This window comes from Taurulus bubalis (assembly GCF_910589615.1).
Source record: "Taurulus bubalis genome assembly, chromosome: 12".
Lineage (NCBI taxonomy): Eukaryota > Metazoa > Chordata > Actinopteri > Perciformes > Cottidae > Taurulus > Taurulus bubalis.
The window spans coordinates 19,589,132-19,649,620 of record NC_136600.1 but is presented as its reverse complement, the minus strand read 5'-3'; the positions used below and the strand labels follow the sequence as shown (position 1 = coordinate 19,649,620).

The following is a 60,489-nucleotide window of genomic DNA, read 5'->3' as shown; positions in this document are numbered from 1 at the left end:
GATAACACAAACACACAACAATCTAACATCTCTATCATCCAGACCTGAGGTGGTGAAAACACTGTCATTTGTGGACCAAGCTGGCAAACATATCATGATTGCAGAAGTTTTTACATCTGACCCTCAGAATCAATTAGATGGAATAAAAAAAAAAACAGTGCAAAGCAACTGTCATGTCTACATCTTCACGTATCACTCTTTTGACCTGCTGCTGTTCAAATCCAGAAAACTGTATCAAACAGGGTATTTATTATTTAAAGAGGGCCAACAGTTAGGTTATAGTTGTTTTTTTTAAAGGTACACAATAAAACAAGAAGATCCTGCTGTAAGCTAATTTAACCCTGTAGGCTCGACTATGTCTTTACTGTCACACAGTTATGATCCAAAGTAAAACTGTAAATTGTAAATGTGTATACAATATAATTGTGTGGTCACATGTCTATGCATGTATATACCTGGCTACAACCATACAGCCTATGCTGGATACAAGTTTGCAAAGTCTTACACAATATATTCAGAATTTGAGCTACTACTGGTTTATTGCACCTGCGACTCGTGGTGCCGGGTCACGAGCACGAGCACGCGCTGCGCAGGTGAGAGGATGCTGCCAGTCTGCCGCGACGTGTCGACGAGATAATAAACCGTCTCGCTTCAAAGTTAGACTTCTCTTTCAGGTCACTAACCTCCTCTCGAACTACAGAGCGGCTCCTCATTCATGACAGCAGTCCGGGGCTGTGCCGTCCCTCCTAATGCACTGCAAACTCCTGCGCGACTGACCAGCACGCGCTGTTTCCATCTGTCGCTCTCTGCTTCCTGTTTCTCATGTGGAAGTGTAAACATGCGCATTGATGATTTGAAGAAGTGCAATGCAGTATGACACAAAGTCTATACTTTCTAGAATATTAAGATAGATAAGAGCCTCCAATATAAGGTTGACTACTTATATACTTGTATATTTGATCATAATTTGTAAAGAAAGTCAGAATCGGACGGCGTTTTAGCACGACGCCACCAGAGGGCGCTGTTGTACAGAAAAAGTTAGAGGCTTTGTAGGACATTATAAGATAAAATAAGATAAAATAAGATATTCATTTATTAGTCCTGCAGTGGGGAAATTTGCTTGATTATAACAGCAGACAGGTAAAGTTCACACAGAAGACACATAGTAAAGTATAATAATAATAAACAGTAATAAAAAGACAGTAGGAATCCACAATAACAATATCACAGACAGAACAAAATGTATTTATATCGCACCAGTTGGAGTGATTAGAGGGAATAATATAATGTGTTGAACTTAACCTCGTGGGGTTCGATTCCGGGCTAGACTGAATGTTGTTCCCTCTCTTTCTCCCCTGTATTTCCGATCTCTCTCAAAGTTGTCACTATATTTAATAAAGCATAGATGCCAAGATCACATTATTGTGGCTGGAATGTTGTCATCACTGGTATTGGTGATACATATTTGGTCAAAGCAATCCCAGTGTCTGACCTCTCTCGCCCGCACTCAGTTGCTTGAGCGACTATGGTTCAAATACATATATCAATAAAAACCTATTTGTTTGGATTGCATCATCACCATCCATTGCAAACTTGATTGCCTAAATCATTAAGTCAAATTATGTAGGCAGCTGTAAGCAAACTCATACGGATCTAAAACATCTGAAAAACAGTTATTTAGCATGTATTACCTATTGACCTATTGTCACTTGATGAAAACAAATAATGAAGTCTTACTGATTTCATTTCCACCTGCAGGAGACACCTGTGTCAGTAGATACGGACTTAAGACTCAAAATAACTTGTGTGAATAACATGTACATTCTTTATCATCGTGGATGTTTGCTTTACAGTAAATGTAATCCTGTTGTAATAATCCATAGTAGCCTGAAGATGGTGGTGGTTGCACAGTGTGCAGATCTTAGTTTAGAGGGTTTGCTTCTTACCATTAATTTCTTAAAGGGACAGTGCTATTTATCAATCTAGATTGTTTTGCAGTGAGTTGCCTATAGTTTTGGAGATATCGGCCATGGAGATGTCTGGCTTCTCTCAAACATATTGGGACTATGTGGTAATTAGCTTGTGGTGCTCAAAATGCTACAAATATACATGACAGACATTGTTGTGAGCAGTTGTATGAATAAACTTTTTTCTATCAACCATAGTTCCTTCACACAACTGCTCACAACAAGGTCTGTGGATTACCTCTTGGTTAAGATACATTGCTTTAGTTATATAACTTATATAACTTATAAACTAAAGCTTTGCTTCAGAGTAATTTCATCTCCATTGTTAATTTAATGAATGGTTGTAATTATTATAAATTATAATACGGGTAGATCAAATCAAGCATTCTGATTGGTTGAGAGTTACGGGGTGTACTTTATTCAGACAAAGTACTGTACAGCCTGTTTACATTTAGGGCGTTCCATATCAGTGCGCACTTAAAATAACAGGTAGATTTAAATTGTGCGACCGTTAGTTGTGATTTCAAGCTTGACATTTACCAAACATGTTTTGTGTAAACTTTGATATTTTGGGGGGAATGACTTTTGATGAGAATGTCAGCGGTGAATAATGTATTTGTGGTCCCTGTTCCTGCTATACAGTCACGGAAACTAAGATGAAATGAAAGAATGAAAAGGGTTTGATCACAAAATCGTGATCATTTCCAGTGAGAGATAATTACATCGGTAATTTTCCGACGCGAGGCAAGTTCTCTAAACATAAAAATGACGGAGAAAAGACAGACAGAAGCAGCGAGAGCACTTCTTTACAACGGTGGCTGAGTGTCATCCTCCACCCTGCTTTCAACCGGCAGTCAGTTTTATAGTCCCGTATAAATATAGAATGTCATCAGAAATTCTCTGTCGCTGAAATGCGATACACAACGTTTGGTGGCTACAACTATTTTGTGCTGAAAGGGAGCTTACTATTACTATTCATAAAGTCGCAGGTAACCATAGTATAAAAGCAATAAGGTACGAAAGGCAGTACTGTATCGTCAATAATGTACTGTTAAATAATGTAAAGAAAAAGGCTAAGGAAGACAATACATGTAGAAATCACATGTGTGGGTGACAAGAAAACAGACACAAGTGAAGGTGCATTCATTTTCTTTTTTCAAATAATTGGTACAAAAATACCATGTTAACATTGTACAAAAGTCTGTGGAGCAGGAAAAAGAACCCCAAATCACTTAAAACACACCCATAGTATCATAATAAAGTCTTAACTTTTTTATAAAATCTAAACAATTCCAATAAACCAGAGGCCTGTTCCAAGAACATCTTACTAAAAATGAAACTAACAAACAGCATGTAGCCTAACCTCAACTTGTGCTGGTCTACAATTCTCAAAGAACACACGCACGCACGCACATGCACGCACACACACACGCACGCGCACACGCACACGCACACACACACACACACACTTTAGAAATTAGATTAATGATGTTATTTATCTCAAAATGTTCCCTTCATTATCTGATGCCAAAATTCACAGAATTACAATGTTCCCTTGTGACAGCAATCACATCATTGAAGACATAATTATGTCATGGCAAGCAAAGCATGGCAAGCAGGGAACAAGAGCCCAACGCATACTGGTGGGATGATTGTCCATGAACAGAGTAAAGAAGTCCCTCGACATATTGCCCTCAGCGAAGTCATACAAGTAAACCCCTTATTGCTGTGAAACTAAATCTGTGCAATGTTTTCACAGGATTTGAACCGTTACCTCGGAGTTGGACAATCGTTTTAAAAGGAAAGTGAAGTGATAAGGTCCAGTGTTTCTCTTTAAGACTCATTTGCTCAATGCACATCAGCCAAAAGGCATTTTAACTTTGCATAGATCAGTTGTTGGCCTTGCATAGACGGGCTTCTCTCAACATGCAGCATGACAGGTTTCTGGAACAGCTTCAGACCGTATAACATTAAACCTCCCCAATTAAAGAAATTATACTCGTATTAGTTTGCTTAAGGCTGCTCTGTGTACTTACACTCACTCCCATATTTAAGAGTGATGATGTGCGACTGAAGATGTACCTTCAAAGAGGAGAGACTATGCTGTGTAATACACGGAGCATAAGTCTGTAGCGTATTACACAGTGTACTCTGGCTGCAGATATGCTAAAGTGTGTAGGACGATGCTAAACATTATCTTGCATGTGCACAATCATCCACAGACTCTCTGCTGCCCCTGGCTTGTTATATAAACTGAAGCCTGGCCGTACAAGAGCTATTCATCTTCTCATTTGTCCTTTCTGTACAGAAAGACAGTTTTACGACTGACCAGGGATCAGCATGGCTCAATGAACTAATGTAATGTAAGATCTTTTTCCATTGACAGAGCCTTTCTATCCAACTATATCTTTTGATTGACTGTTTATGACAAATGTGCCATTATAAACATGCGTCCCATTTCTACTGTACTTTTCGTATTATTTCAAAACACTTTTTTTCTTCTTATTATAAACCAAACAAAATGCCACCCCAACACCACTCATGGTCAAACTTGAGCGAACATGTTACACTTTAAGAGTGTCAATTCACAGGAAATGAAAGACAGCAATCTGTCGTCATTGCCAAAGACTTTGCATTGCAATTGGTTGTCAATTTGAATAAAAGCAACATGGGTAACTGATCCGTCCACGGACTCAACCACAGTGCCAAACATGCTCTTTCACAGCTTCTGGATTAATTAACTACATTATGATATAACGTGTCTTGTGCATCATGGCATGAAAGGAGAATATGGCCTTTTGAGAATGGGTGTTTTTCTAGGCAGGCAAAAAATAAAATACATAATAAAGAAGGCACATCTAACTGCGCACTAGCTTGCTATGTAACATGTACAGACAAACATTTGAATAATAAAAAAAAGTGTATGAAATGGTTATGTCTGCAACAAATTTAAAAGTTAGTTTGGAAACTTTCTGGCATTTATAGAAAAACAATATAATATAAAGTATGCATGAAGAGACTGGAACTAAAATTAACAATTGCATTCAATAAACAGGTAATGCAGAAGTACACCATTTTACAGCACTATGATTGTCCATCAAGTAGTTATGGAGCAGCTTCTGTGAAGAAAAGAGTCACGCATTACGGCATTCTGCAGCATCAATGTGACAATACTGATCAGGAGTGAGACAAAGTGCTCTGTGTGCTTCCCATTTGTGTTTTCACAATAAAAGGCTGACATTTGTATCAGTAGTCTGAGCTAAATTAGTTTGAACAGTCTCACCAAGTCACTATCACGTGGCTCTTGGTGTTTTAACGGCTCCATCCAGCCATCTAAACAGTTATTTGTTTTCAGGTTGAGGTAGCAATAAAAAAACAAATAATAAAAGAGGAAGTAGAAGAGATTCATCTAGAACTCGGTTCCATCTTTCCTCCTTCAGAAAGGCACAGACATTTGGTATAGTCCACACATGTTGTGGTGTGTGCTTAGTGTGAAGAAACCTACACAATTCTTTACATACTCAGGCAACAGAGTGATTCTCTGTCTTCTTCAAAATATCTCCATATGTGAGGTTCAGCAGAGCCAACTTCTGGTCACTGGTCCTTTCTCCATTTGGCTCTGCATCTCCTGGTATACCCAACAGGCCCTGGTTCTGCTCCGAGTTGCTGGCATCAGGATAAATAACGAGGAAACAGGCTGTAAGGAAGCCAAGGAAGGAGCCTCCAGAGGCCACTGCAGGAATGACACGCACACTGCCAACTGCCTTTACCACCGCTCCAAGGGCCGATGCAACCATAATCTGGCTGATATAGACCTGGAAATGAAAAAGGATAGAATATAATAGTTTACACTGTAATGAAACTCATGCTTTCCATAGACTCTTATCACCACCCATAGAGTAGAAAGCACCTAAATGTTACACACATTTGGAAAAGTACGTCATGTCATTTTAGCTCACAACGTAAACCATAAACGAGATCAGTAAAAAATAAAAATAAAAAATGTGTCCTGTTTGTGTGTTGCTTGTTCCAAAAGCAAAATCTTACTTGGTAGTCAGTTTAAGTTTAGAGCTGATGGGGAAAAAGTATAAATGCTCACCTGGCAGGTCAAGATGGCGCAGTCAATACCAAAACCCCTTCTAGTGTTAGCTGGACTGTGGTGAATGTACTGAGGAGAGGAACAGTAGAGAAGAGACTGTCACATCAATCACATATGGCACAGATTCTTAGTGTTTAAGGCCTTTAGGTGAAGTTTAAAAGCTATTATTATGTTGACAAAGCTTAAACACAATGTGTGCTTCATCTGAAAATGCCTCAAGTGAGGAGATACAGAACAAATACATTATTAGTGTATACTTTGTGTCTGACTGAACAAGTTTACATGTCAACACATTTGAAGGTGTTGTTCATTGCAGCGCCTCTAGGTCCAAGGCTATGGCCCAATCCCAATCTCCACCCTTACGGACTCACAGACTTTGAGGCGCGCTCCCGCTAACGCTAACGCCGTGAGGGTTTAGTTCTGTCCCACTGTCAAATTGTTGAGTGTTTGAGGACTCTCTGGCAGACATTTTGAGTTCTTTATGAACCCTTTCCGTAAGTCAGCATTAGATGCAGACTTTGCCCAAGGGAATTACACACAAAAGGTAAAGAAAGAAGCACATGGGTGTTCAGCCCGATAAATTAAATTTACACAACAACATTAAGGATTAAAGATGGAACGTAAAAACACATGAAATCAGAGGAATGCAAGCAGAGATTTTATATATATAAATAAATAAACACAGATTTATTCATCAAACATTGTTTTGTTTTTGAAGCTGTTTTGCAAAAAACTGTAAATAGACGTTCAAATCAGGGAGTTTCAAGTATAAAATAAATAACCACAATTAGACAATATTTTTTTGATGTTGTCATGGTCACATGATGTGTTGCAGCAAAGTGCTGTCCCATTCGTATTAACACCATTTCAAGCCCTCACAGCCTCTCACACTCAACCATTTACCAGATGACGTCAGTAAGTCCCTGAGGGTTCAGGGTTTGAGGGCTTAGGGGGGACATTGGGATTGAGCCTACATGACACTACTACGTCACAAACACTAGAAAACATGAATGCTTTTTTTTTTTTTTTGCATATGTGCAAAGTACACACTCCCATCTGATGTTGTATTGCATATCGTCAGGCTCGGACAGTGTGCATAGATGTGTGTGTACATACCTCTTTGATTTCATGGTACTGCCCGAGTAATGCATAGGGACAGTAGGAGATACTCATGGAGATGATGCCCATGCTACTGATCATGACCATGGCCACATAAACATTAGGGAAGATTGCCATGACAGCGGTTCCTAAGGTTCGAGAGATGAAAGCGGTTTAAATGCATGAAGACAACTGCTCTCAAATCCACTGTACTTCACCCTAATTGTCTGCTGTTTATTGTATTGTGGAAACTGACCTATTGAGAATCCCAACGTTCCAACAATGTAGACAATCTTAATGCTCAGATCAAAGTTATCCAGGTACTTCTGAAGGATTGCTGAGTGGAGTGATGGAAAGAGGGAGAAAGAGACATTGTAATTATTGGAGGCAGCGTAGCTAAACTGATTAGAAAAGGGAGGTAAAAAGTTGACTTGTATCACTGACCACTTGTTCTCTATATAAATACAGCAGTTAGGGGATTTTATTTGAAATCTAATGAAATGGAACAGTGTTTGTGTTTTACCAGAGCAGACAGCAGCAGTAGCAGCATAGACCACCAGTCCCCAGCAGCCCATCTGTACGCCTCTGTGATAGTTGAGTAGCTCCGTGGAATTGGATGGAGCCTGGAAAATGTGGAACATTTCAGCAATGCAATAGTAACACATAGACATTGTAGTGTTTATATTTTGCATACTAGTCTGTGTGGCATGCAGTGTAGTGCTAGAAGTTTGAAAAATATATCTTATTGCATTTTTATATCATTCTCATTTTAATTGAAATTGAGTGACCTTTGTGGGTATCTGTACTAAACAATGATGTTTTCCTAAGTCCATAGAATATGATATGTAGGCCAGGACATCTCTGCAGCATGACAATGTTTAATTTGAAATGGTATTTTGATGCACATTACGTAGTAGCCGTACTGCAATTTTGGAAACATTTTGATTAATTGTGCTGGGTTTATACATCTGTGTTCCTTCCTGTGTGGTTCCCATGCTACACAAAATGAAGTCAATCCATTTAACAAAAAAAAAAGTGACACAAGTGCATGAGTGTGTGTTTACCGTGGGGTCTCCGTGGTAGATGACTTGCCCCATAAAATCAGTGTAAAACACAGCTTCAGCTATAATGGAGAACCATGTGAGGAGGTGACACACACACAATCTCCAGAGCTGTCTCGGCATCTACCGAGAACAGAAAAGACACAAGGAATCAAGACTAGCAAGTGAACATGTCAAATAACTTACTAACTAACTACATAAACCGTTAGTTAGTCTAGTTTATTATGTCTGCAACGGCAGACCTTAAAATGTTGTAAATGGGATGCAGTGAAATAGTAAAATAGGTGAAAAAAAACACATCAATATTAAAGACATTTGCAATTTACCTTAAACATGGACAACCAGAGCAGTCGAACAGTTGTACCCTTGTCTGGTCCACCCTCACTGCTGGAGCCCTCAGATGACAGACTGCTAGCTGACAGCTGCAACTCTCGCCTGTCTGCAGGCCGCTGGAGTTCACTTAGGTCATTCAGACTGCAGGAGGAGGTAATTGGCCGAGGGCTCCATAGTGATGTTTTTCGCAGTCGAAAGCGCTGCGATCCCACTCGTCCGTAGTAGGAGAAAGTAAAGGAGGGCTAAAGAGAAACAAGACCAACATCAACTGTTTTACATTTGCAAAATGACTATTACAAAAAAGTAATTTAAAACATGGCACATCCAATCGTACCTGTCGGTAGAAGATGTGCGGGTGTGGTCGTGGTGAGGTGTTGGAAGGGCGGCTTGGCATCATAGTGGAGGCATGGCCTTTCATGGCATTGCAGTGGTCAGAAGATGACAAGGCAGCATCGACACCATTGACAGCCTTGACCTGCTGGGACATGAGACGGGCACAGACGTACATATTAAAGGGAAACTCAAAACATGGGACAAAACATCTGATAAACAGTAAATAAGTTATCTGTCTCTAAAGAGTTCCATATATTGCCTATTGAAGAATAGGAAAAATTATCACTATTATTTCTCACATTGCCTTGATAACATTTGTATCTGTTCTGGCAAGGTAAGTTAACACAAAGAAAACTTGCCATCCCAACAGCTGATTTCACCCGGGTTTTCAGAAGCGAGTCCTCTAAACCAGAACTGGTCTGAAGGCGAGAAGGAGGGCCGTTTGTTGGACCCCTAAGCAAAGGCCAGTCTGGATTTGTATGCTCTAAAACCAACATCCCCTCAGAAAGGGCGGGTAGCCCTCCAGAAGGAGACGAGGACCCAATACTGTGGTTTGATGGCTTGAAAACATCATCTAGCTCTCCCTCTGGTACAAAGTGCTGCAACTGTGGCAGGAAACATTGTGCGTCTGGGTCGAGGTCAGAATCCAATTTGATTGTTGCATCTGGCATGGCTAACACTGAATCGCTTTTACTCCGCACACGATCCACAGCAAGGAATTCCATTTCTCCTTCCTCAGGATCTGATTCGTTGCCCTCACTGGACGGGGCTCGAGCTGAAGCATCCTCCTCTGCAATCACATCAAGTAAAGGTGGCGTGTGTCCAATGGGCCTGAAAGACAACTGGCTGGTAGAGTCCCCACTTGTTGTTTCTTTAAGCCGGTTGGAAGGAGCGAAATGTTGCTCAGGGATACTGAACATGTGCAGCGTGACTGAGATAATGAAGATGATGCCTGCGAACAAGAAGAGGACCTGTTCCTGGGATTTAAATGCTTGGCCCAGAGCTGTGCCAGTCCAGTCAAGCCCACCCAGCATGTAGCCCACTGCTCCGCCGAGCCCTGGGGAGACAGGTATAGACACAGATGCACAAGTCAGTGGAAAAGTACAAGAAGCCTATGAAACTCGACTGCCTATGTGTCTAAATAATTTTTGACTCACATTCTGAGAAATAATTTGTACAGTATATGTGTGCACTACTTATATATATATATATATATATATATATATATATATATATATATATATATATATATATATATATATATATATATATATATATATATATGTGTGTTAAAGAATAGCTGCTATTTATACAGGTCAATGTGGACTGTGTGTATGTGTGTCCATTCATGCATGTAGTCTTACCAGCAGAGAAGGCATGAATATTCAAGGCCATATCTTGCTCGTCAGTGTCAGCAACATCAAGAAGGTAAGCTCTGATTGGTCCCTCAGAGGCATCCGCACTGAAGTCCAGCACCACCACACCTACGACCGTAAGGACGATGCCAATTGGCTGGCTGCTGGGACTGTCGCCAACGGAAAGGCCTAACAGAACACCACAGAATATACACAGATGGGGTTAAACAGTAACAGTAAAGTGTTATTCTCCTTTGAAACCATCTACTCACCTATTAATGATCCATTTAAGAACAGCGCCACTCCCAGCAGCACACCGACACACAGGGCCAGAATGAATGGTCTTCTCCGGCCCCATCGCAGAGTACATCGGTCACTGGCTGAGCCGATCACAGGTGTCAAGAGGAGACCCAGGATAGGACTGAGGAACCAAGTTAAACTGTAATATTGCTCTGGAAGACCTAGGAAGTACACACAAACAAAATGATTCAAGATTTGAAAAACAGTCAATGTATACTATTCGTGTACTAAGTGACGCCAGATTTTAAAATTCTATTTTAGGGAAAGATTCAATAGGAAACATTGCTTTACCTCACATGTGATCTGTCTTATTAAATTTGACCACATGGTTGGATAATAAGCTACATTATTACCGCAACGTACTGCATTTTGCTAAACTGTCTGTGGTTTCACAATATTATTCCCTTTGAATTTTTGCCAGTATTTATTAAACCACTACAGCTCAATGAAATAAAATACATTAGACACTTAAACCGGAATGTTAATAGGAAAAAATGTCACATGCAGAAAAGGTTCAACACTTGATTGGTCGTGTTTTTGTTCAGACAGCATTCCGCATAAAACATGCTTTGCCACATCTAATATAGTTGGCCTTTTGCGTTCATCTTTATGATAAGCCTTTACACTGGACTATTGCATATGATGTTGCGCTCTGTAAAATGTTTATTTACTTGTGTTATTATTTTAAATCCCACCTGTAACTCGGCCTACCTAACTACTGAAAGAAGAACTGACATATTCTGAGCTCCAATCTACTTTGTAGTGAATTATTAATTTATGAGGCTTTATTTGGTCCCACCAACTTGGTATACAACTCATCAATAAGCCGACCTACTCATGTTTTTCTGCCACAAAAAAGCGTGTATGTTTTCCCACGTTCCATTGCTTATGAAAGCAAAGCACATGACATAGCTGAAGAACCACTGGTGCTCTGAAGCACTACATCATGCACTAAAATCATGATGTACTAAAAAGATTTTAGTACATCATGCACTAAAATCAGGAATCCGGAAACACTGATCCCTATACTGTAGCTAGTTCAGCATCAATGTCATTTGATATTTTTTTTTACTGATTTGGCTCAAATATATATGTGACATTTATGTCCTCAGTTATATTAAAAAATAATTGTCTCTCTCTGTCTTTTCCACCCCTTAAAAAGAAGTGGTTTCAGTGTAAAAAAACATGATGTACTTAAATTCAGTCAGCTGGCTGTGTGAGCTGACTGGTTCTCATAGGAACAAGATCTTACCCACGCTGCCTTGCTCTGCTCCGGCATCCCCCCCCCCCCCTTAAGTCCACAAAACAGCAGATGATTTATTGCAGTTGGAAAAAAATTGCTTTCTGTCTGTTTTTTTTCTCAGATTGCTACTCACTCCGTCTCTTTCTCTTGTAAATGGGACAACAAGACTTGACTTGTACCCTGTGTTGTTTTTGACCTCTAGTAGCACTATGAAGTTATCTTTGTCTCATACATGCACAGATGTGAATGCACAAGGAGTAAGCACATGATACAAATCCCAGACAGTGGTTTCGTATTATTTTACGGATCGACAGATGGTGTGGATAAGCTAGTTTGCAGCAATGCTCCATCAAATACAGGGAAGAGGATTACTGCTGGATGGTTAACATTGATGCAAACAGTGCAGGTTTCAAATAAATAAATAAAATGTCTGCAATTGTTTAATAAGGGCAGAGATGTTTTAAATATGTTGTTTTAGAACTCAAAGACATTGTGTTTTGAGTAACAATGCGTGAAAACTAGAAGCAAAGCTGAAAATACCTCCTGCTTGAGTTCAATTTTATAAAGACACAGTACTTTGGAGCGGCTAACAGCTCAGTCACACTTGAGCTTGTTGAGATTGTAGTACCGCCTTTTCTGTTAGTCAATGAGTGTCGGTTGCGTTTCATTAATATATTTTATTGTGTCACACTACAAACTCATATTCCACTCTAGTAAAATGCTCTCAAAAACACCCCAAATTAGTTTTTTTTAAAGTTTTTTTAAAACATAATCATTCTTACAATATTGTGAATAGGGAGCAAAACAGAGAGACTAAAATGTGCCGTGTTAGACATTCTTGTCATACCTAGCCTGGGGGAAATGCCTTTGTTCCATTTCTGCTTTGATGGCAAACCTCCCATCTAACTACATAGCCCCTGGTTGGCTACTGCTGGGCAGACGGGTTACATGGCACAGTGGTGAAGACAGAAAAATCAACAGAGCCCGTCTGGCTAATGCCAGTCAAATTCCACATTGTTGACACTGCGGGTCAGCCAATTTCCTGACACTAACCAGGTGAACACTGCCACAGGTATATCAATAGGTGGCGGGGTAAACAAAATGTGCTGTGTTTGTTTTGTAAAGGTTGTTCTGCTACTGTCTGTGTCCCATACCTATTACAGCTAGTGTTTCTGGTAACACACAAAGAGCAAATTAGCAAACTCCAATGCAGCCAGTATTGCTGAATTTTCATACGTGGATATCTATGAGTGACATCACAAGAACATTTGTTTAAGCGAGAGAAGTGCAAGAGCGCGTCTGTCTGTATGTGACTGGATTGCGTCTCCTTACCTATCTGCAGCAGCACCGGCGTCACCAGAGCTGTTTCCATGGCGTAGCAGAACTCGCGTCCAAACATCACCGCCCCGTGCATTACCCAGCGATACAGAGGGACCTGCATACCCCTGCCCTCTCCTTCCAATTCCTTCTCGTTCTCACTCTTTTCTGCATCTTCCTTGGGTTTCCTCCTCTCCGAAAGGCCAGAAGCCTCTCTCTTCTCTGCTTCTCCTCCCATTATTATCTGCTAATGGGTTTATTATGTATGTGTTTGATGGATGGTTTATATCAGTGCTACTATTTCCTATATATGTATGCAGAAATGTTCTGATATGATGATACAACGTGTAATGTCCAGGGTCTTGGTCACTCACTGTGTGAGAGAAGCCTAAGATATCCAGAAAAATTAATCAGGGAGCTTCTCTACTGGTCAACATTGTGAATTCAAGCAATTGCAAATAATTGCGGAGGAAAGAAACAACAGTAATGAGATTACTATGTCCCAAAAGTATGTGGTAAAATATATATTCCACATATTGTATCACGAGGCCATCATGTTTATTTGTCACCAGGTGTACAGCTCAGGAGCTCAGTGGTGGAGCGATCGTGTGCCTCGCTGTTGCTTAAATTCAGGAAGAGCAGAGCAGTTCTGTGTTGCTCCGGAGGTATGTAGAGGGGAGGCTCACGGAGGAGCAGAGGAGGTGGGAGAAGGGGGGGTGGCGATATGCTAGTTGTGGGATCCAGTAGCTTTGTTTGTGGTAAACTGCGAAGGGTTAGAATATGTCTGTGAATTTGTTCGCTGGGGCTGCTCAGTGTGTGTTGGAGATTGAGTGCATGCAGTTTTGGGATTGTGTAAAGTTGGAGTGTTGCTCAGCAGAAGTCTGTCTGTGCCTGTAAGTGCACTTCCTGGCACTTTGGGTGCAAAGCATGTGGAAACTTCTTGGCAAAGACCCACCGAGTGACGCAGCAACCTGCAGAAAACAGACACCGGTTAAATAGTAAGCGAAAGCTATAAAATATTACACAGGGTCGCATTGCCTTGGTGTTAACAATCTCTGCCTTTACTTTATTTGTATGTGTGTTCATAATCTACAGATAATGTCAAGTACTAAAGCTCCAGTGTGTTAAAATGTTTCAGTTGGGTCACAAGATGGGAAACAAAAGTACACTTGACGTCAGAAAAATGCTGCCCTGTCCCAAGTACACTGGCAATCAATTAAGACTCAATACTTATAAGTTCACACGCTATTACACAGAACTAACGTTTTGTCTGAGAAGTTTCCTGATCCAATAGACATCATATAACAGAACAAAGGAACAAAGGACAAAGCAATGTTGCAACACCTAAACGATCTGAGATTACGACAAAGGTTGATTCATCGTGAACAAACCCGCATTAGATGAAAGCGACCTCTCTTACGACACCTCAGTTGCTTAATTGTTAACATTTCGATGATATTGTTAATCCCCACTTCTCTCTCTCACACACACTTTGGCTCAATAACTTTCAACCTATTTCAGGTATTCCAAAACAGAAGTTAGCTCACGTATGGGTTCATGTTTAAGGAGAATTAACACAACGTTCAAATAAAACGCCTACACGCTCCCGTGGCGGTGGTTTCACGGGCAGCCAACGGGACAGCGAGAAGCCCACAGCACGCGGTGACACTCACCTGCGTGGAGGTGGACGGGAGAGATGCCCACAGGCACGCGCGGTGGCTGGCTGGCTGGCTGTCGGGGTTCCGGCGTTTTTTTAGCTCGAGGGCAGCTCTGCTAATGGTCTCGCGGACACGACTTACCTGAGCCACCTACCCCGCGAGCTCTTCCCCAGTCTACGTAATGAATAACTAACGTGTTGGCATAGTTATGTATTGTGTTGCGCGTGAGGACAGTGCACGTGGCTACAGTTAGCGACGTCACTCTTCACGCACACATTAGTGTTAACTGTGCACTGGCTGAGGTTTGACGTTGGCTAACGTTACCACGGCGAGCTAGGCTGGCTAATAGGTTACATACGTGAGTGAGGCACGCGGAGACAGGCAGAGACAGAAAGAGGTAACATACCGACGGGTTTACTCCGCTGAGGGGAAGTCAGGAAGCGGCTCCGCGTTATGCCAATGGTGGGTTTGGAGTAGCTATATTAGCAATGTGGCTAACTGAGTGACCACTTGGCGCACCGCACTCGTCAATCTCACGGGTTTCCACAGTAACAAAGCGAGGCGCGGTTGTCAGACGACGCACATTGCGTCATCAAGCTCCTCACCTCCGCTCAGTCGGGGCATCACAGTGATGGTGTTTCACTCCCACGCGCTATTCCAGTCGTGCTGCTACATATTTACTGGTCGGGAATTCTCAAAACTACTTGTTTAACTTTCTAAGCAACAAGTCACTTGTGCACACCATACAAACAAGTTATCATTATTGTCTGCTGTTTCAAACGTTATCAATTGTTGATCAAATTTGATTACGTAATGTTTGTCCTGGACCTGAGTCCTGGACGTGCACGCACGTTGTCTCTCGTTGCATTTAGGATAAACTAAGGATTTGGCAGTAATCAGTTGTGTGGTGGAAATCAATCTTTTTAACCTCCTTGTGAGACATTTTCAGTTTGGATGAGTTTGGGAGTTTGTTGAGGTCAGGACGAGCCGTCTCTCATGCACACACAATGTTCAGAGTGTTCCGTTTGTTTGCAATGGAAGTTCAAGAGTCAGCGAACATAACACACCTCACCTTTCTCGGTGAACAACATGTCCCGAGCCGTCCTGTTATGCCATCTGTAGTCGAGCAGAGCGTCTCTGCTATAGTGAGCACATCGCAGTTTTTTAAAATAATTTATCCAATCCACATTCTTCTTGATTGTTACCCTGGAAAAGATTTAAATCTAGGTGCTACTGTGTATTATTTATCACATTTACTGTTTTGCAAATTAAGGATTATTTGAGAAATGTACCAAAGCCACTATGAAAAACTGTAATATCCATAGTGATCAAATATACAAATAGTAATGTATTAATAGTTTGAAAAGAAGCATTATATTTAACATTTTGATAATTGAGTATTCATCAACTTATTGGTTGCAGTTTTTTTTATTCAAACCTCATTCCTTAAATATAAAATGAAGACTTTGGAGAATGTTTTCACATTTTAATAAACAGGCAGAACCAGACAGAGGTGGCGTCACTACAATGGTATTGCATTGATGACCCATTCACTAGAACTTGACCCTATCAATCTGAGAATTAAAAAAGTTTATAAAAAAAGCATTTGACTCGCTTGAACATCCCTTTTTTTCCCCCCATATTTTCTCTATTATACATTTGATATGACATGTTCTCTGCAAAGAAAGGTTCTGCTGATTGTTGATGAAACAAAATGACAAAGTGTTTACATAACAGAACATAATAATATAGTTTTTTTATAATAATATTACAAACAAAACATTCACATTGTAGCTGCTTTCAGTCACCCAAGCAAGTTATATTTGAGTGAAAACATTTTCTTTGGTTTCTTTTTGTAATGGTCCTTGAATGGGAGTGCAATGTCGCCCTCTATTGCACAAACAAGTTTATTATTCCCTTAACTCTTGCAGTGGATCTTCTGAAGCGGTCACCGTGCAATCCACGTATCACGTATCAATATTTGTCCATGGGCTAAACATATACAGATGCCGTCTGTTTTACAATGTGATGCATTTATATGATGTTGAATTCTCTCCTGTTAACAACCAGGCATTGCAGTAAGAAGTTGATCCAAGTCTTTTTGACAGCGCATGTTCCCCCCTAATACAATAATGCAATAGTCCCAACAGGAATCAGGGTGGTCAGCAATATCTCCTTTATGTGGATACCTGTCCTGAATGCTCTTGAATGTCCTGGCAAATTATATTCTGCATTACAGAAGTCACAGATATCAGTGGTTGTCTTTGCAATGGCAATTGTGCTTACAGAGAAGCAAACAGTATGACATAAAGCTTTACATGCAACAAGTTAGCTGCAACACTATCCCTGTTATGTTACAAACATTGAAACTATGCAATTTGGACACTTTAAAGGTAAAACATATCTCTACTATTACATCAAATATGGTTAAAAAAGCGAGGCAGGGGCTTTTGTCACTATGTGGTTCAAGTAATAATACTGAAGTCAGCGTGGTTTCCTGTTGTATTTTTTCAATTTGGTGGCAAAATGGTCTGGCATGGGGAGATCTTCTCACAGTGGAAAAGTCACAGGTCCAAAGTCGTGCAGGTTTCTCAATGTTAAGTTGCAGGATACATTTGTCTGTTGTCAATGTTGTAATTTGAATCAAGTAATACAAGTTATTAGGTTGCTGAAATAGCTGAATTCGTTGGCCTTTATAGTATTAGTATTAGTATTACTATAAATGTCATCATTGGCTCTTGATCCTGAGCTCTATTTAGCACTGTGACAATGACCTATATGTTATCACTGGTCCAGAAATATCAGTCACCTTTCTCCTGGCGACTGTGCCATCTTAGTAACTCTCAGTTTTCTTCACCCCATGCAAAAGAGGATTCACAGTGCTTGTTTCTCCCCCACATTGTCTTTCTGCAGTTCAGTGGGGATCTTGGTCATCATGATCACATTATTAGTGATGGCGTTCGCCGTCCCACCTGAGGCCTTGGAGCTGTGCTGCATGCTGATGATGTCGCCACTAGTCTGCTCGTGCTCTGCACGGCGGAAAATATTTCTCATGGTGGCCTGAGGGAGAAACAAGCTGTAAATTATTCAGTGAATCGATGAGTAAATAACCGAATACATGAGTGACGGGTGGACAAATTATGCCCGGAGGGAAGGATGGATGGATAGATGGACAGGTGACAGAGAGGAAGGATGTTAGGATCAATGGAATGAAGTAAGGTGAGGAAGGAAAGTACTCCAGTTTTACCTGGAAATTATTTGTAACAAAGCAGTAGACGATAGGATCCATACAGCTATTCAAACTGCTGAGAGTGACAGTCAAGTGGTAGGCTATCACATGGTGAGGCATGTCAGGGTGGAAGTACACCACCACCTGCAACACAATAAGACAACACAGCCATGACATCACACACAAGGTTGTTTAATTCGTCAAAAAAATTATAAAAGCAGCAACTTATATTGCATAATCACCTCCTCATGTTGATAACACAGTAGTTCCCAACCTTGGCTTGCTTAAAATAAACCAATGTCTACTTGTGCATGATTGTTGCTCAGTGGCGCCAAAAAAGTTAGACTTCCGAGTATAGAGAAGTCAGATGAAAATGACGCATTATGGGGCCCACAAAACAAGCGCACTAGTGTTTCCTTTCATCCTACCTCCTGGTCCTCGGGCCAGGAGGTAGGATTGGGGTATAAACTGCGGTATAATTGGGGTATAAACACAGGATTTGGCTATTATTGCGATTCACAACTTTTAGGACCTAAATATTTAAGGGCAATGCATGTGTTCGTACTGGAAAATTGATCATGTGACAATCCTGGAAGTTCTACTTCTAATCCTCTACCTCTAATCCTTTGAGAAACACCCATAGTTTGTGAATGACATCAGCTGACAGGAAGTAAACATGGACCCAAGCTGTTCAGTGGCCTAGTGATGCAATTCCACTAAAACTCGTTAAACTGGAGCGTTTCAAGCAGAGGGAGGACACAGGTATAATCAGAAAAATAAAGATGTGTGCGACCCTAAATACATGTATGATCATGGAAATGAGCAGGATAGTCTTCTTTAAGTCTTTTTGAACACTCAAATGTTCTTCAAAAGTTGAATTGACTCTATGTTCAGTATAACTTAGGACCTAACGTACACTGCAGTGGTGGCATCAGAAGGAAAATTCTAATACTTCTCTGTCTTAGAATGTAGTTACATTATTTTCCTTTTAAAATAAATGTCAACCTGTGTCTCACTCACCTGTCTGATGTGGAAGGGTGTGAAGCAGACAGTGAATATGATCAGCACTGTGGTCAGCAGCTGAACAGCCCTCCTTCTCCTCTCCCTGAAGAAATACAGTTACAAGTTCAAACTAGCACTGTGACATCCCATCAGCTGTGTGCCTCTGGTGCTTTCAATCAGCTTTAAATACTGCAAAAAAATAGTCATTTTATAGCAAACAAAACATTGGTTGTACCTGCTCTGCTGCATCAGGCGGCGGTCGGCTAGTGCCCACATAATTCTCAACGTGAAGACCATAATGATGATGAGGGGTAGAAAGAACTCAGTGATGGTGAGAACGAGGAGCTTTGAGAGACAGCAGCCAGGGTGCTGGAAAGCAGTGGACAGGAAGGAGTAGGTGACCACGATGGCAAGCAGCCAGACTGAGACACACACACATTTAGCCACACTGTGGTTCCTCCACCGATGGGAAGCTTCAACCTGCAAGGACAAACGGAAATATGTAGTGAGCAGGTATTCAGCATGTTAGGCTTCAGAAAGCATTATTTAGACCAATTCTGTTTCCAAACTAAAGGCCGAACCCACCTGCACGATGGCGAGGTAGCGGTCAACGCATATGCAGGTCAGAAACAAGATGCTGCAGTACATGTTGACAAAGTAGCTGAAGATGTGCAGGTAGGAGCAGGTGAGACAAGCTCCCCCGCTGTAGTACAGCAGGATGCGAGTCGGCAGAGAGAGATTCACCAAGAGGTCCGTCACCGCCAAGTTGATGGTGTAGATCACAGAGGTGGTCTTGTTCTTGGTGCGGCAACAGAAAATATAAAGTGCGACTGTGTTGAGCACCATGCCCACCTGTGAAGAGGAGAATTAGGGAGTTTGTACATGACAAGCATTGTCATTATGAGTTTCTAAACTCATATAAAGATGTTGGTAATATTTACTTCTTTACAACAAGGGCTCCCGAAAGAGTGCTTACCAGGAATATGAGAGAGTTTATGACCATCAGTGCAATCCAAAGGCCGTAAAAGTCATTGTAGAGCCCCTCGTCTAAGTGAGCCAGTCTTTGAAGATACGCTTCCATGCCGCTGCTGTTACTGGGACTGGCTATTACAGGCAGGATGGGAGATGAAGTGTTGACAAAAAGCCAGGACTCAGTGTTGTTTAAGTCCATCATAATGATGATGACGATCCAGAGTCGTTGCAGAAACTGTCGGACAACACACACAACGTTGCAATATAGTTAACAATGACTTTACATTTGAGTCAGGGTGCAAACTGTAAGATTTAATGGAAGGTGTCTACAATGCCCATCTGATCATTTCTGTGCCTATTCAGGGGCTGCCGGCTATCCCAGCATGCATTAGGGCGACAGGGACAAAACACATGCACATTTACAAAAGTCTGTGGTATTAGTTTAAACCCAATGCACTCATGGACAAACATACTGAGCAAAGATTCTCTCTCTCTTGCACTGACGTCCACTCGCTCCTCCTCAGTGGGGTTGTTGCTGTTGGCATGACCAAACTGACTAAGCCACTTTAAACAAATATAAGACTTAATTTAGATAATTTGTTATAATTTGACTATTTATTTATGCAGCAATGTTGTGTGAGGGGTATATTTTGTTCAAGGTTTTTTTAATTCCAGTAAGAAATGTAGATTTGAACTATTACTGGCCCGCCCTTTTCGTAAAGCACAGACACCTTGTGACTTCTTCATGGCAGAAGAAATAACTTGATTTGAATAGCTTAGGTCAGGTCAGATCTGAACCACAAATAGTAACTTTGTGCCTGTGTGAATCAATTGTAATCTGTACAGCCTGTTTATTTACCTCATAGAAAGATGGCGCATTCCTATCGGAATTGGTATAAACAGAGTGGATTTGGGTAAACTGGATAAATTATGTGTGGACGAGATTTCCCGGATGTTTACAATTTCAAATTTCTAGTAATCTTAGTCTATATGTTTAATTAATTCAGTGAGTGCAGCACTGAGACCTTTACAACCCCAGAGACACATGTATTGGTGAGAAGGCACTAGATGAAACATCCACTGATTAAACTAACATCACTGCAAAGTGAATAGAGCTGGAACTAAAGCTACAATATGTGCAATAACTGCTTACAAATGCAGAGAACAGTTCAAATGGAAACTCCTTCAAAGGTGAACAAGAAACTGTAACAGATGTCCCTGTGACAGAATGCAGCAGGTTTTTTTCCTCCACATTTCACATGTTCACAGTGCGGTGATAATCTCCTGCAGTGCACAAGCACAATCCTGCTGTTGTGAGACTTTATAAAATTAGACACTCGAGTTAACTATGTGACCTTTTCCATATGGTGTTTTCAACTGTGAGGAGGGAAATATGCAAATATGAACCACAATCTACCAGGCGTGAATACTATAGACAGCAGAGGGCAGTCAGTGACTGTGCCACATGTAGTGTATCTCAATGGGATATAGTGTGAGGATGGATGGAGATTAGACTTTACATAATAACAAAAGCATAGTATGAGTTGAGGATGATGACGCAAATACAAAAAGCGTATTGATCAAGTCAAATTTATGAGAAATCAACAGGCATTTAGAACAAAAAAAACTGTCAAATGAGGTGAACACCATATTTTCCATGGAGTGTCACAACGAGTTTCGACCCCACATTGGCTGGAGGCTGGAATGTTACCCTATTCTTCCATGACAAATGTAGTTTAATTGCTCATGTGAGTGCCAGACTGTATAGGTTTGTGTTGTGTCTGCTCGTGGCTCACAACTAATCTCTCTCAGAAAGAATTATCGTCGCCGGGCTGATGAAATATGTAGTCTATTCAAGCTAATGAGAATAACATGCTCAGCTGAGGGTGAGGCATGCATAATGTGATTTATCTGCATTAACAAGATCAGTCAAGCCATAGAACATGAAGACCATTGAAGGAAATAAATGGGTGTTTTCACAGTAGCATCCCCTGATATTGTTCATCTTACCGGGAGCTACAGTTCATCATCGTTAACAACGCTAACGAGCGTTGCTCTGGGGGAAATTGTGTGTTAAACCACTTATCTGTTAAGAAACAAATGGCGAGGATAAGGAATACATCCCATTGGTTTTCTATTATTTGTTGTCGAAGCTGGTCTTTGGAAAGATGAATGTTGAGCACCAACATATTCTGATCTAACTATCCAAAGCTAAAGAGGAGTGCTCTGTAGCATCTGTAGCCACACCCATCAGTGATGTCATTATGTCCTGGAGTCCACCTGTACATCTCGGGCAAATTTGCCACCTTTTTATGTGCATGTCCAACCAGTGTTGATGGTAAATGTAGTCAATTGAAGCGATACATTATTCAGTGTGTGCTAACATGACTGAGCTTAGCTCATATACCCAGGATGCATTGCGCACAAGCTTCTGACGCCCGGCCTTATCTTCTTGCACGGCAGCAGCAGCCTCTGCCTCACTCCGTGGCATTCCTTCTGCCGTACACTCTAGCTCTGAATATCCAAGTCAGTCAAAATACTGTAAAATGTTTCCTTTTCTATAACATCCTCGGCATATTTTTCGCTATTGGAAATGTAGTCAGTTTGCAATCCAAACAAAGAGAACAAGGAAAAGTCTGCAAGCTCCAGGCATCTAGAGCGTGCAACAGTCGCCCCCAGCATTTGTCCCCCGGCTACCAAGAGTCTATTGGAGACTATAAAACCCAAGCATATATATAGCCTGTAGTTCTTCCTTTCATCCAACTACGTCACGACAAATGACAGCGCTGGATGCAGGAAGAGCAACAGATTTTGGCCAAATACTTGCAAAAGTAATGACATTTCCAACGGCTAAAGTTATGTTAAGGCTAATTATCAAATGTAAGAATGCAAACATGCTAAACTAAAATGTGTTAGCACCACACCTATGTAGAGCCATTAAAGAAATGTAGCATGGTTTTGATCAAGTGCTTTATTCCTGCATTAGAGTTCAAATAAGGATAAAATCAACTTTTGAGCCCAGAGTTGATAACCATTCCTTTGTAACTACTCTAAATGGTGTGCATTGTATTGTCAAGTTTGGCCTAAACACTACCAGGCATAATCAGATTTGGGTAAAATGCTAAATCCCAAATGCAGATACCAAATTAAATTAAATTAAAAAAACTCTTGGATTTGCTAAACAGTCATCAGCGGTGCTAATTGAAAATAGATGGAATACTGGATAAGTTTGTGTTGGCCTCCGATTTGAGTATACACCGATAATATGGTAGTAATCTAATGCATCACTGCTGCCGTCCCATTGTTGCTCTTGCTCTTCTGACATCAAAGACAGTGGTGATGCAATGACTGTAAAGCGATACTGAGAGGAGAGCATAGGGCCCAGAGGCAGAGCACAAATAACACTGTCCAAATAAATTCCAGCAGCGTGGGAGTCCCGTTCATGTGTGTGTGTATGTGTGTGAAAGAGAGATATATAAAGAAAGGGAGACAGACAGGATGGGGTAGTAGAATACAGATCTCACGCTGCCCTGCATCAAATTATAGCTTCACAAAAAGTCCCTCATGGCAAATGGAAAAATGTTGTTGCCACTGTAACTCCAATCTTAGCGACGGTTGTACGTGTACATGCATTAAAAGTTCACAGGAGTCTTTTCATGTTCTCTGAATGTGTGAACAAGTTACACACATTCTCTGATCGTAACTTCTTATAACACTCAAAAGTCTTTCGTGGATGATGTTGCTTACTTATTCAGTCTATTCAATGTTACAATTATGCACTCAATTTATAGTACACTGATCATACATCATACATCGTTTTAATTTTACTTTTTTTTCTATTAGTCTAGTTTCCTGGTTGAAACATAACTGTAAGACCTGATCTACTTTGTCTCTCTTTAAAAAAAACAGAATACAGTTTATCCAGCGCTGGAGACCACCTACCTTTAGAGAAAAAGGAGAAACTAACCAGTCAAACCAGTAGACTAACTCCAGTGAAAGTCAAATCTGTTTCTGGTGAAGCCGATGTGTCCTCATGTCCGTCAGCGTCCAACCAACCAGGTGATGCTGGATCTCTTCCACAGTCAGGATGCTTCAACCCTTAGTGACCTCTGCACCCTTGCACCATCTCCAAACACCCAGCTACATCCGTCACTTTTCCGTTTGGAGCAGGTTCAGCCTTTCAGTGGGAATTCACTTCTCTTGTCAGTCTGTCAGTTGTGTCTCCTTTCAGATTCTTGAGTCATGCCAGTTGGCTGTAGGGATCAACACACTCCTTCAGATATGTGCATCCCTACCATTTCTGTTACTTTGTCAGCCGTCACTCAGTGTATTGATTTCTCAATGTCTCACTACTTTCCATGTGTCTTTATTCTTCTCTCCTCCTTTTTCTTTCCCTGTTAGTATAATTTTCACTCCCCCCCCCCCCTCTCTCTCCAATGACTCTGTCTTTCTATTTCCCTCCCTCTCAATCTAAATCTTCCCTCAGTTTTTTCTTCAGACAGGAAGTAATACTTAGTATGTGTTTAGATTCTGCCGGGACACGCACATGTCTGTCCTTGTACAGTGTGCACACACCGATACCAGAGCACACGTGCACATATCGACGCACACTCCAGATATCCTCAAGCACACGCCATCACCAGCACAACGCATATAGAAAAAGATTGAACTGGTTATCTAACCAATAATGTGCAGTACATTGCGTTTAATTGAACATGAGAGAAAAAACATTATAAAGCTGTTGAAAAGATGACAAGATAACTTTATTGACCGTAGTCTAATATTAAACTGTGCACTGTTATATTTAGGAAATTATAATGCACCCATTTTGAAAAAAATATCAGTACCAATATATAACCCTGAAAACTTTGTATCCTCAAAATGTTGTCTTTGGACTGTGAAAATCAAATGTTTTTGTAATACCAAGAAATAGCACAAAGCTAATTCTTGGCATTAAGACATTTAAGAAGTGAATAAAAAATGAAGAAACCATTTGTAAAAAATAAAATGCATGTGTTGGTGCATTCATAAATCTCTTCCTTTTTAATATATAATAGCGTACGAGTAAATTCAGTAGGCTCTATCGAAGAGAAGGGATTTACTCCGATATGCATCCTGAATATGAATACAAAATGAAATATGGGAGCAAACTGGAAGACGACGACAGAAAGCCTTCTGATTTGTGCTGTCATGATTCACAGTGATATATATTAAAAGAAAAACACAAAATCCTGAACCTGAGCAGAGCTTTTCATCTCACTGTGTTGAGCTACAAAACAAATCAGGCTTAACTAGTGATTTGATGTTCCTTCTCATCCTGACACAGAGACAGTAAATACTGTTACGGCTGAGACCATTTGCATTGTGGATATTATCTTCAGAGGAGGCAGACAATTTGACAGAAGAAGAAACAAAGAAAGTTTCTATCTTTTCTTAATTTTTCTTAGTGTAAAGCAGACAATATGTGTCTGGGCTATTATACCTGGGCATTAGGTGACCTGAGTTAGTGGTTTCAGTAATTGTGCCACACTTGCCAGTTTGTGTGTCTTTGCAATTGCAAAGATCTGTATGAAAAGCAAAACATTAGTGTAAAACTTGGGTTTTGTATCAAGTGTGTCTCATTTAAACAGTTATTTGGGACATAGAGCATAATTGTTCTGTGTATCACCTAAATACTTGATTCTCAATCCAGAAAAGTTGTATTCAGATGAAAGGCTCAGTCTCTTTATAATGTGTCCCTGCACCAACGCTCCATCCATCTTGCAGAATGAGACAGGTTTGTGTCTCCTAGCTTCCTGTCTAGAGGATCATCATCACTCACTGGATGTCTGTCAGCGTTTCTCGGAAAGATCCGGAATAACGGATGTCAGGAGGAGAGCAAGAAAGAAGAGAGAGAGAGAGAGAAAGAGAGAGAGAGACAGAGAGAGAAGGAAAATAATTTAGATGAAGCAAATATTGGAACACAGAATGAGTACAGTTTGTCTGTCCATATGTATAGGTGTTGAAATGACAGACGGATCATTGCATGACATATGTTTATGCGTGCAGATATACAGAGAGTGGTGCATACATGTGTGACTCGGTCCAACCAGGGGAACTGGAACACTTTGTTTATGACGGGAACCGTCTGAATAGTGAGGATAGACGAGAGATGAAGAGGTTTCTGTACTTTTTTTTCTTCACTCCCCCGTCCTCTCTCTCACGGTTTATTTGTCAGGAGCGAGAGGGGGATGGATGGAGGATTACGCCTGTCCTGCTGCAAAAGCTTATTTTTTTGACATTGGTGGCGGTTATGAGGACAGATGTGAGGAATCGATTGCTAAAACAAATAATTGCACATATCTCTCTTGTCAAGATGCAAGCAGAAACATTGCTTGCCCACCACATATCTTGTAAACCGTTACCCTCCGCTTCAGAGTATTTATGTTCAACAGAGTGAGACTTTAATGACCACTGAAGAAAATGACTTTTTGCTACTAAAATCACCTCATTATCACATATAGGTCAGCATTTTCTAAAGCCTGACAATAAGCAGTAATGTCTTGGTTTTCAATGAGTTCCTATTCACATGTCCCAGACGAGCATTGCTACCTCTGCTGAAAGTCCTTTTTTTTAATTAATTCATCTTAATTCTTGGAATAAAAAGAGGAGAAAAGGAGAGAATAGTATTTTTCTCTTTGAGCGCTGATACTCTACATTGTATTTGGTATTCTGCAAGGCTACGTCTCATGTCACTTCTACACTCTAATCCTCACTGACGATTGTTTAACCAAATGTCACTCAAAGAGCACGTACACACGCCTATACAGAATCTCCGTGAGATGTCTCAGACTTTCTGTTTAATTTACTGTCAAGCTGACAAAGTACAGGTTCACAGTCCTGTCCTGTTCAGTTTCTAAATGACAAATCTGCACACAAACACACACAGACACACACACAGACACACACACACACAGACACACACACACACAGACACAGCTTTGTGCCCCTGGCTGAGATGCCCAATAGCAAAGTAGTAAAATGATGTTTTACCGTCTTAAGTTTGATATAAATCCTGGTAGGTGCCCTAATCAAGATGAATTTCACAGACTAACGGTCTTATTAAGTCATTTAACTTGTGGTGTGCTAAATGCCTGTGATTGAAACTTATACAAGAAAATGTGAGAATCAAAAATGACTGGAGACCAGAGACATGGTAAATGTCATTTATCACGTCAAAACTAATTCCAAACAGTAATATGTGATCTCAGAAGACATATGCGAAAAATAAATAATGATGTAAAAGTAGATTTGATATGAGGGATGATTTGGGATGACGGTGAAGTGAGTTTTTCTTTTAGGAATGAGAGTAAAACAAGAAGTTTAGTGTTATTTTTACGGGCCAAAAAGGTGTGTAAATGTAATATCTCTTTCTGTGACATGGACCTGTAAGTTGAATAAAAAGGGAGTCTGACTCGGAAATGTACTTGTAGCAACAAGACAGATTTAAACAATATTCCTTTTCATATTCTTTAGTGCAGAGGCTTACAAATGATTAAGAAAACCGCTGACCATAGACTGCAGTCGAGTAAATAAGGAAAGCAAGTGAAGGAGGAATGGAATAAATAAGTGTTGATTCCTGAGTGGACATACAACAGGGTTTATGCTGAAGTAGAGGTTAGAAAATATGAGTCATGGTGATGGGAAGCAGTTCCTTCAGTTCTTGGTCAAAACTTCCTCACACGTGTAACTGACTTACCTGTGCAGTATTTGGGTCAGGGATTCCCTTTACCTGCTGATGACTCTCCTCAAAAAAGTAGATCAGCAGCAGATCAGTTATGAAATATGTTCTTGAACTGAACTTCATACCCTGCTATGGCAGTCACATTTACAGATGTCCGTATTTACTGTGATAAATGTTTGCATATGTTTGTCAGCTACTGTATATACAACTATAATAAAGCTCTGGGAATATTGCTCCTTCTCTTCTGGTTTCTTGTGCGAGTTTCCCACCTGTCTTTTGCTTTGAATCTCAATCTACCTTGATCTAATTAGAAATGTTGTATTAAAAAAATAATAAACAAATAATACACTGAAAAGTAAGTCTTCAATTTAACTCTGAATGTTTATTTTCAGACACACACATTGTAGTTAGACGCATCATTAGATTTCATTACTTGAGATAGCAGCATGACAAAAAACAGAAGAAAAAAAAAAAATCACCTCAAAAAGTGTTGCACAAACTGATGTGTGCTGTATTATTAAATTGGCACTTAGGTAAAAAGAAGAAAAACAGACACACAGCTAGCTATCCTTTTCATAACTGACAATGTAAAATGTCATAAAAAAAAACGTACTTTAATAAAATCGTACTCTTCTTAGTGGTGTCCCACTTACATTAAAAACCAGACAGATTAAGCCCCGTTTGCTCATGAAAAGGAAACACATTTGATCATAAATCTCCGTCAATATACTGGCCATGAACACAGGCGAGCCGAGCAGCAAAACATCATACGGTACCTCAGAGAAGAAAAATCACCTGAGGGAAAAGCTGCATGACTACGTATATCACCGGATACAGAAGAGAGGCCTCACTACCGACATTACAGGGATTTTTCAAGATTCAACTTTTTTTTCTGTTGGAGTTATTTGTACTTTTCCCAACTTAAAGAAATAAATGTAGAGGAAGAAACACATTACACTGTAAGAAGATACAATGGACATGGTGTCTAATATAAACACACTATGATCAGTTCATCCTGACGTGTAAAGTATGATAGCTGCACTGGATACAAGTGTTTGTTTGTGAGAGACCAAAAGAGTGAGACAAAATGAGAGCAAGATTGTTGATACAGTGTGTGTGTGTGTGTGTGTGTGTGTGTGTGTGTGTGTGTGTGTGTGTGTGTGTGTGTGTGTGTGTGTGTGTACACACACATCAGTCAGCCTCCTGTCTGTAATGCAGGACATAGTAGTCGTGGACGTACATCAGGATGGCGAATGGCTGACCAATGATGATTGAGATCCAAACCGCAGCGTTGCCGTAGGTACCGTGCAAGAAGCGACTCACAACCCAGGCTAATGGAAGCTGAAGAGTAAATAACCATTTGAATTGAATGAACACAGTGGGGTATTGGGGTTTTAAAGACTCATTTTAATCTCACATAAGTATTTTCTTCTGATTTCTGTCATCTGTGATTTATGACAGTGAGTCGTCTGTGAGTGAATAACTATGCACTGTAGGGAATAACACACTAACAAACTCAGCAAAGACCAAGATATTGCATATTGTTCTGCTATAGTCCCCATGATGTATCAAATATGCCCATGCTAATATGTAAATTAGGTTATTAATTACGTTACGTTACGATACTGAAGCCAAGCCCAAACACTGAGAACACCTTTTAAAATTTCAAAAAGGAACATCCACGACTTGTCTTTATTTTGACTTTTAGTATTATTTGGCGACACAAATAAACTATGAACTAAATGCAACGCTACCTCTAGCCTATCCACACTCATTGTCTTACATTTTTAAACATTAATAGTGAATTCCTGACAAAAAAAATGTGGACCTAGATCACATGGCATATTATGCAGATTCAAATTGAAATATTTATATATTTCATATATATTTATACATCAGGGATAGGTGTTGGGTCTTACCTGCGCCATCATGCCCAGGAAGGCCCACAGTCTGAACATCCTGAGAGGAACACTCACCAAGTACTGACACAGAAAAAAACAAAGGAAACAAAGATAAAATATAATATGGATATATAATCCAAGAATTTGTACAAAAACATCTCTCTGAAACAGGATTTTTGAGGACATTTACGGTGCAACGGAGAGTGTTTCAGTGTCAACATAAGCAGAGAAAGTGTTCTTTGTTCTCAGCTCTTACCTCGTGGAAGAAAGCCGACAAGAAGAAGACAGCTGATTGGCTGAGTATTTTACTAAATCCTCTCCTAAGCAGTGGCTTGTAAAAGTGTCTGCAAGACAGACAAAAAAACACATTTTAAAATGGATGAATGGACAGATGATGTGGTGGATGGACATACATTGTAAATCAAAAATGGCTAAAACGTTTTCCTAATGTGCTGCAATTCTCCCAGACGGACAGGAATTCAAAGTAAATAGGCTTTAAACCCTTTAAATAGCATTTCATTTGCTTTGTCTTGTTTAATGTAACCTCACTGCATTTGCTGCTGCTGTGTTCGTTTATGTGGAACTGGCTGCAGGCGCCGCATTTATTACTAGTACTTACTCGCTCACAGCCAGATGAATCAATTTCCCAAACGTATCAGTGTGCCTTGTTAAGTTTTTCTCCCCGCATCAAACCCACGGCTGTCCCCCGTGTTCACTTCGATAAATTTCAATGCTCCCTCTCAGTGTGAGCAGTGTGCGAATAACTCACCGTAGACACCACTTGTGTACGGGGATGTTCCAGTTCTGCCAGAAATATGTCACCGTCTCAGAGTTCCTGAAAGAGAGTCAGCAAATAGAGTGTTGAAGCATCACAGGGTTTTAACAATTGATCTAAGGCTGTTGGATCAATATGGATGAAAATGAAAAGTCTAGAATCTTTCTGGTCTTACAGGAAAAGAGGAAACAATAGTAATGAAGCTACAGTGCATTGAGTGATGGAGTTGATTTATTAATATCAGCAAACGTACAACATATACAATTACTTCCCCTCTATATAAAAAGTGCTGAAATTATCTACCACACGTCCTTATATACTTCACATTTTAATTTATGAGAAAGCACTCAAATCCATTCCCATACACACACAAGGAAAAACCAGTAATGGTGAGACCAGGTCAGTCCTCCAGCACAGTCCACCACACCTCATTAAATTCCTCAGCAACACACGCCAACACTTACCACCAATCCTTATAGAACTGTCTGTCTCCAAAGCGCAGCAGCTCAGCAGTGAAGTTCATAGACGAGTGGAAGAAGCCGTAGAAAAACATCAGCCACAGCAAGTGATTAGGAACCTGGAGACGGGTGAGAGAAAGGGAAGGACCCAAATGAACAATAACAACAATTAACTATATGACTGGACATCTCCTCCTAAATGTCACAAACTAAGAGCAAGTAAAAGCCTGATGCAAAACGTGAGCATGTGTTCTGCCCATAGTCGCAACAAAGTTGTGGTACATTCTCGTGTAGAGCGAGTCCATCACAAACAACATAACAAAAACAAGCATTAAGACAAACAGCATTAGCAAAGGCTTCTAGGTGTACAGATGCAGGTGCATATGTTGTGTTTTACTCACAGCTAATCGTAGAAGTCTCTCAGTCATCCGGGACAGATCCATGTCCTATAGAGGACAGAGATGCATAGATTATCAAGCGATGCACAGTAGCACTTTGCATTGGATAAAAAGACGCCATGTTGTTTTTCTTCGCAGTAAAACCTTAACTGTCATTCTGTCCTCCTCACCTCTAGTGGTTTCATGGAACTTTGAATTATGGGAATCATCCACTGATAGGACAAAAGCAAAAAGCAATGTTATGCTGTTTTCTGACATCCACAGTGAACTGTATATTTTACATATTGCCATATTGTAATTTGTTCATAGTATTTCCATAGTTTTGTCAATCAAGGCAACACCAACACCTTAAAACACTAAAAACATGATAAGACTATACCTGTTGAGTGAGACCAACCAACAGTTGGATGAAGAACAGCTGGGGGCAAAGACACACATCAATAAAGTGAGCGACATGAATATGGGAAGTGCATAAGATAACAAACAATGGAGCTTTTGGAACTCTTAAAGAACTTTATTTGAGTTATGTATCACTGCTGAAAAGGAATTCTCCCATGATGTCTGGAACAGAGATGCTTTCCATGTCTAATTGTCTGAATGCTTATGTTCCTTGCCCTGTTGGACTTTGTTGTCATCATGTCCCCTTAACTTAATGTGGTGTAAAATATTTTCATAAACACTAACAATGATGGCCAAAACGACAAACATAAGACCCAGTGTTTTCCCTGAAATTAGCAAAATGACTTTAAAATGAATGCAAAGCAAACACACATATGTGTTGTGCACAAGCTGCTCTGAAGTTCTCTTTTGGGAGGTTCTTGTACAAATGTGCGAGCATTCACAAAAACACTCAATCAATCATTATCTGGAAGGGCGGTGGGGGGATTTTTGACTTGAACATACAGCAACATTTTAAAAGTGTAAATTACTGGCTGAAGCAGACATGAGATATTTCCTCACCATCTCAAACAATCTCCTGACCAGGAAGCTCATGCGGATATTAGGAGAGCGAGGGAAGTTGAGCTCGTAGCACAGAGTTGGAGCAAAGACAAAGTAGCACATGTCTACAGAGATGGAGAGGAGATCAAAGTGACAGTTAATGCAAATATGTGGAAACATGATGCAAATATGTGGCACTAAAAACATTATCAATAAAGTTTCATACAAACTCTCAAAAGATTTTTGATTACCTCTGATGGTGAGGTTGCCAGGGTAACACACCTTACGGTCGCCTCCATTCAAGTGCTGTGTTGAGGGACCTGCAGAATGAATACACAAACATGTGAAGTTTGTGTGAGTTAACATTACATTACATACAAATACAGATACAATGATATAATGAAAGTCAAGTGTGGATGTTGACGTGCAACAATTTCTGCTACATAATCAAGATTTCTTTAAGAAACTGTAATCAAGAAACTTCCATTTTATCAAAGAGCTGCAGTACCACGTATGTGCCATTAGATGTCACTGTAACCCAATAAGCAAGGGGCTGAGGTAAGACATTTAAAACATACACAGAAACTGACCTTAAAATTTCTCAATGCAGGTTCTCATGCAGGTCTTTAATGTAGTATGCGAGCCCTCCTTTGCTAAAATATGTATGTGCTTGTGTTTGTGACTTACAAGACAGCGACCTGGACAATGTCTTGGCTTTGACCATGCTCAGCTCTCTGCACCACATGTTGACGTCCTTATAGGAGTAAAGCTTTTAGGAAGAGGATGGTGTAAGTACCAAGAACGAATGCACCGCCAACTGATGGAGAAAGAGAGAGGGAGAGATTTGGATAAAGCTGAAATGGGACAACTTGTAACCAAATGATTATACTGCCTACAAGTCTGAGAGGATGAGAAGCAGAGATGAGGGAAAGCCAATGGAGGGTAGAAAACTGATGAAGGAGGGAGGGAGTAGAGAGAAAGGGGAGGAGAAAGTTGGAAAAACAGTGTGAGATGTAGGGAGAGATGAACCGAATTGAAAGCAAGAGGAAAAACAACGAGAGAAGGGAAGATTAAAACAGTGGAAAGTGAAGGGCAAGAGAGAAAAAAAGGTCGTCATCCGATCTTGAACAAACAGCAAAACATGCCCAGCAAAATAAATCATCTGAGCTAAAAGTATCAGAGCAGTCTAATTATGCCAAGGACATCATTATTATACAATATAGTCCCCATGTTTACCAGTGTGTGTGTGTGTGTGTGTGTGTGTGTGTGTGTGTGTGTGTAGTCATAAAAACTGTGTTGCTGTTGGCTTTTGTGAGTCAATATGAAAAAACTATTTGATGTTAGATTAAGAATTTTGTAGTGTGTTTTAGTTTGCGCGTGCACACACACTCACACACACACACACACACACACACACACACACACACACACACACACACACACTCACTCTAACTGAGCAGTTTGCCTACAGGGCTTTATCAATAGTCACCATATGTTTGATAGCAAAGGATCATGCTGAACAGAGGGGAAGACACACATTCAAACAACTACAAACCGCCTGTTGTGCCAATACGGTGAGGTGCAGGTCGGCACACCTGGCATCAAACCACAGCAGATCTTATCCATCAACCATCTGTCTCTCTGGCTCTATGTGGCTTCTAAACAACTAGATTGGCTCCCAAGAGAGCTACTGTATATGATAATCACAGAAAGGTGGAGCTTACAGGAGGTGGATAAAAACATACCAGAGGAACCAATCATCACCACAACACAAAACACAAAACACAAAAGGACTGTGGATTTCTACCGTTCTCATTCATCACCTGAGCACTACCTGCATTCTGAAAACCCTGAGAAGTGTTTGTCTTTCTTTAGAGTCCATATAAAATGTTCCCTCATATTTCTCGTGTTGCTCTCTGTCAAATATTTTGTCAGGAACATCAGCAAGCTTTAGAGTCTATGAGGAAAACAGGTGACTTCAATAAACAAAGTTCAACAAAACAGTGTAATACAATTTAAAATCAAGCTTGAAATCAGTTCCTTGCACTCTGCTTAATGTACAATAACTGAATACTAGTTGCATAAGCAGTGCTCAGTAGGTGCAAAAGCCACACACCCACACACACACACACACACACACCCACACACACCCACACACACCCACACCCACACACACACCCACACACACACACACACACACACCTGCCCTCTGTCATCGCCCTTCCTGTGTGAACAGCAGCGCAGAGTGAACAGACAGACAGATGGACTGAATCCTTTACTCCATCACCTCCCAGTGAGAGAACAGATGAGAGGAGAGGAGAGGAGAGGATACGGGCGAGGAACAGATGATTTAAAAAATAATTTTCTTGGACCAAATTAACATTGAATGAAAAAAGCTGAGCTGAATATTATGTTAATGCCGTGAAACACTCCTCCTGTGGATCGTTTGTAGGTTAATGAGACCTTAGCAGTGACATACTTTACGTTTTCAAGTTCATTAAGATCAAAATATGTGTCCCTGGTAGAAGTCCTACATTTTTAATCACAATTCAATCAAGTCGGGCTGGGGAAAGTTGAAAAACTACCTATCATCTGTTGTTGTTTTTTAACATAACCAAAGCAGCCCACTTTTAAACAGAACTGGAGCCATATTGTTTTGAATGAATCACTCAGAGGATTACAGTGTGCTGGTGTATCACGTTGTGTAAGGTGTTACTAATGCATCATGGGTGAATCGTATCGTGTGCGGAGGGCGGCCATGGTGTCTGTCAGGCAGCCTGATGAAGACAGAAGAAGGTGACCCTTGGATGACCCTGTACCGCAGACCACACCTACTTTGGCATCTCTCCTCTCTTCTCTTCTCCTCAGAGCCAGCTGGAAATAATCCAGTCATGACCAACTGGTCCATTACCACTAACCGACCAATTATGGCTCTGTATAAGAGATGTCTTTTACTGCACCATCAAACTGGTCGGCTGTTTCTCTGAAGGGCAAGGATGTGAATGTCCTCCTAATCTTTATTGCAATTACATTATTTTCTGTTTTATACACGTGGCAACATCGTTAACTACCAATGGATGATTAATGGTTTGGCTGCATCATCGATGCTACCAACCTGTACAGCCGATACTAGCAAGACTGCAGAGATGGTATTTTAATAAGAGTAAAGAAACATTTTACCTGGGGTCACGGAAGGGACCAATAGGACCACTGCAGCAGGGAGAGTCAGCATGGTTGCCATGTTCATGCAGTGGACCAGCAATCCCACAAGTTCAGTGAATGAACCCTGGGAAGAAGAGAGGCGAAGAGGAACAGCAGGGGTTTGCACATTACACCTTAAAGACAAGTTGTCCTCTTTTTAACCATTTATTGAAGTCATTTTTTTGTAAAAACAATGTGAAGAATATAGCAGCTAAACATGAAACATTTAAGTTTTTCTTTGCTCTGCTTTTGACCAGATCTTTGGAATAAAACAGAACCACATTTCGAGTTATGGTGGCCTATTAAAGTTTTTAAAAAGCTCACGATGTTCCATATTCATGCCAAACAGACAGAGCATAACTGAATATGCCCTAAATGCAGATGGTGAAACTAATTTCTCATTTTACCATTTAACATTTGCAGATGCAGTTGGGGAGGGTCAGCTAGTCAGTCAGTTTTAGAAAAATAATCCCTCCTGGGAGTTGTGAAAGTGCTCCGAATTCAACAGTTCAGCTCAAATCCACAGTGCTCGGATGTTCAAGTGCAAGCGTGGCTTTTCCACTCACCTTCGACAGCTGCCTCTCTGTGTAGAGAGCCACCAGAACGAACACATTGGACACTGTCAAAATGAGAGATTCATGTCAGTTCCTCTGAAAAGAGTCAATATGACATGTTTCCCTTATGGACTCACTTCTGAAGGGTCTATGTAGGATAAAGATACGAATACAAATCTCAGAATTACAGTAAGATATGTTGGTTTCAGGAATAATGTGTGCACTGGTTTGATCTCAGGTTGAGTATTTGAGTGAATTAAGCTTTACACCTGCCGTGTGCTGTCTCATACATAAACCATGCTGTCACACACGCACACATGCACACACACATAAACACATGCATGATTAAACAGGAACACCTGATGAAAGAAATGAGCCGGCACTAACAGAGCATATGTGTTGCACAGCATATGCCAACTGCTAGTTAGTTAGAGTGACAAGGCAATCGAGTGGCAAATATATCACACCTTCATTTTATATTCTAGTGTTGCCATTTTCAGATCTTTAGGAAAGGAAATAAAAGAGAACTTGCTTTGTAATAAACAGCTACAATATCCTGATTCTAGAGGTAAAATGCGAGTATTTGGAGCCAAAAGCAGTTTGGACTCAACGTTGTATTTAATGCACTCTTTATTATGCATTAAATGCTGCCACTGAGCCCGATTCTGTGTGGAGCAAATTGGCCTGGATTGTATGTCAAATTTTCAATTTAAACTGCAGGGTGACTCACTGCAGAATGAAGTTAAGGAATCCACTGGTATGTAGATTGCTCATTACCCTGACTAGACCCGGCTGAGCCACACTGATGGCACATAATTGCAGCAATTGTTCCATTTTAAGACCCTAATCAGTGCATTAGCATGTCAGTCAATCTAATCTAGAGTGTGCAGATGTGTTAACATCAGACGTCAAACATTTTGATTACTGGGTCTTATCACTCTGCCATCAATGCAACTATTCATCAGCATTGCCATCCCAAATCAATGTACTTCATGGCACAGTCATGCTTGTTTTTGACGTCATGATATCCTTACTTATGCTATGAAGACACAAGAGAAGAGAGAACAAAAGCCTTACATGCAAAACGCTTTCATGTGGAGATAACCACATTTTGTCGATCAGGCAAGCTGGTCATGCACAAGTGGGAACTATTTTATTCAACGTGTCATCATTTGCAGTGAGTAAGATGAAGTGGCCTCACTAGGTTTCTGCAGAAATGCTCATTACAGTTACATGAGATTCTGTATTAAGGCAAGTGTGACAGCAGTATCTTTTACTAAAATTACGTTTTACTTTTACAAATTAGTCAAACATGATTTGCTAACATTTCATTTATTTCAGTGAATTTGCTCGGCTGAAAAAGATGTCAAGTTGAGTAAAACTATTTCTTCAACATGGGAGTGTATGACATTTTACTAGAATAAAATGTGTTTATTTTATTGTTTTGTTCTGTCTCACACATCAATACTCTTTTCTATATGAAGAGCAGAGACATCGGGACATGTATAGTACACTACTGCTAATGTAATGTAATGTAATTTTGTTCACTCACAGGAACAGTTGCCTCAACTGGTTTGCTTTACCCTCCATTGTAGACTTCTAATTGTCTTTGTGTTGGTGTATTTGTGTGTGGGAGTGTGAGTAAGATGCTGCAGTGACTCCAGAAGTACTGAATGTCCTCTGGGAATGAGCTGCTTTACTGTCCATGTTACTGTAAACAGACTCCCATTCACGCCTGTCTCTAAGCACTGTCAGTGTGGTTATTTACCTTAACTCCATCCATCCATCCATCCATCCATCCATCTCCTCCTCCTCCTCCTCCTCCTCCTCCTCCTCCCCTCTCCTCTTGTCCTGTTCCAATGCAGCACTTTACATCTCTCTTTCTTCCCCAATCCTTTAATCTTCCCCTTTTGCTTCTATTTTCTTCTCCTCTCGTTTCCCACTTCTCTCCCCCTCTCTGCAGCACAGTACCAGTGTGCAGTATATGGGGCAGGTGATCGTCTCTCCAGAGACACTGTAAAGCTGCACCACTGCAGACTTTAAGTGTGATATACCATAAAAATACATGGAAAGAACCTTTAGAAAAAAAAAAGTCAGAGTCAAAAAGATGTTTTTGAAGAGTTGTTGCCTGACTGCGTGTACATCATTTGAAGTGGTTCAATGGTATAATTTAGGGACATGGCCAGATTAAAGTTCAGCAGTAGATATATATCTGTGCTCAAGCTGAATCTTACTCTCATATGTCCCATTGTATTTGTCATGCTTTGTTGGTTAGGAGTAATTCTAGCTTTGGTTTAACATCCAATTTTCAAAAACTGGGTTTATTTCAAGCTCAATTTAACAATTTATAAAGAGACATTTGATCTAATTTCCCTCCTTATTAAATTGTAAATTAAGTAATTGTTCCAAATATTAACGTTTATATCTGAAATACCAGAATTATGCTGTTTAATTATGCGACTGCGGTTGTGTTGTTGCTTTCCTAGCAGGTGACTAAACAAATGAATAGTTTACCTACCAATTACTAGGCATGCTGCTGGCCAGTTGTAGGGATCTTTCAGAAACAAGGAAACCACCTGAATAGGGTCCACCAAAACACCGTACCTGACCAAAAAAAAGGAAAATAAAAAACATATTTAAATTGCCAGAGTACAGATATTGATTTTAAAGTAAATTAATGAGGTCACTTATTTTCAAAATGTCAATATTAAATAATTACATACTGCACAGATGTTTACTACTCAATAGAAATGGAAGATTTAAGTTTAGTTAATTGTTTAACATTGACTCCAGCACAGGTTTATATATATATATATATATATATATATATATATATATATATATATATATATATATATATATATATATATATATATATATATATATATATATATATATATATAGACTTTTTCGTACAGCAGCAGGAAATGCTCGGGCGTGACTAACAGCATTAACTATGGCTCTGATACATTGGCCCAGTACACCACTCCAGCTAACCAGCATGCATAAAATCAAGACCCTGAAATCGTCTCACCTAGGTGAAATACAGTCCTTATTATTGCATTAATTAATTAATTACACCTGTGCCTGTTCTATGAGAGATGTAGATTAATTAAGAGACTTTACAAGATTAGTAAAATCCCTCTGTAGGAAGCAGGAAGATTGTGAAATTATTGAGAACCTGTTTGGTATCTTTGGAATATCTGTTTAATAATTAAATACTGGGTACAAGTGTTCAGGAAGCCTGTTGAAAGGAAAAACAATCATTTATCAGTCTATGAAAAAGACACTAATACAATAATGTCCAGAGATTTACTCACCGTAACAAGTTTTCTAAGAAGAGGCGAGCATTACTCAACACCTGGAATAAAAAGCAAAAATTAAGGATGTTCATCTGATTGTCTCAGGTGTTACTTTCATTTGTTCATATTGTTATTCCAACACTTTTAATCAAATAAATTCATCCTTTCTTCCATATCATCTCTCTCCTTCTGTTGCTTCCCTACCTCTCCCTAGATCTTATCCCTTTCCTCTCCTCAACCTATTTCTCCTCCTCTTCCTCGTCCTCGTCCCCATATTCTTTTTTATCTCCCCTCCTCGCTTTTCCTCTTTCTAAATGGATTGTAATATCTCATTACCCAGCACAAAGGCTCAATGCCTGGGGATGGGACAGAAGTTCGGTGGGAATGAAGAAAAACCTCCTGCTCTGAACACGATCCGTGTTCAAAGCCTGGATTAACAGAATGTCTTTGCTAGCCTGGTCTTCTCTCCAGCACAGACGAGGAAGAGCTGCAAAAGATGTTGAACTTGACATAAACTTGTTAATCGTGTTAAATGATTTAACTGTACACACACTCAAAATAAGCTAACTTGAATAACTTGATGATTCTTTGTGTTTTGATTATTTCATGAAACGTTTTTCTCGCATCCCTTAAATGATTTGCCTGCGCTGTAACATGTTTGATTTAAACCATCTTAGAAATTGCTGAGACTCCATTCTTTTGCAGTGTGGTTAAGCTGGATGGAAACCAGATGCAACACAGATACAGTGAGTATGTTTGGAAACAAATGATAATAATGGCACTTTACATGGAAAAACAAAATAAATATAGCTATACATTTGGACTAATTATTTATGTCATTGCCTCAATCAATGCCAGTGGATTATCTGATTGATTCCTGTTTATTTCATGGATATTTTGCTTTCACTTATTATGACAAATGTAACCTGTACATTATCATAACATTCATATTAAGGAGCCTGTAATGTGCAAAAGATAAAGAGAAAGAAACTGTCAAATATAAGAAACAACACAGCTCTAGCACAAGCAAAATGGAAGTGTTTACTGGGGATTTTAGGACATTATCTCAGTTTAAATAATGCAGATGCATTTGGAAATGCTGTTTAACTTGTCAAACACTTTACGTCCACACTATAGCGTCTTTGTTCAGATCATGATAAAGAAACACACGCACTCGACAATGTCATTCAACTCTTCTTTTGGTTGGCCAGTGAGGGGTGTGTTACTGTTGTGGAATCAACAGGTTTCTGGATACTTTGCTTGCTTTAAACAGGACTTTGCTCTCTCCCCTTGTCTCTTTTACTGCTGGACAAGGCTAACCACACCTGTGCATTAGTATCTGACAACTGAAAAATATGCCACTGACAATGTGTCATGTGTTCTTTGTCTTGAGTTATACTGAAACATAAGACAATCAATCACAATCAAATCAGAGGTATCTGGTTTATCTAACACTGCCAACTGGAAGCACAATGTTTACACAACAAGCTGCCTTTTTCTTTAATTTATTAATCAAATTTGCAGAATGTTTTTGAAAAGCAGTGGACAAAAATGTGTGTTGGGGCCAAAACATACATACATACATACATACATACATACATACATATATATACACATATACATATATATATATATACACATATACATATATATACATATATATATATATATATAAAAAAGAGGTGTTTACAATTACATGCGGGTGTGGACATGGTGTTGTATGCATAGGAAGGTAGGTTTGTGTGTGTGTGTTCAAACCTTTGTCTTACCAGCATGACCACACACCAGTTGAGGATTCCTCTGTAGTTATTGTAACCACTGCCTGAACTCAGCAGGGACTCCTGTGTCTTATGGCAACTACAGAAACAAAATAGATACATGGGTGAAACAATCAAGAATAAGCTTAAGATACATGTATTTTCATTTGACTCTAGCATCACATCAATTGCACAACGGATTCTGAATATTAGGAAGAAGAAATGGTTGTGAGTAGTTTTAGTGTTAAGAAAGAAAGGAAGATACATTACACATCAGCAAAAACAATAGACTACACCCAGCAATAAAAATGGTGTGGCAGCAGTTTAGGGAACTAAAGGAGAAATTGATCTATTATCCAAAGGTGTGGTTAAATATATGTCCCTTAACAACACACTGCTTTTATCATTACCTTTTGGTAACGTGGCACCACAATAAAAATAAATCTCACTGAAGTGTTGTACACTAAGTACCTACGAGGGCCTAATCAGTATCAGGGGATACTTTGGTATTAAATAAGCCTATAAAGGCCTCAGGGGATTAAGATGACCAACAAATTCATCCTGTTTATGGGGACCTTATTAGATACGCCCCCTAATCAATGAAACAGGCCCAGGCAGACACACTTGCAGCAAGTATGTGCTACAATTGCGTTTACTCTGCCAAGTAGAACTAAAGTCAAAGTATGAATGAAGAAGGGCGTCAACACAAGTAGGGCTTCTTCAGATTTAGTTACCTCAAATGACCCTGAGCAGCCTCTGCAAGCTGCACATTCAAACTACATTATAACTCCTGCTGTACACTTAACACAGCGGAAACCATGACGCTACTTCACGTTAATGTAGCGGTAGTTAGCCCCTTGAAGCCTGACGTTAAGTATTACACACATTCCTCAAACGAAACAGTTTGATACATGTTGCAAAGTTAGCAGTGCCTCACCTCAGTCTATCACTCGTGTCACTCGTGTCACTCCTGCGCTTCTGCTTCTCACTCTTTGATTTGGAGCGGGTCGTTTCCAGTGAACGGCCGTGGTCCCCGCTGCGGTCAGCGGCCACTGAGCGCTCACACGCCGCCGCGGACTTCCCATTCATCGGCAGCAGACTCGCACTTTTCCCCGCCGCGAACGTCGCCCTTCTCCTGGGAGCTAAGGCCCCTCTCGTGTCCGAGTCAGCCATGGTGACGGAGCAAAACCAACTGTTGTTAAACTATACTCAAAGTTTACTTCTACAGTTTGCTGCTGATAGTTGCATGCCTGTTGCTGCTGCACTGGCGCAGGAGAGGGAAGTGAACAACAGTCCGCCCAGGGCTCAGATAACAGCTGAATGGAGGTGTGAGTGTATTCATGACGCCACATGAAGTGACAGCGGACTGATATTGTAACTGGTCTGACTGCTGCACACTGTAACTGACAGGTGAGGCACACACTCAGGGTTTATTCAAGGATAATAAACGAGGAAGCGTTTAAGTCCTGGTGCAAAGCCTGGGCTCCTCCCAGAATAGAGACAAATAAGATAGAACTGCTGTTCTGACTTCCTGCAAACTCATTGGGCCTCAGTGCTTCTGATGCATGATGAATGACAGCAGGGTATCATAGAATAGTGGACAAGACAATAACACCTCAAGGTTCATTTAGTAGCTGCCCATGGAGCTTTTGATCTCATCACAGAGACAGAAATGTCAGACATGATTCCACGAAGAGTTACAGCTGAACAGATATCCGCAAATAATACAACGGAAAATCCTGTATGTCTTTTTTATTTGCAAATCAAATTGAGTCAAAATGCCTGTCCACAGAGGAAGCTAGATGTTCAGCTAGAACTCTCTCCATGGTTTTTTACAAACGATGGACGTTATAGTTATTGGTTGAAAGTCATTCAGTATTGCTTTTGGCTTTTTTGGCAGAGGTTTCCATGATCCTGGCACCATGGGTTGGACAAGTACGAGGATAACCTTGCGATGATTCCTTTTAATTGGAGGGCACAGTCTTTAATGGCAATTGCCTTTAGTATGTCTGGCCCAGTGGCCTTTTTTCTCATCTTAGCCAGTGGATATCACAAGTGTAAGTAAGTTGATGTCACAATGTACTCTCATGATCATTTAACCTTTCAAAAGCACAACGAAGACGGTTCAGGCTGCTGTGTGTTGAGCTAATAACCGCTTAGAGGCGGATTTAATCTGACCTGGGTCTGACAATCTTAGTATGACGTCACGCATAGCCACAATACTTAGTATATCCTTTAGGATTTTTGGGGAAGAAACAGCCGTTTTGTCTGGTTTCACCCTTCAAACCTGCCAAACTTTGCATGTTTTATTCCACAAGTGGGACAGTTCTAAGATAAATCATGTAGCTTTGAGGTGCATAATCAGCCATACTAGCAGGACTAATGTGGCCTGTTTGTCTTGTTAAAGATGCAGGTTTCTTTTGACTGTATGGCCAAGAATCCCGTAATGAATTGGGAATTCAACTAGCAAACAGGAGAACCACATCATGCCCTGTAAGTTACCCCTTGTATATAGCAGCCAAAAGACAGTTTGAAAGCTTTCATTTAATGAGAATGCCCTTTTTGTCTATTCTAGTTCTGTATGCTTATCCATACTGTGGTGGGAACTGATCAGGGGCATTGATCCAGCTTTATCAGTCCTTACTGTCTATGAGGTTGTCTTTTAGAGTAATGAGCCTGTCTGCAGCTGTTGGGATAAGAGCCCTTGGGGAGGGATCAATAGGAAACGTATGACTAATTGTTTTAACCCTTAAACTCCATGCTGAACTACAGTGTTTTCCCAAAACCATTAAAATCTCAAGTTGCCTTTTTGGTTTTCCTTTAGCTCTTGTTTTTCTTTTGTTTATGGTGACTGTACAATGATTAAAAGCTGGTCTGTAGTTTGATCAGCATGGACAAAAGCAGTATATAGTTCCTCCAGAGTTTCAGAATTTGGTGGGTGTCTTTTCTAACAACTTGTTATAAACTTCCTCAGGGAGATGGAGCAGTAGGATATTGCATCGAAGAGACACCTCAGACATAATGGTGCAACACTTTCCACATTCTTTTCTCTCAGCCTGCACCATGAGCCAGTAGAGGGAGTCCAAGACTTGAATCCTGTTTCAAACCTTTTGGTGAGTCATTCCATTGGGTTGCGTCTTATTTGAGGGTACCTGAAGTCTGTGTTTAGTTAATACTTTATCTCTGTCAAAGTCAAAACATATATTCTTTTGAGTAAAACATGTTCATGAATAAATTAGTATAGTTAACATAATAGTCAAGCTTTAATGTATTGTGAAGGAAGATCTACTGAACATTTTGGCTTGGAAATTCAGAAAATCTTATATATGAATCAAAGTTGTACTGTAGAGGCCACTTTGTTGCGTGCAAGTCTGCTAATGCTCCACAGATGAAGTTATTTTTGATAAAAGCTACCCATTCAAAATTTAGAGAATAAGAGGTTTTACCTATGCATTATTCATGCTTTCTGTAGGGCCTCAAAAACTGAAGCTTTCTACAAGCTCTGTCTGAGCTGCGAGAGAGGCAGATAAGAACACAACCAATGTCTCCTCTTATGTGGATCTGTGGATCTTATTAAACATGACCTTTTATATTACCGTTTCCCTATTTAATACTTATTTTTACCTTCCACGTCTACATTGATGTATTTATGTATCATTTATGTATGTGTCAAAATAGGTGGTTACCTGAACATAACACCCATATGTGACATTTGAAACATAAAACACAGGAACTATTGGGGACTCTTTGCAGTCATGTTCTTCAGAACACACGTTTCTTCATATATGTTTTTTACATATATATTATTTTATTTTCTTAGCATTTGGAAGTTGAAAGAACACTATGGTCCAACATATCATTGTTTGCTGTTGCATTAAGATTGCCCTTAATTGGAACAAAGGGGTTTTGCCCAAACCATTAAAAGAATTCCCCAAACAAGCAATTACCTGGATATAGGTGGTTATTTTGGCCTTCAGTCTGTGTCTCTATGTTGTTGCATCTTTTTGTGGGTTCAAATGTTTACATCACAAGCTGCTTAACCATACTGCCACTTGCTCAGGGCTAGGTGGGAGAGAAGGAGAGAAAGACTGTGTGATTGAAGACATAAGGTTTAAGGCAATAGATGTAGAGACAAAAGATAAATATAGAGACGAAGGAACAAGAGAGAAAGAGCAAGATGGGGTATACAAAGAGAGTGAGAGTGTGTGTGTGTGTGTGTGTGGGGGGGGGGGGGGGTCTCACCTTCTATCTATTGAATATCTCAGTCTCTCTCTCCCTCCATCTGGAGAGGCAGGGGGAGCGAGAGATAGTGTTTGCCCTTGCAGGTTGTAATGAAGCTGTGGAAGGATAGATGACTCACTTTAACACAGGCAGAAGAGAAATACACACTCCCAACATCACTCAGCTGACCTGAGTGGGTGTGTGTGTGTGTGTGTGTGTGTGGGTGCATCTGTGTGATAGCGTTTGTGTATATGTATGTTTGTGATGGTAAGAGTGTGACAAAAGAGACTAATGTTGATTATATAGGAGACTCAATGGAGTGATAAAGGTGTCACGAGATGGACGGACAGTGATAGAGAGGTATTTGCTCAGCTGTGCACGCGCAGTTTATGCGCCCATGTGTGTTTGTCCATGCACCAGTGCCTCTTCATGTGCATTTGCAAATTGTGCGTGTGTGAGCACATAAATCTGTGTGCAGATAGAACGCATGCAAGTGTGCACTTTTCTGTGTCTGTGTTGAGCCTCGCATTAGCAAGTGAAGTACCTATCTATACATGCACCTGTGAGTGTGTGTATATATGTGTGAGAAAGAGAGAACATCATGGAGAGACAGATAGAGGCGTCATCACGCTGTTAGAGGGCTTGGCGCCACGTCAGCATTTTTACAGTTCAGCCAAGGACTCCTGCACACACTGTCCATCCATCAGAGAGAGAGAGAGAAAGAGAGAGAGAGAGAGAGAGAGAGAGAGAGAGAGAGAGAGAGAGAGAGAGAGAGAGAGAGAGAGAGAGAGAGACACTTCCTGCTAGATGACTGGAATCAGGAGGAGAGTGCGAAGAACTGGTAGTTGGAGGAATACATAATACCAAACTTCCTCTTGTCAACGACCCTGGAATAGATCTGCTGCAGGTATCTCGGAAAACTCAGCCAGGCTCCTACTAGGGCTATCCCATTCAGATCATGGTGCATTCTAGTGTTCGGGCCCATGCAGCATACTGTATTACTGGACTCTTAGTTTATCCTTCCCTGCAGATAAATAACCATAGGGCCTTTACTTCTCTTAGCTTTTTATTATAACCTTCCCAGAATACTCAGAAAACAGGAAGCTACTCTCTACTTCTGACATATCTGAAAGCTTATTCTGTAAAAGACCCTGCAGGTTTCCTTTCTCGCTGAATCCTACTGCACTCTGGAAATCTTTCTATCGTGTTTAAAAAAAACAGACCTTTTCTCCTTAGCTTGTGTTTCTGTGCCTATTTTTTGCACCTGAATATTGTTGGAACATGGCAAAGTTGTTGCATCTACTAGAACAGAACTGACTCTGAGGACTTTTAGGTAGCATATCGGTTAATTGATGGATCTCAGTCTTGATTATTAGTGTCTGCCGAAAGTATAATTGTTGTTAGTTTTCCCAGACGTCATCTGAGATGTTTTTGCTTTTGGAAGTAAATTATTTGAGGTGCTAAATTTGACATTTAGAGTATTAATATAGCAGTAAACAACAATTTGCGATGTAAAGATATAGTGGAGTGATGTCTACCTGAGCAGAGATTGAAGTCACTCTTCTGTGTGTTTTGTAACCCCAGCTTCTCTGCGCTTTGTTTACACAGTCAGGCCAACCACCATTCAGTGCATGTTGGTGAGCGTGCCCCACTGCTAGCTCATGGCCGCCGCTCTGCACTGCCATATGGCTATTAACGTTGCAAAAGTGTACTGCGCACCCTCAGAAGAAACACTGTTATCTCTGTTCGCGGTGTTTTCGTTGTTTGCAATAATTGTGTTGTTAGCACTAATTGTGTCGTTAGCACCGTTAGCTCCTAGCCGTCGCCATGTTGGAAGCCATGTTACTGTAATAAAAATCCTTTGAATTCTGGAAAGAGAACCTTTTAAGAAGTATTTCATAATTCAGATTATTTGATGATCCAGATTTGTGCTTGTATGTAAATGATGGAAAGTACTGCATTTGTCTTTGAGAGGTACGGTAATATAAAAAGTGTTGTGCCTGAGGACAGCTTTTATGTTTTGCCCATTCAAATTATTCAGCGCAACTTTCTTATTTTAGCGGTTTGGTGTTTGTATTGAATTTTGGACAAGCGTATTGTAAACATACCTTTAACAGCACTTTTGGAAAAAACACTTTTAGTCAAACACGATGGTTGCGTGTCATCTCAGTCTTAATCTTCTTTGTGAAATATTAAAAACATGTTAAACATTGCTGTCATTCTGATGCCCTGTGATGTTAAGTACCTGTGTCTCATTGACTTTTACCACATGCTTCATGCTGACAAAGCTGTCAGTTTGAGTATAAATCACAACCTGTCAGATGCCATGATTGCTCTAAACGACTCACTCTCTTCCCGTTATTCTGTATTCTATGAAAAGAAATATGGTATTATTTTGAACTCAAACAAAATTATATCATGTAAAAGGTTACAATCATATGAGTTTACCACTGTTGTGATATTCACATGCAAGAGGCAGGCAGAGTTTAATGCCACCTAAAATTGTTTGACTTGCTTCATAATATTAAAGGGCACAAGTGGGAGTTGGACGAACAGAGCTGAGAGGGACAAGACAGTTTGTTTTCATACACATGCATTGTATCAGCGTGTGTGTCTGTATGTGAAGCAGACCATGTTTAACTGTTGGCCCGGGGAAATGTCATTCACCACTCGCTATATATATATATATATATATAGAGTGTGATGTAAAATGGAAATGATTTTGTATGGGAGAGAAAGGAGAAGCATTTTATCTGGTTCATTTGTAGCCTCAGTGTTTCCCCTACCGTGAAATAGGTGAGTTTGGATTCCCCGGCTTTTATAATTTCATCTGATCTGGTTTCAGTGGGGAGACCTTCAAACCTGCATGCTGTGTGAGCTTGAGCTTCATGCAGAATACATTGAAAAGGGTTTGGCGAGGTTGTTTTTCGGTGTTAAAAGTCCAGCACAAAGGGAGAGATTGAGGATAGGGTCTTGGCTTCTACATGGGCTTTTGCCACGTTACAACACAGTGACTAACAGATTCAGATCTACCTAACACATATTCACAGACATTATAAAGCCCCATAGACCTGAGGGGTTGATGTCAATGTCATATGAATTGTATTGGACATACATATGCTGATTGTTGGAGGTGATACTTTTTTGCACTTTTTGCATGAATTTTCAATGGGTTTTCACATTAAAAGAAAAATGTTTTTTTTAATCGGTTCTCCATAGCTGTGATTCACTCCCGTTCAATTCTATGACTTCTCTAAAAAAAAAATGTTGTCCCTGAAGGAAAATACAATGTATATGTCCAAAATATACAGCAAGATACTTAAATATTACCGAAAATATTTGCAGATTCTGGTTCTTTATGAAAAACATAAATAAGACCTCCGGTAGCTGCATGTTAATTAACTGTTTCTAGTGTGGCTAGAAAGTAGTGATGAAAAACAGACACTTTTGAGGTTTCATGAAGATTCTGGAAGCTTGACCTTGGGCAGCATCATTATATTTAATGATATTAAACAAATAAAACACATTAAATAAACTGTTCAATTTGAGTAAGAGTTAATATAAATATAAACCCTTTAGAGTTTGTTCAAGACTGTAAAACTTGAAGTTTCCTCCTGTATAAAGTGTATAGCATAAAATGTGAAGCTGTTTTACTGCAACCTTTGTCCAGGTACATATACTGCGTCCCCCTTTATCTCCAACACACCGTGGTTTGTGGTTTCAAAATAGGATACTACTAAAACTTTTTTTTTTACATTAACGGGTGCTCAAGGGTAAACTGTTGGAAATGGGAAAGGTGGGGAAAGATCAAGATTTGAAGGGTTATGCGTAGAGAGGCGATGTGTCCTTTCGTCACAGGGTTATAAAGCATTTTATCCCAGCTTTTCTCTGACTCTGCAGCTCCTCTGACATTATCAACCTCACACTTTGTGAAAGCAAAACTCTGTGAAAGAACTGGAACCCTGCAGTCCTCAAACAAAAGCCTCCAACACACATTCAAAGCATTTTGTAGCCAAATGTCTTTGTATGCAAATCAGGGATCAATTCAGTTTTTGATGAAAGAAAACGTTGGAGTTCAGTCTGGCGGCCTGCTGTTGTTTACATTGTGTTCTAGATTTTAACTGCTTCATAATCAAAGACTTCTCTATCTCTGCACTGTGTCTAACTCTTAGCTGTATAGAAGGAATAAATTGAAGTGCCGAGATTTCAGCATACCATTATGTTTTATCTTCTGCTCATTATTTCACACACACAAACACACACACACACACACACACACACACACACACACACACACACACACACACACACACACACACACTGTGTAGACATAGAATATGAATGCAGAGTTACATGTATACAGTATATGCGGTGACAAAAATGTATGTTGCCAGTCACAGTTTTTAAAGCATTTGTTTCTTGTCCTTAAAGAACTTCTAAGCATTTTGCGCTCACAATTGTGATGTAATTCACCTTAATTAAATGATTTCTTCACGCTCAGCTCTTTTGTAATTACACACCTTTCACTGCCGACTCAAATTAATTAAACTAGATCTTCAGTTGTTGTCTGCCTTCTTGCCGGCTGCTGATAAATCCCCACCCGGCGATGCAGTCGAGGAGGTGCATGGATATATTGTTGCTCACCCATTATCCATACAGTGAGTTAGTGGTCTTGAGGTTGATATACGAATATAGGACAGCTTTATTCTCCAGTTGTAGTCCCCTATGTTGGCACAGTTAAAGTCCTTGTCCTGTAGGTGCATAAGGTGGACAGGTGGGGGTTGCGGGTGTTGCTATGGATCTGTCACCATTTGTTAACTAATTTGTTAATTGTAGTAACATGCCATACCTCTTTAAAAAAACAAACATTTGGGAGGGCTACACCCAGCGAATATTTGATTTATATATATTTTTGTTGATTAATGTTTAGGTTCATTGTTTGGTTGAAATATCATAAAATAATGTTTTAGCCATGCTAGCGTTAGCTTTGCTGCCCACTCGGTCGTTCCTAGAAGATTAATCATGTTTACCTTTTCCTCTACTACATGGTTTTGAAGGCAATGTTGCCATATCTATTGAATGGATTGCTTTGAAATTTGGTTCAGACATCAGTGTTCCCCAATAAATTAGGTGAACTCCTAACTTTTCGTCTTGCGACATCATAGATAGATAGATAGATAGATAGATAGATAGATAGATAGATAGATAGATTGATTGATTGATTGATTGATTGATAGATAGATAGATAGATAGAGGTATACTTTATTCATCCCTGAGGGGGAATTAGTTTGTCACAGTTGCAAGCAAGTTACATAGAAGACACAAAACAATATCATGAATGCAAAATACTCAATATATACAACAAAACAGCAAAGCATATTCATTTAGGAAATTTAAACGATAAAGAAAGTGCAAAAATGCAAAGTATGTGCAGTGTATATGAAGTGTATATAAATATAAAATATAAACAACAAATGCGGTGCAAGGGCTATTGATGCTGATGTTAAATCAATTGACGGAGGATCTTTCCAGAGGTGATTTATTATAAAGTCTAATAGCAGTGGGCAGGAATGTTCTCTTGTATCGGTCAGTACTTTGATGTAATGCCCAATAGGGCCTCCTACTCCTCCTGGCTGTAGTCACCTAGTGGCGGGGAGCAGCTGATCACCTGCTCACTGTCCGGCTCGCTTTCTGTAACTAGTGTAATATTAGCATGAAAACATTAGCAAGCTAATGTTGGCCTGCTAACTAGCCCACTGCTAAACGAGAAAAATGAAACTACATAATGCCTCATCTACACACTCTTGTCACAGTGGAGGAAAGCATGTCGACAATCAATCTTTAACACTGATTTTGTAGTGTGCTCATAGTTTAATTTTAGTTCCACAGAAAGGAGAGAAAGACTGGTCCTGTGCTGTGATTTCAATGCCTCACAGTGGGTACTGTAAAAGTAAAAACCATAGACGCTGTGGGGAGAAGTGAGGAGTGGCGTCTGATTAGAGGTTGTAACATTATTCATAAGATAGATCCCAAACGGTCGACTCTCTAAGAATTGGACTTGCAAGATAAGGGCTGATTTAAAACAGTAGATTTGGAGCCATTTTTTAACCATGAAAAGACAATTTTGTATTTCAAGTTGGTAAGAAATGTCAACGTTAACACCAGCATTAAGGTTTTTCATCACAATACAGTCATATACTTGCATCACTTAATAAACATCGGAAACTGTGCAGTTACTCTTTAAGTCTCATCACTGTTACCTGCTATTATTAAGAATTGTATTGTAAAGTACTGTTAAACTAAATATAATAATGGATTTCTCAAATGGTTTGCCTTTATGATAAATTGATTCATATCCAACAAATTCACATCAACAAATGAAAGCCTGGCATCTTTATTAGGCTACTAGTCATGGATTAATAAGAGGTAAGACATCTGTGAATATAAACTCTACAAAAAATAGAAAATGCATCTTATTATATATAATGTTAATTATCAAAAAAAATCAACATCATAGAATGTATTTCAATACTTATCCACGTCGGCGTCAACAAATACATCCAGTTTAAGTTAAGCATGTGTTGATGCTGCTGTGTTTGTGTTAATGAAGGCAGAAGATGGTGTTTATTTGGAGCTGCTTAATTAGCTGCAACAGTAATGAAGCCACATGGGACACAGTGTTGGTATCTGGATGGCCAGGATAGGAAGATTATTGAGACTGGATTTGTCCAAGAAGCCGCTCCGTTTTACTCTAAACAAGCACAGGCGCAACACACGATACACAAACAAGCTACACAACACACACTCGCTTCTCTTGATCTGCTGCCAGAAGAGGTGTTGTGTTCTTTGTGTGTTTCTTATGTGCATGTTTGTTTACCCCTTTGTATTCAAATGTGTATCTGATTACACATGTATGTATCTGTGATTTTGTGTGTGTGTGTGTGTGTCTTTTTGAAGTAGAGCTACCAGGGGCATAGCAGGGTATATTTGTAGTCTCTCTATGAAGGTGATTGTAGAGATGTTAATGCTAACTGCTTAAAATCTACAGGAATTTAATTTCTTCCTAACTTTTATCCACTTAAGTATCCCATTAAATATGAACCAGCTGGGATTTATGTAACTCATATTACAGTAAAATACAAACTGATAAATTGTGATGATTCATAGAAATGTGCTTGTAACAATGAAAAACTTTGCTCCAGTAGCATTATACATATAAGACCTCAATCATTTAAATTGGTCCTGGGAGATGCAGGAAGTTAATTTATAAACAGCAGCTTCACACTTCACTCCCATGTGGGTGTTCATAATAATGAGGATTGTTAAATTTAAACTGGTTCTCTTATGTATTGCAGAAAGAGAAGAGCTTGTGCCCAAAATTTGGTGTGGTCTTTTTGCACGTTTGCAACTACCTGTATGTGTGCGTTTGTGTGTGTGTCTGTGCCTGTGTGTGTTGTTCCAGGGAAAATGCCAATTTCAGCATTTCAACTGACGCAGGCTGACAGTGAAGGAGCAGAAACTGCTGTCAGACTGACGACACACTCACACACCTACACCCACACAGACATACCTCCCTTACCATGAGCCATTGTTCTCTCCCTTCTCACCTAGCTCATCTCTCTCATTCTCTCCACATTCTCTCCCCCTCTTTTCTCCCCTTTTACTCCATTCTTTTTTTTGTTGCCTCCCTCCTTTTTCTGTCCCTTTCCATTTTTTCCTCTCCGTTCTCCCCTCTTTCTAACGCCTCCATTCTTTGTCTCCGCTTTTTCCTCCTCCTCCTCCACCTCGTCTAGCCTCATTACTGTATCTCTTTCTCTGATATAATGAATATGGAAACAAAAAACAAGCTCTCCTAAACAAACGAAAGAAGCTTTGACACGCTATAGTTGTCTATGTCGCAGTCATAAATCAGTTTTTAGACTGAAAGTTAGTTATTCATTTTGCAGGCAAACACAGGGTCCATATACTTGTGTGTCTCTGTTTAGTTCCTCAATCAAAAATTGAAATCCAAAAGTATACGTTTTGATGACTTTTGGTCTATTTCCTGGATTTAAATGCTAAACAGTGCAGTGACCTGTCTGGCTTTTTGGTAAGTGATGTATAAAGAAAGAAAAAATTATGTTACAGGACTGTAATCCTGAAAGTGACCCTAGAATCCTGTTAAAGATCAACAGCAGGGTCCAATGGCTTGTATTACACCATGGAGAGCTAAGCACTTCATTTCAAAGATATATATATATATATATATATATATATATATATATATATATATATATATATATATATATATATATATATATATATATATCTGTATTCACATTTTGTTTCATGCACATAACATGCCCAACCCTCATGGGTTTATATAACACCAAAAAATACAGCTGCAGTGGGCACACATTTCATTAAGTTTCATTTTCTTACAACATTACAACGTTACTTCACCGTTCGATCTTAAAAAAAAAAAAACATCCTGCGTTCTCTCCCAGGCCTGTCAAATAAAATCTACCACAAAAAAATTTCCTTTCCTGAAGCACAACTCAAGTTGTTCATTGTCTTCCAGCTAAAAGAAATCCACATAAACGGTAGTCATGTTCTTGTAGATTGGTCAGTAAAACAAAAAATGCACTTCATTCTTAATTTCCCCGAGCTCAAACGAGTCTGTCGTCCTCTGGAGTGGAATTAAACCTACTGGTCTCTGGGGCTACTGGTAATGTTCCTGAGCGTAACTGTGCACACAGGGATCTCTGTCTTTTATTTAAGTGAACTTCACATAAAGTTCTGCACTAGTTATTCTTTATGATACAATACAGTTGTAACTTTTGTTTACACCATATATCAACAGACTATTTTTCTCTATGCATGAGAAACAGTTTGGTCCTAATCTCCTGAATATCACAAAGTAACCTGTTCTGGAAAATTAATGACAAATCGTTCATAATAAACAGAGATTGCGAACCCTTAGTTCTGCCTCGGTTCCCCTTGTTCTGCTTTTAATTGGCATACGGCTTGTTGTTTGTTGTTGCGTTTTATCTCCGTGTAATTACTTTCATTAATATTATGCTTGCACATGTGGCGAATCACAGATAATATATCGTCTCAACAGCAAGAAACTCCACGGAGACGAGGCTAAGTTCACAGATGTTGAGTTGTTTTTCTAGTCCCTGTAAGCTGTCTCTGTCTGTCTGTTTGTCTTAGAAAGATTACAACATTGTATTTCAGGTAGTTTGAAAATAATAGCTTGAATAAAAAGGCTTTTAAATTCCCTTCAAAGTCTTCAGGTGGACAACAGAGACTCATGAGGGCAGAATCTAGATAGTATACATCTCTGTCTGCATACTATGATTCTGTGCCAAGGTTTATGAGCACGATATCTTAGAATGATTTACAGCCCTCTACAGCGCTGCTGTAAAAACCCATGAATCATCAAGGTTTGATTTTATTACCGCCAAGCTGCGAGAGAAAAGTTCACGTCATCACCTGGGGGTGGAGGTATTGAGCTCTGCATTGTTTCTTCCCCATGTGTGCCTCTCCAACCTGAGGAAACTGCGCTACAAGGTTAACATCTGTAGGAGTCAGGAAGAGAGAGAGAGATGCAAGGGCCGGAAAAACAGCACGGGTAAGGATAGAAGGGGGAGGAGATAAATAGATTGAATTTCATGATGGTTCGGAAATTCATTCAATATATAGAACTATAACATGGGATATAAAATAACATTTTATGAAATACAGTGGCAAAGGAATGGTGGAAACGACAGAGAATGTGAAGAGATGGATGAAAGACAGGAACAGAAAGGGTCATGAGAGAGATGGAAAAAGAAAGAGCTGCTTGAACAAGAGATCAATACTTTACTGTTGGGTGCTGAAATTGTGGTGGCAACTGTCTTCCCGAGTTTCCTCCTTAGCTAGACACACACACACACACACACACACACACACACACACACACACACACACACGCACACACACACACGCTTAAAGTGTCTCAAGCGGTTGAGATGACAGAATGAAAGGACACCTGCTGAATAAATGTAACAGGTCTTGCCTGTCTCACCTTTAGTCAATCTGAATCAAACATTATCTGTATGGGCAGAAGAGCTTTGCATACAAAGTCAAAGTAATCTGACAAAAATCAATCGTAGCATAAGGTACAGGTCACATGATAACTAACCAACTCCATGACAACAAATGTGGCTCCAGAATCATTTTATTTTGATCAAACTTCTACTTCCAAGATCAATGACGAACTATAACGTTTGACAATATGGAAGTAGAACTGGCCACCCAAGAAATATATCACATACTTTATGGAAGTAGCATGTAGAAAATATATACAAAATATACAATTGTGCAGTTTACAGTAAATGTCCATACTTGGGAACAGTGACGTTTGTGTTTATTGCTCTTCTGCCTCTCCTCTATCCTCACCTTTCTATTAATCTCTGATTGGGGATTCATCCATCATCCTCATCACTGTTCAGTCCATAACTCTCTCTACCATGAAGTGTTGATGCCCTGGGCAAAATTATGTTTGTGAAATACTTATATATGCACCTTTCTCTATATATGATCTCTTTATCGATGTATATCAATATTTGGTCCAGTTTTAAACTCTCAATACAGTATGTGTTGGCTTTGCAACACCGCAATATGCATTTTCTCATCAGCTGTTTGTCAGTTGGTTTAGAAACCATGTTTGCAGCAACACCGGTATTGTTTTCAGTCTGCGTGTCATCGTGTCAAAAAGAACAACCACGGAAGTGGTTTTGAGCACTTTTTGGGGTGCTGATATGTGTGCGGAGAGACGCGACAGCGTCACAACCGGGCAAGAGGCAGTAGAGTTTGAAGACGGACGTGGTCAGAGCAAGTGAATGAAGGAGCCATTGGGGCAACTGTGGGTCAGCGGTAGATCAGGGCTGTCCTTCAATCGGTGGTTTGATCCCCAGCTCTGCTAGTCCGTGTCGATGTGTCCTTGAGCAAGACTCTTAACCCCCTGACTATGAATGTGCCTATGAATGTGAGTTAGTCCTAAAGGGCAGGTGGCACCTTGCATAGTAGCTCTTCCCATCAGTTTGTGAATGAGTGAATGATGACAAGTAGTGTTAAAGCGCTTTGAGCGATCGGATGACTAGAAAAGCGCCATACAAGTACAGGCTCCCCCACTTTACACGTTTGGCCCAATTTGGCGTCATAAAACCTCACAGGTGTTTAGTTGAGATAAAAAGGAGGGCTGAGTTTGAAGGTCGGTGTTACGTGACCAAGGGCGGCGAATGTAGGGGGACAGGAAGTTGGGAAGGGCCCATTGCCCCCCGCCTTATCGCCCATGGCCCAATTTGATGTTTTGGCGGGTGTGATGCCATTACCAGATGATCTCAAGTTTAACACATTTAACATTGAACAAAAAATGGATATGTGTGTATATGTGAAGAGGAACTCCATCTCACAAACAGTAAGGCCAGGCCACTTACAAACCTTAATAACTGATGTTTTGGTTTTGCAGTCTTGATCAATATCAATTGAGATTCAATAATTGCATTGTGGCTTCTAAAATCTAAACCAAAAAACAAATGTCCTCCTCTGGAATTTATCTACAACAGTCTTCTTGATAAAGAGGACTGAATTTCACAGAGAAGAACATGCTGATGATGAACAGACCCACAGAGCAGATCACCTCATTCTCATCTGCTGTCAGTGTGAAGGCAGTCTAACCCTATTAGTCTGTCCATCCTGTCAGTTCATTGCATCCCTATACTAAAGCTATGCTTGTATTATTGATCTTAAGCCAGTTTAGAGTTATCAGAGCACAAAGCAGCCTCTAAGTCCTCAGTGGGCGTCTGTGTTTACACTATCTCACCCTCATTTGTGCTTTGAAAAAGACTTGAAAGAGAAACACCAACTACACCTGTCAGAGTTCATGGGCTAGAAAGATGTAGGTCGAAAGCACATCCTACCCTCACTAGGCCAGTGTGTGAAAAAATGCCCGACTATGGAGGGTCCACTTTGACAAGATTGTCGCAGACAATATATTTCATAGCAGTCCATTCTCCCAGTCATTTCTGAAGGTCAGGGGTGAGCAAGGTCAATGTGCCTCATTCTTTGCAAGAATATGTTCTAAAGCTGCTTCACAGTGTCGGCAGGCGCCAAAAACCCAAATCAAACAAAGACTGGAATAATCGTATTTCAGGCAAAACTATAGCACTTTCAAATCCAGACTGGCACAGCCAGAAGGGAGTGTCCAACTTCTTGAATATGAAGGCTGTGCTGTGGTTTACAATATGTCCATGAGCTTACCAGGACGGCTGCAATGGGTTCTGATTACATGTTGGTGTTGTTGTTACAGTGTGCAGGCTACTAAAGGAAGAACTGTACATCTTAGAGTCGGCGACTGTGGCTCAGTGGTGAGCAGGTCCGTCCTTCAATCAGAGGATCGGCGGTTCGATCTGCTGGCTCATGTCGATGTGTCCTCCTTGAGCGAGACACTTAACCCCAAATGGCTCCTGTAGCTGTGTCTGCAGTGTATGAATGTGTTGGAAAGTCACTTTGGATATACAGGTGTAGCTACATGTTTGTACCGTAAACCGAACCAAATTTGCGATTTGATACCTAAACCAAACAAAATCTGTGAAACAGTTTCACAAAGAATGTATGAGAGGTTGTAAGTGGTGACAGTGGCTATTACAGGAAATCTCCGTAGAGACGTGATTGGATCATTTATGGCAGATCCAGGTTAATTTTTGTGTAATAAACACAAAATGAATAGTCATGCTTGTTACTAATGATACGTATCACTATTATAGGAAGAATGAAACTATGGCATTTAAATATATATATATATATATATATATATATATATATATATATATATACTTATATATATATATATATATATATATATATATATATATATATATATACATTTTTTATTATTGATTTGACATATTTCACTTTAGCTCTTATTAAAGAAAGGTTTTTCATGCACATCCACACAGATGTTTTTTTGTTATCACAGCGGATCAGACCTGCTCAGTTTGAAGGTGGGAGGATGTATGCCAGGAATTAGATGGTCGCTAGACTCAATAAGAATAGTAAAGGTGTAATTTGTCACACTTCAGCAGGTTAAAATAAACTAATGAAGAGAGTGCAGGAGATGTCAATCAAACATTGTTTCTGTACGCCCACACAGTCCTGAGGAGAGGTCTAATTAGCCAGAGTAAGTGAACTCCTGTGTGGGTGGACCATGGGTCTGCAGGGTTTCACATTATTAAACTAGACTGTATTGATGGACTTATTACAAATTATGACACATTGTATTGTTATCAAAAAAATATGGATGGCTTTAGGTTTGGAATGATACATCAAATCGTACTGTACACCATCGGATACAGTAGAGAAGGATGTGTCAGGTATTTTGCGCATTATATTGAGGATCCCACTGTAGTTACAGACATGTTCTCACCAGGCCTGATCGAAACCATACCCATAACACAAATGTTGCCATTTCCAAATCAATTATACAACTATTTTTAGCCTCATTTATAATCCTAACCTAGTCGTTTGACAGGCCGTAGCAGCAACTCTGTGGGATACACAATTGTGGCAGTAGTATGTAGTCACTGAAAACACAAGCTGCTCTTACTGTAAGTGCTGTGATTATAGCTTTTGATAAAGACACAGAGGAAAACACCAGATGTAAAGAAGGCGTTAACGATTGCCAGTAATTGCAGGCAATTACATGCATGTACTGTGTACATGTATACAAACGTTGTGACAAATGAACCAAATGGACAAATGGAGGACTTGATCACCAACATCATTGAAGCCTTTGGAGTTTACCATTTTAGCATCGGAGACACTCGCAACATCAGTATTAGAAATGCATTGTCATCATCGTTTAAATCCTTGATTGATTGTATGATGATTTCATGAGGTAAGACTGTTTATCTTCACACTTGCCGTGAATCTATCATTGTAGCTTGTTGAGTGCAGCTGTATTCAGTGTTGCTTCCACTCTTGTTCCTCTTTTGCACAACTGGGCATCATTAAAATGATTAGATCCACCTGTTTCCTGCTATGACATGTCAAAATATCTTCTCTGAAAAAGCCCTTCTTTGTGAACTTTACATGGTATTTAAGTATTTTGCCATCCATAGTACACATTGCCTTTCCGTGGTCCTCCTTTAATGGCATCATGGCTTCAATAAAGCATCTTTTCACTTTTGAGCTATTGCTATTTCTGGGGTAATGATCTGTTCTTGACATCATTAAATGGTGAAAATGTGGACAGTGATACCTTCTGAATCTAGTCCACTAGTCACCTTGGTGTTGAAGGGAGGCCTTGACATTTATAGGTCACAACTAAATTACACAAAAGTCATAAAAGACAGCATCAAAGATGTAAGATATTAAGTAATGTTAAGACCTTCAGCGCCAACTTAGCATGGCACAGTTTGTGGGCTCAGATCCAATGTGCCTTGTAGCCATATACATTAGTTTGCCTCTGAGGAGCTAGTGAAGCAATCAGTGTGAATACCAAAGAAGCTGTTGCAGGAGTCATAACATAAAGTGTGGGAAGATTACAGCAATTTAGGAAACATTTTATGTTTAGGAAGGTGGTAAATAGAGGTGGGGCACTACATTTACATTTTTAAGTGAGTCTTTAGCACAAAAACAGTCAGATTTGTCAAGTTATGTCATGTAGTTTGCCACTCTGATTTATGAAGAAATGAGAGGACAATAACTACTTGTCTCTATCTAAAGACACACATACACCGAAACATATACAGACAGATATACATTCCATCTCTTTGTAAAGAGAAAAAATACATCTCACAGACAGAATCACAGACAGTTAACTTTTTGATGAAAGAACCTGTTTCTCAAGGGGAAATGTTTAGACATTACTCTTCCTGTCCTGTGTGTGTGCGTGTGTGTGTGTGTGTGTGTGTGTGTGTGTGTGTGTGTGTGTGTGTGTGTGTGTGTGTGTGTGCGTGCGTGTGTGCGTGTGTGTGTGCGTGCCGATTTGTCTCTTGACAGTGAGTCGTCAGTCCCTGCTGTGCCTTCTGGCTTGATGAGAACATCAAGAGGCCTTTCTGACTCATGTCTGAGTGTGTTTATGGGCATGCGTGTATGTTTTTGGTCTGTCTGTCTGCTGCCATGCTTGTCAGTCTCTTCTAAGTGGATGAAGCTTCATACAAATTCCAAATGCTTTTATATAAATCAGTCCAACTTGTTATTTGGGAAGAGCCACTTTGTCTGTGATACTGTAACTGTGAGTAGTAGTGTAAATGTGTAGTTTT

The 60,489-nt window shown here is 39.9% G+C and overlaps 3 protein-coding genes across 3 annotated transcripts; all 3 read right to left on the bottom strand.

Moving 5' to 3' along the window:
- Positions 1-5,488: 5,488 nt before the first annotated feature.
- LOC306744427 (solute carrier family 45 member 4-like) lies at positions 5,489-13,344 on the bottom strand (the record flags this gene model as incomplete). The annotated part of the gene is made up of 12 exons (XM_079227059.1): positions 5,489-5,782; positions 6,067-6,135; positions 7,183-7,313; positions 7,421-7,501; positions 7,688-7,787; positions 8,229-8,348; positions 8,552-8,800; positions 8,893-9,033; positions 9,272-9,948; positions 10,256-10,435; positions 10,519-10,707; positions 13,122-13,344. 12 exons carry the CDS (start codon positions 13,342-13,344, stop codon positions 5,489-5,491), a joined length of 2,454 nt encoding a protein of 817 aa, XP_079083185.1.
- Positions 13,345-17,638: 4,294 nt separating this feature from the next.
- Positions 17,639-20,172, bottom strand: gpr20 (G protein-coupled receptor 20; the record flags this gene model as incomplete). Its single annotated transcript, XM_079227315.1, has 6 exons — positions 19,972-20,172; positions 19,581-19,847; positions 19,231-19,475; positions 19,014-19,098; positions 18,012-18,137; positions 17,639-17,824 (listed from the first exon to the last, which is right to left on the bottom strand). The coding sequence occupies exons 1-6, from the start codon at positions 20,167-20,169 to the stop codon at positions 17,639-17,641; spliced, it is 1,107 nt and encodes a 368-aa protein (XP_079083441.1). The 5' UTR covers positions 20,170-20,172.
- An 8,709-nt stretch (positions 20,173-28,881) lies between these two features.
- LOC306744631 (diacylglycerol O-acyltransferase 1-like) lies at positions 28,882-42,148 on the bottom strand (the record flags this gene model as incomplete). Its single annotated transcript, XM_079227314.1, is given in 18 exon segments — positions 28,882-29,031; positions 29,610-29,672; positions 29,848-29,935; positions 30,361-30,426; positions 30,831-30,943; positions 31,226-31,270; positions 31,393-31,434; positions 31,602-31,640; positions 32,183-32,286; positions 32,413-32,481; positions 32,849-32,933; positions 32,935-32,978; positions 35,342-35,447; positions 35,929-35,981; positions 38,435-38,520; positions 39,237-39,277; positions 40,988-41,075; positions 41,913-42,148. Coding segments are annotated over 18 exon segments (1,518 nt in total).
- Between the last annotated feature and the right edge of the window lie 18,341 nt (positions 42,149-60,489).